This window comes from Saccostrea cucullata, unplaced genomic scaffold, assembly GCF_032062105.1.
Source record: "Saccostrea cucullata isolate Sc308-1 unplaced genomic scaffold, CSIRO_AGI_Scuc_v1 ctg1317, whole genome shotgun sequence".
NCBI lineage: Eukaryota > Metazoa > Mollusca > Bivalvia > Ostreida > Ostreidae > Saccostrea > Saccostrea cuccullata.
Window position 1 is genome coordinate 1 of NW_026919086.1, and position 65,359 is coordinate 65,359.

Here is a 65,359-nt window from a genome sequence, read left to right on the forward strand (position 1 = left end):
AACCACTATTGATATAATGATTTCAACAGTGCTCGTATTTCAATAGTGGTTACCAACTATGTTTGCTATTGAAATGCACTCTCAACCACTATTGAAATAATTATTTCAATAGTGGTCGTATTTCAATAGTGGTTACCAACTATGTTTGCTATTGAAATGCACTCTCAACCACTATTGATATAATTATTTCAATAGTTGTCGTATTTCAATAGTGGTTACTAACTACTAGTATGTTTGCTATTGAAATGCACTCTCAACCACTATTGATATAATTATTTCAATAGTGGTCGTTATTTCAATAGTGGTTGCAACACCGCTCTGTAAGCTAATTCCCCCTCATTCGTAATCCTCTAATATCTTTTACATTTATATCGGTGCAATAAATCAGTTAAAAGGTATGCGTCTCGGTAATTAGTCCTTGTCTTAGGGAACTGGAATCTAACTAATTCCTTCAATAATGTACAATAAGTGTATAATATCATATACGATAAAAAAAAAATATGGACACACGTACCGCCTTGTCGTTACCTAGTGCTAAAAGTAACGTTCAGTAACATAAGCCTCTACGATCTCGATCAGCTATTTCACAAACTGATACTGTGTATGTAAGCAAAGCCTTTCAAAATTACCTTCTCTGGTTTTTCCGACAAGATTGGACGGTTCAGGTATGACAACCTCATTTCCAACACTGAAATAATTATTGTAAGGAACCCTTTATCTTTGAAATCTGGAGCTTAATATAATTAAATGTTACACTACGGTATCACCAAAAATATATAACAGTAAAAAAAAACACTTTAATTTATTACTCAATGTTTTGCAATTTTTTGTAAACTTTCTCCACTTAGCTCTACTCAACGAAGATGGGGGAGATTGTATGATAACCTCATTGTCGATGTCTTTAAGGCAGATTTCTTTTCAGGTTATCGTTTACTCATCATTAATCAAAGATGCATGGAAAATGCTTCTGTTATGTTTCATGGTGGCAATCTAGATTTCAGATGTTGTAATTTCAGCAAAAGAGTAACCAGGTTACATGTAATGTATTGAAGCCCTGAAACCGGTTAATGTAGATCTAATTTCGACGTAACTTTAAACTCTGCATTGAACATATACTTTCATGAATGATTCAATTAAGTACACTTTCGACTTTTTTTTTTTTTTTTTTTTTGTTTGTTTTTTTTTTTTTGAATGCCGAACCTTACCTACGTATCAGTGATGAGGTTTATGGTTTTCGAGCAAGTTCATTATAAAGTAATTACAAAGTAATTATAAGTCTAATGTTGATTAAACTTGCAAGGATAATACATGTACATTTAAGGATGCACATTGATCTCACCATGATTTCATTAACACGAATACCTATTTCGACCTTTATTATCTATACTTCGGACCGGTCACGGTAGCTTAGTGGTAGAGCGTTCGCTTCGTGATCGGGAGGCCCGGGTTCGATTCTCGATCGCGGCGCCGCGTCATACCTAAAACTTAAACATAGGTAGTGACTGTTCCTTCGCCAAGCGCTCGGCACTAGAAGTGAAAGTCACGGGTCTTTCGGATATGACGTTAAAAACGTAGGTCCCGTGTCACGGTAGGCGTTGGCACGATAAAGAACCCTCACTGCTCAATGGCCCTGAGTGCCGAGTAAAGGTCAAATTTGAAGCCCTTCACCGGCATCGGTGACGTCTCCATATAAGTGAAAAATTCTCAAGAGGGACGTTAAACAATATACAGTCAATCAATCAATCTATACTTCGGCAAAACATCTTATTATTTACACTAAAAGACGCGTTTTTTGATATGACCTCAATCTTCGGATGTGTGGTTTAATTTTCGGATGATTGATCGTCTCCCGCGAGGCGCAGTGGTTAAAGTGTCTGCTCTAGAGTCGCGAAGTAAGGAGTTGATCCTTACGTCGCAGGTTCGAATTCCATTGTGGGATGTGAAAACCGGTCCATCTGATGAGACAGTATAAACCGAAAACCCGTATCGCAGTAGGTGCTCGGATGAAAAAGGACCCTCACTGCTCAATGATCCTGAGTACCGAGTACTGGACAAAATTTACAGCTCTCCACCGGCAAGTGGTGGCGTCTCCACATGAGTGAAGAATTCTCGGGAGAGAGACGTCAAAATATTCAATCAATCGGATGAATGACCAGATTAAAGTTTTGTTGAAATCTCCTTTCCAAGTAACTTTAAGTCGTACATGTACATTGACTTTATTTGCATGAGAGAATAATTTCAGAATGGCAATACTAAAGTTTCTTTCATATGCTTGATCTACCAAATGAGTTCCTAGAAGCAAGTTCATTCTTATTTAGCCATTAACCTTACCGGAACCAAACTTGTATGGAAGATATTTCGAAGTACGCACACTACTGTACTTTCTGTACAGTGATGCTAAATTTGACCAATCCTCTATTTTCAAGATGAGTACTTCGGTGAAAGTTGTTCAATCAGATCCTATACGCCCTTTCCTAAAAGATTTTCACTGTTAATACTTTAATTGATACACTCTACCAGGGTTTCCTAATAGCTTGATTATACCTATATTTTCAACAACAAAAAAACAGGTTAATGTTAAGCAGGTCCATTCCCAAGATGATATAAAGACCTACCTGGATCAATCTTTCATGCCTGATCCATCTTGGGATAAACACTTCCAGACTTGCTTTAGATCGTTGATCTGACCTACATTTTCCTAATAAAATATTCGAATAGGTTTTTAGAGCAGGTTCAATTCAAGTTACTTAAGTTTAAGACCTACCTAAAGTGGACAGATGGTGTATCTAAAGATGCACACAACTTGATAGCTTATATATTTTCATTATTTTTTTTTCTTTCTTTTGTTTTCTTTCTTTTTTTAGGTCACCTGAGTAAACTCAGGTGACCTATTGCTATCCGTTTTTGTCCGTCGTCGTTCGTCGTGCGACGTGCGTCGTTCGTCGTGCGTTAATATTTAAACATTTTCAGCTTCTTCTCTAAAACCACTGAACCAATTTCAACCAATTTTGGCATATAGCATCTGTGGGTAAAGGAGAACAAAAATTGTGAATTTCATTGTCCCTGCCCCCCTGGGGCCTAGGGGGTGGGGCCAAAACCACTAAAATTAGTGCAATCTTTAAAAATCTTCTTCTTTACTCCTGGACATCAAGCAGTCAAACTGTTGGTATGATTGTAATTAGCATTGAGTCCTCTACCAAAACTGTGAAATTCATGGCCCCAGGGTCAGGGGTTCTGGTGTTAGGGCGGGGCTCTATTGATTATGTAGTGAAAATGCATTATTTCTTTGAAAATCTTCTTCTCTGTTCCTAAGTATTAAATAAACTAATTAAGTACAATGTTATGATGAGCAAGAGTGCCTCTACCAAAATTGTGAATTTTATGGCCCCAGGGTCAGGGGTTCTGATGTTAGAGCGAGGCTCTGTTGATTATATAGTGAAAATGCATTTATTCTTTGAAAATCTTCTTCTCTGCTTCTTCTGTATTAAATAAACAAACTAAGTAAACAGTTATCATGAGCAAGAGAACCTCTTCCAAAATTTTTAATTTTATGGCCCCAGGGTCAGGGGTTAGGGTGGGGCTCTATTGATTATATAGTGAAAATACATTATTTCTTTGAAAATCTTATATGCTCTTACGTATTTAATAAATTAACTAAGTACATAGTTATGATGAGCAAGAATGCTTCTACCAAAATTGTGAATTTTATGGCCCAATGGTCAGGGGTACATGTGATGGTGTTACGGAGTGGCTCTATAATGATTATATAGTGAAAATACATTACGTATATACATTACGTATACTGAAAATGATTTGTTTGAAATCTGCTCCTTATATAAATCAAACATTATTGATAAGCAAGTGTGCCTTTTAAAAAAAATATGCAATGTGTATACCTAGGGCCAGGGGTTCATGTGTGGTAGGGGCACTTATGATTATTGCTGAATATTACTGATTAGTTGAAATGCATTGTTTGTTCCTCTACCCTTCCTATAGGTATTAAGTAAACAGACTAAACAATTGCTGAGTGTATAGTTATGATTAGCAATGGTGCCTCTTTTAGAATTGTGAATGCCATAGCATCTAGCTTGAAACATGAACCAAATTCAATCATTTGAAAGTTGTTGCATGACGCTCAGGTGACCTATAAGGCCCGTGGGCCTCTTGTGTTTGGATAACATCTTTTCTTGGTTTAAATGTTTAAAAAATGTAAGGAAATCCATCATTTATACTGTGAAGTTACTTATTTGCGTGGGTAACAGGTTTAATTTTTTTTTAACTTTTGATTTGAAGAAAACCCAGAAATCCTTTCCCTACAACACATGATGCAAATTCTTACCACTTTGCATTTCTTCAACATTGATAACAAATCTTTTAAACCAATATTGTGTCCCTCATATCAGAAAAATTGGCATCACGAAAGTATCTAAGTACTTGACATTCTAATTGATTTGTATTTTCAGTTTATTTTTGTTTCAAATTTATTGTAATTGATCATGTTTTAGATCATATCTGTTAATGAACGGAAATAAACCATTAATGATTTTTCTCTCTCAAAGACATTGTCTTTTTCATAATAATTATTAGATTACGCCGTGAGCAATTAAAAATAAAACATTTTCCACTCAAAGTTTAAGTCTTACGGAAGAGTTAATCAATTTATTCATGGAATTTGAATTGAATTTCAAATACTGGTAGAAAGATATTTTATCTAAGATTTTTTTGTTATTTCAAGCAAGTTTTAAAAATGATGGATTTTCTTTTCATCTCAAAATTATTGGTAATGTTTTGTTTAAAGAATGTGGTGGATGGATGTGGTGGGTAAGAATATATTTAGTTTTATTTGTAAGAAAGTAAAAAAAACAAACCAACTCCGCTTTGTTTAACAGTTAAAATTATATAATTTTGTAGACTGCAGCGGTGTTGTGCTGGTTTTCGTTGGAGTGAGAAAGAAATGCAATGCATCAGTAAGTACTTGGACTACTTTTAAGAAATTTTTATTTTTGCCAAGCTAATACACATGTAATTGTCTACAAAAGAAAGGTGCCCTTCGTGTAATTTCAGAACGTCCCTTAGGATACCAGGGGATAGACTGTTCTTCTTACTGTCGATATCCAAACTATGGAGATGGTTGTCAGCAATTATGCGTCTGTGATGAAATGTTTTGTAACGCAGAGACGGGTTGTAACTTTCCTACCTGTGAGTAGATTTCAGATAATGTTATGGGCTTTTTTGTTCTGGACGTACTACAAAACATAAAATTTTCTTTTATTTGCTTTACATTATTTGTTGAATGTAAATGTAGTATATTTCAGGGGGTGGGAGGGGGTCCTCTAACAATTTTGGCAATGTTTAACATGTGTTCAATGCTAAACTAAGAAGAAGCATTTCCAAGGCATCTCACCAGAAGGTGATTTCTCAGTTTAATAATAATTATAGCTACTGCTGTGGTGTAATATGAAGCATCTTCGCTAGCCAAGGGTTTCTGATACGCGATTCTCCTCATACGCTACTCTCCTCATAACCCTTGGCCTACGGTGTTCATAGAAATAGGGATTTTTTTCCAGAGTTCTGATTGGATTTCAGTACACCCAGGTAGACCAATCAGCAATTGTTTTTTGTAAATGACGATATTTGCGTTCGGGATACATCTTCACTCTTTAATCTCGGAAATGAAAAACGCAAGTAAACAACGATCTGTAAGATAAAATTCAATTCTATGAATAGCCATGGTGTCATCCAATATCTTCTAAATATGTGATTAAGAATCTATATTGAAGCTTCAGATTTGTTCTATAAATAATGAATAAACTTAACTCAATTATTGCTTCTTAATTATTCTTGAAAAAACTTTGAGTTTAATTTTTTTTTAACACGTGTCTTTATTTCTGGCGATGACGCAATCTGTGCGTACCTGATAGATTCGAGATCACGTGACGGAAAACAATCCCGTCTTTTGACTTCACTGTATGCCAAGGGTTTATGAGGAGAGGAGCGTATCAGAAAGCCTTGGCTAGCGAAGATGAATATGAAGATATAAACGTAATATTAACATGCACGGATGCCTTTTAAGAATATGATTTCTTTTGTGAAGCTCTTATATTTATTTATCACATGAATTGATTAATTCAAATAACATTGTAGCAAGACTCTTTATTAAATTTAATAAAATATAATTCGACAGTCACCTGATGCATGCATTAAATGTGAAGTGAATAGGGGTTATAAACCACATGGTTGCCACACACCTCAGGCTAGTTCAAATTTAATAATTAAGTATGTGATGAATTGTTTCCACAAATCGTGCAGTTTCGTACACGTGCTGCTAATTTCAATACAATTTCTTGAATGTGACAACGTTAAATCGGGTTACTTTTATTCTCTTTTTTACAGCCGATGTCTTCAACGGAACACAGAACAACCCAGGAAATGAAATGAAAAATGTTTTCTTTTCTGCTTGTCTTGCAGTTGCGTTATGTGCTCTCGTAATAGTTTTGCTACATGTTGGATTTAAGATTTCTAAAAGAGTAAAATTACGGGTTATTGAACGGGGGGCAACCAAAACTGAAAAAGAAACAGAAATTCATCACAATTTAGAAGAAGTAAATCAAATACATGTAGACTATCTATCATTGAGAGAATTGTCTGCTCGCATTGCTAATCACTCAATTGCAGACTCGTTCACAACTGATGGGTCGGATTTTAGCTACATTGATGTGAATAATAAAAAGGATAAAGTTTATCAGAATTATTTCTCTGGTTATCCATGTCAACGTGAAAACACAAATCACAACAGGAGCGTGTCAAGCAGGGGCGATGGTTTGCCCCTCTCTCCTGGGACCAGTTTGCAGAAGAGTAATTCACAGTTCTCAAAAACTGAAGCAAAAACTCTTAAGGTCCTATATGAAAACGAAATGGAGGATCCGTATTTTTTGCTTTTACCTTTAGATCGTTGATAATTGTATTAAATGTCATGTTTTCAATTTTGAATTTACCGGGTGGCAGTAAATACGAAATTTGCCACCCGGTAAATTCAAAATTTACAACATGGCTTAAAATTTGCTAAACATTTATGACATTTCTAAAATAAAAATATTGATAATAAATAACCAAGTATTATTTCTGTTAATTTTGGATAATGCTATTTTTGAGATCAAAATGAACTTTAATTATCAACAAAATATTCTTCAATTTTTAAAGAAACAATTTGAAAAAAAAGATTGTATGTTGCTGAAAAGGCAATAGGACCAGTTCCAATAACTTATTTTACATTATTAAGGAATATTAAACAAAAAAATAATTTAATCAGGAATTTAATTTTGGCCCCCTGAAACATACATTCATTTTTAATTCAGGAAATATTGCATTGTATTAAACAGGTTGATTATATAATTGAAACAGATATACTACAAACATGAAATGTTTATTTGTTAGAATATCACTTTTAAGTAGCACATGTCTTCTTCAATATAAAGGATGCAAAGTAAAAAAAAATGTGAATATACATGCATGTTACATGGGATATCTTTTAATTGTATATAAACATAACTTGTCTTATGTACTTCATTATTTTAAAAAATACTCTGCATGAACTGCTTCTTTTCAATTTTTTATATTGATTAATTACTTATATCGTTTCACTATATTTATTATGTATTTCAATGATTTCCACATAAGTCATTTTATATATTTAACATTTCATGCAGAAAATCAAATACATGTAGGAGACTTTTAAGTCCTCTACATATCTTTGACTCGTTTTTTGCTTTGATGGTCATTAATGAAACCTACCAAAATGAAGTATTTCTTTCCCTTGCATGAAAGAGGAACTTTCACTCGGTAGAATTTTCTTTTGTAAAAAAAAGAACGTATTTTTTTTTATACATTAAATGATGATCAAATGTAAGCAGTTATAATTTTTTTTATTTGAGATTTTTACATGCTTTATAAGAAAGAATTTAAAACAGTATTCTTTATAGATTGTGGGATTCAGTTGCATGAACACTAAATACTTATCATGCACAAATGTCAATATAATATGTTTCACTATGTCTAACAAGTTACAAGATACATGTAGTTTCAATATAGTTCATCTTTAGTAGAAAACATACATCAATTGAAAATCATTCTTTTTATGTAGATGCATGGAAATGTAGATAACAACATGTGTAATAAAGTAATAGTTGGTATACGTTCTGTTTTATTTTTTGACTTCTACAATATCACTTTGAAGAATATAGTTTTTGTAAATGTACTATTGTTTTTTTCGATCTTTGAAAAGACATGTTCTCAATTTTATCAAGGTACGAACTAGAAAGTTTTCTTGTTTAACAAAAAAAAATTATAAAGGAACATGAGAAAAGACAGTTGTCTGTGAAGGATATTACAAGTAACTCAAGGCCTGTTCATTGTTGACAATTCATCTACAGAAGGCAAAGGGTTTTCCGTATTTTCTGAAAAGATATAAAGAAATCTTCTGTCGTATTTAAAGTGTTTTAAACAAATTTACAATGAAACGCATTGAGGTGGTAAAATTTTCTGTTAAAATGGAACGTTTCGAGCTATCTTTTGACACGCCCGTTTCTTTAGAAAAGAAAAATCGGTTAAATGATTCAATTAAATACCTGTAGAACAGGTATTCCGTAAATATAATAACCAATGAAATTGACGGTCTACATAAACACCGAGTTAGCACGTGTTCGACCAATACATGTGTTATGCTTACTCGAATGAACATGATAAAATCATAATTATGTACAAAATTTTGCAATGCGTGTTTTACATAAGCGGGAACTCTCTATATAGCTCCTTCTTATTTAAAAATCTTCATTTCAGTGTAACTCATGCTTGTCTCGGAAAGAGGGGCGTCCTAAAACATTACATACGACGAATATTTCTTTCTCGTTTCTAAAGAAATGGGCATGTCGTTATGTTATAATTGACGTTCAAAACATGACTAAGAACGTTTCATCCAAATGGAAAATTTTACCACTTTAATGCGCTTCATTGTAGCTCACCTGCGAGAAGGAAAAGCTTTTTTCGATCGCTATGTGTCCGTCTATGTTTTTGCCGTCCATGATGTTTTATTATTTTATGATAAACCCTTTTTAAGGTCTTCCGTTTCCAACGGAAGACCTTCTACTGATTCTGTTGGTAAAGATTATTATTCTTTTTTTTTCTTCTACTTCCTAGACGCCAACTTTGAGGCCTCATATCTCACTCATTTCTCAACGGATTTCGCTCAAATTTTCAGAGGTTATAGACGTTTATAAACTCTATCTGAATAATGACTAAAATTTCGAAAAGTCCCTTCCGGTTTTGAGTTATTCCCCTTTAAACGAAAAATCATAGGCTTTCGTTTCGCAGAAATTTTACTTGTTTTAGATAGCAGAAGGATTGAAGTTGTGCACATCGGTTTTTGTTTTTCGATTTCTGCATTCAAAATGGCGCTTTATAGGGGTCAAAAATTAGAACGCATAAAAGAGCGAAAATTTACAGATATTTTCCTATTTATCTTGAAAACTAAAAATATTTTGTTAAGACATGTTGAATAAAAGTTGTGCATAATTACAAGCGCTTTCATTTGATATCATTAAAATGGGGCTGGCCCCTAAAATTAGGGATCTAGGGCCCTTGAAAGTTTTTGTTAATATCTCAAAAAGTATTGAGAATTAATAATACGTCAAATAAGCAAAGTTGTTCATTTATATTAACAATCGGTAAATTACAAACTTCTTCAAACTCTAGAAAAGTCACGTTTGTTCAACTGAAGGATCAGGGTATTTTTCCAGAAAACATTATTGAAAGATCGTGACAAGTTCTTTGGCTTTGGATTAAATATTTAATTTTTATGGATCACTTTGGGTATATGAATACAGTCTTATAAAATGTATTTATTCGAGTTTGTTCAAACTATGTTCCCTAAGGAATGACCGATTTGACGCTAATAATTGGATACTGAGGAATATGTAGGATTTATTCTTGAAAAACGAGGTCACCTTAATTCTAATGGGCATCCTCAAATATTGTAACCGCAAGTTTGTTTTATCATTGCCTCCAAGAAAAGTTGTAGCCTTAATTGGGTTCAATTTTATATAGGTAACAAGGGGGAAAACTTAAGAATATTTATCATAAGATCTAAGGGGTGTTAAGAAAGTTCGTTCCATGATGAACTACTTTCAAAAATTTCAAGGTAGTGCTTAAACAAAGAGATGAATTTTCAAGTCTGACAAAATCCGAAGAGTGTGCTTTAGATTTATAGCAATTCAATTCTCGCAGAAAATCATAGAATTCTTCTTCTAAATGAAAATATATATAACATCTTTAAAGCACCCTAATGATAAAAATGCTGGTCATTTTGAGTGAAAATAAAGGATAATTTACTTTTGTTTCTTCATAGCTTATCTTGCATCAGACAAGCTGATGAGCGTAGGTATAAGAACGATAGATCACTTTTTAAAAGAATAGGTTTGTCATTTTGAAATTTTTCACAGATTTGATAATTTTTGCATAGTGTTAGGAAAGAAGAAAAAGTATTCTGAAAGGATGTTTTGACCTGTGTGCATAATATATGTCACAAATATGCATCATCCCAATTTTTTCTGAAAAGTCATCATCTGTTTTAATACCTGCCCTCCCCTTATTAATTTAACAAAAGACATTCAAAACCTTATCAAGAAGCAAGAATGGACTATGTAAACATGAAATATCACAGATTGTAAATATCCTCTCCTTGCATTTCTTTTCGAAAATAAAAGAAAATTGTGGAACGAACTTTCTTAACACCCCCTAGAACAACGGGGCTACAAGTATGCCAAGAAGCATTCTAAGGAATAAGAACAATCCACTACCAGAGGAAGTGTAATCTTGTTCTTATTAAAATAGAAAATGCCAAAGATTATTGAGGCGAAACAAAATACAAATTTGATCATCAATATAAACGCATATACCGAAATTCAGCTCAATATCTGCAAGTATTTAACATAGAGGGGAAATAAAAGAGGCACAGAGTGACGGAGAGAGACAGACTGATGGGCAGACAGCTGGACAATCTGACAGGAGTGGAGAAAACATCTACTTCCCTAGATTCATTTTGTTTAGACTAAATTCCCCGAGGGTAAAAGTGGCCACAGTAGGGATAAACCCTTTTACACGTAGATTGGCATCTATTTGTTGGCATAGCTGGAAATAAGTAATTTAATCCTCAAATCGGCACAGCCAATAAAGTATTACTGTTTGCGGCTGAGTCTAAAGTTTTACGTTACGTCACGATCTAGTTGACAGCTGCGCTCAAGGTAAATTGTACACGCCTCCTAACCGCAAGCTTTAAGACTGGAATTTTCTTCTTATCCCTGATTGCTTGCTCGTGCCGGAGACTATTTCCGTGTCAATGTTGAAAATATAAGTCGACCAATCAAGGAGAATTGTTTACACTCGATGCACCTGACGGAAAGGATCGTGACGTAGCGCAAAACTTTACAATCAATTGCAAACAATAATATCTGGGGGGGGGGTTTTAAAAACGAGCAACCTCAGGTATGGTATATTGATGCCATTGTTTCCAGGTATAGATAAGAGTCTAAAGATAGAAGAATGGAAAACTTCTTCTATAATACTATTATATATGAGATCAATGATACAATTTTTCTTTAGCATAAAATGACCATACTAAATCATAATAAATTGTGACTATTTCCAATTTGAATGGATTTCTTTTTATTTCAAATTGATGACTTTGTAAAATCAGAATGGGCTAAAGTTAGAGTTCAATTTTTTATGAAATGAATGGGGAAAATTTTGAAGTTCAGCAATTTTATGTTTTCCATACAATTTTTTTTTAATATGAAGCATATAAATTTCAATGCGATTGGAATTCTTTTATGCCATGAGCCAGAACAGCTTGAAAAGCAATGAAGCTCCAATATGAGGATTAAAAATTCATGTATGTACGTGAATAAAGGGGAGAGGAAAATCTGAAATATAGCAATTCAGGGCTTACTCAGGCGAGCATTGAAGCAAACGGAATTCTTGTTTACTTCCGTTTTTTCTGAAGATTTATTTCAAACAAAAATTGTCATGTTAACAACAAATACAAAGTATATATTTTGGCAAATTGTTATTCGAATGCAGATAACGTTCTAGTATGTACCTTTTTTCCGAAATATCTTGAATGTATTTTTAAATCTCTCCCACACAATTGTTAAAATTATTCCAGAAATTAGGATTAAAGATGTTACCACTAACAGCCCGATTCTGAAAGTAGATATATGTATAAAATGAAGAGCATTGTCTCTCAATGATACAATTATGGGATTTTTAAGAAACAAGATATATAAAACGTCAATGTGTGTTACTATTATTTTAGAACTACCTGGTAAGACTTCCTTCCTCTGAAGAAAGCTCTGCTGAATTGGGATGAGACATGAAACATTGCTGATCTGTCAACCAAATACAATTCAGATAATTATTTCTTCTAAACATTAACGATGTAACATTTATTATTATCATATTTCTTTATTGCAAAGGAAAATGTGTGTCTGAAACACTTTTTTTTTTTAGCAAGAAAGAGTCATAATCCAGTTATCTTTATCCAAATAAATACAAATAATATGCCTACTTGTATATAATTCTATAATAGTTAATTTTGATTTTGCGGAAATTAAAGATGGATATCCCTGACTCGCCATTTAAAGAAATGATAACTATTACTACTTGTATTTATTTCCTGAACAAAAACTAAAAATTTATACAGAGATTCATAAAAACAAACTAATATTAACTCCAAAAAGATTTGTTTATATCAATACAGTGAATTTTTAGTTGACTTAATTTCGAATGATCTTCAGATACCTTTTTTTATATCTGACACTTCTTTAAGGATTATATCTTCACATAAATGTTTATATGAAACAAAATTGAATATCTTAAATTTCCTTAACGTTTACGCCATCATACTCTAACAAAAACACTACAGTAAATTCAGAATGGTTAATTATAGTTTTATATAGCGTGCTATAGTAAACAAAAATTGGCAAAATAATTACAGTCAGTATCAATGTAAACAGGAAAATGAAAGTACAAGTTGGCGTTAACACTCTTAGAAGTTTATATAGAACTATATACGAGTAGTAACTGTTGTAAATGTATTTAAATAGATTCTTCTTATTTTCCCCTACCGGTGAAACCGGAGGGGACTGAAGGTTTCCTCTGCGTCTGTCCGTCAGTCTGTTCGTTTGTTTGTCTGTCTCTCCCCGTCGTCTGTCTATCAGTCTATCCTATTTGGTTTTCCGCACTTTTTTAACGCTTGCAGATAATGAGCTGAATATGAGTGATCATGATTAGTTAATGATCAAGTTTGAATTTCGTTTGGCTTCACTGATTTTTAACAGAATTATGGCATTTTTTTTAATTTTTCATAATGGTTTAAGATCGGGTTCGTGCTTCGCCGAAGGTCAATATGGTAAATATAAACAGATGAATGTAGAAAAACACGTTGAAAAAATGAGCAAATCAAACATTAAATTGTACGTACATTTATATCCATCAGTAGAAATGTAACGAGATGGACAAGGTTCGACATACTCTGTACAGTCCTTGTTGTAATGATCTTGAATAACCTTACCCTCCGCATTGTATTCTGTGCAGTAGCCTTTAACACAAAAATATGAAAAATATGCATATTACAATCTTGTAAATATATTACTTTAATGATTATATCAATTGATAGGCCAGTGTATTAAGCTATTTTATAAGCAATAAATATGCATATTTTATTTGAAACTAATCTATAGATTGGCAAAACACCAGGATGATAAATGAATGTCAAACATACATGTACATCCTAGGATTAAAACCTTATAATACTAATTATAATAATAAGTAATACCTACGATTGTACTTAAAACCTAAGTAATACATTGAAAAACGTTAACCTGTTATGAATAACACTGGTGCACAAACTTCTAAAGAAGCGTTGCCATAGCTGTTGAGAACACAGTGGTAGTTAAATTGATCTGGTGAGGTGCAGTCTTGGCCTATATAATGGCAACCTTTAGCTTCTGACCTTTTCTTGTAGTCCTGAACAGTTGAAGGACATGACGTCACAAACTGCACTGTCGCAGACGAAACAGAGCACGAACGGGGGTTATCGGCGTCAACGACTACCTAGAATTAGTAGATCATTCTTCATATACACGTACCCATAGATGTTAAAGTATATGGTTTTTGTCGGTTTTACAACAAGAGTTGACGACTACGATCAGAATCTTTTATTGATTGTGAAATCTTGCGAAAATAACGATTCTGTTAAAAAAAGACTAGAATTTTTTTTTTTTTTAATTAATTAAAAAGGAATTAGAACTAAATCGTTTTAAAATAATTTGAAGTGCAAAATAAAACTTTTCGATCATCCACTACTCTTAATTATTTTACAATGATCCACTTGTAGCTGAATATTAAGTTAATAAGTTGATAATAGGCAAGAGCATATTCTACGTATGAACGATTTCCAAAATGACTTAAGCTAAATTGGGATCCATTTGGATCCCTATTTAGCTTGAGTCATTTTGGAAATACAATCCGGCGCGAGGGAATAAAATCAAAATTGACGTGATCGATACAATGGCCTTTAAGAAAGTACAATCTATGAGGGGTTTATTAAAGTTTGGAATTATGATATAGAATCAATATTTGTTGCTGTAGCTTATTAACATAACTTATTACATGTATTTTACACTACAGCATCATTGTTCTCTTCGAGCAATTAAAAAATGATGCACATGTATAGCCATTGACCTCCCTTAATGGCATAAAGGAATCTTAACGTACAGACATGTACGAGGGTTGATCCAAAAGTAATGTCACAACTTTGATAAAATTGCTATAAATCGACGTAAAGCAACAAAATTATACATGATGGAAGGTTTATTTATTTCAAATCAGACATAAAAAACTCAAAGTAATATTATGTTTGCTTTCCAAATATCGGATTTTAAACAATGTGCGTTTATGGTAGTCGCCGCACCTAATTATAACATCATACGACGGATACACATCATCATACTTTTAAGCATTTCCTCTTCGTTTCATTAAAAAATATTTGTGATTCGCAAACACTTTCACCAATTCCACTTTCTGTCAGAAATTTTGGTACCATTATACACTCACTCTTCTCATAATCAAGCCCCCTGTCAATTTTTTTACAGCAGCATAAGTCATGCAAACTTAACAATTCACATGTCACTCTATACATGTGTCTTTTTTAACAACGTCAGACACTATTGAACATTTCCGTTGTCAGATCTCCTAACCCTCGGTATTCTTGTCCTCTGCTGATCAATCAGTGACCAATCACCCGCCCAAAATTTCTGCACCATCTATTAAGATGCCTCTTATTTACAAATTTAATTTTCAAATACACATTAGAAAATAACGAGAAGTGTGTCTTTTTAAAAAATGGGAGGTTAGGTGCAATTGTAGAATCTTTTTAATGTGTTTGTTTATTTTCCAATCTAAGAAAAAAATACACTTTAAAACGCGACGTTCCGTTGTGACGCTGCGACACCCCCTATTCTCTATGTTTTAGATATCTATAAAATAAATCCTAATAAATATTGTTAAATTAAATTTTCAGTGTTAATTACATTTATATTTGTACATCTTTTGGTATATTGTATTTGATAATGTGACACCAAATGTAAAAGATATGGACACTGTGACATTACTTTTGGATCAACCCTCGTATATCTGAAATATTTGGTCAATTTTTATAATACCTCGTCAGCGACTGGTCTAAGGTGATTAAAACTAGGTTATGGTCCGAGACCTCAACGGGGCTTGGCTCCATTACCTTAAGGAGTGGAGCGCTACTCGTACGTTAACCCTTACGTAATATCTGTTCCTTCACCGCGTAGTGGACTTTTGCAAAGACACTGACTTTTACAGTTGACGGCTTACTTGAACATTTTAACCTGCGTTGTTACAACCACTATTGAAATAACGACCACTATTGAAATAATTATATCAATAGTGGTTAAGAGTGCATTTCAATAGCAAACATTGTTAGTAACCACTATTGAAATACGACCACTATTGAAATAATTATATCAATAGTGGTTGAGAGTGCATTTCAATAGCAAACATTGTTAGTAACCACTATTGAAATAATTATATCAATAGTGGTTGAGAGTGCATTTCAATAACAAACATAGTTAGTAACCACTATTGAAATACAACCACTATTGAAATAATTATATCAATAGTGTTAAGAAAGTATTTCAATAACAAACACAGTTGATAACCACTATTGAAATACGAGTACTTTTGATATAATTATTTCAATAGTGGATGAGATTCATTTCAAAAATTGACAATATTTCTTTTTTCATTTAACTTGCAAAATGCTCAAGTATTAAAAGTAAAGTTTCACCGCGTAATTTTTATTTTTTATCCAAAATTTCACAAAAATTGGGTTTGGGGTGATAAATATATATATATATATATATATATATATATATATATATATATATATATATATATATATATATATATATATATATATATATATATATATATATATATATATATATATAAAGAATGAGAGTGTGTGAATTAATAAGGATGGTTTTAGTGAGGCAAAATTTTGATCAACACAGAAGGTTTACAATTTCTTTACAATCTAGAAATTTATTATTTAAATCATTTTCAATAAAATCAGACCAAAAAATATATACGAATCCAGGCATCCATATTTTCTTTGTATCATCTTTCCTTAAATGAAGATTTTCATAGTTATTGAAATTATAATTTCAAAAATGATTTAACTAATTATTTTGATAGTTTCTGATAATACTTCATAAAGCCATAATTAAATCCACATTGAAATCTTTATTTCAAAAGTAAACATTTTTTTTCATAGTGGTTGCAACCTATGTTTGTTATTGAAATTAATCTCACCCACTCTTGAAATAAGTATTTCAATAGTGGTCGTATTTCAATAGAGGTTATTACCTATGTTTGTTATTGAAATACTTTCTTAACCACTATTGATATAATGATTTCAATAGTGGTTGTATTTCAATAGTGGTTACTGACAATGTTTGCTATTGAAATGCACTCTCAACCACTATTGATATAATTATTTCAATAGTGGTCGTATTTCAATAGTGGTTACTTACTATGTTTGTTATTGAAATGCACTCTCAACCACTATTGATATAATTATTTCAATAGTGGTCGTTATTTCAATAGTGGTTGCAACACTTCGTCATGTACGGAGGTACGGAATTGAAAATAAATAAGAAAACGTCCATTGAGGTGAAATTTATTTATTGGGGGCTTTGAAATAATTTATCAAACAAAAAAATATAATTGGTGGTAGAATAAAATTAATTTAAATACTTTATTCAGTAGAATTAATATATCCTTTAATTTTCAAAAACTTAAGCAATGAAATAAAGAAGAAGAAGACATATTTCGGTAGGAAAACTCGGCAGGAGTTGGTCAAGACTGGAATGGAGGGTATTAAGGATAGGAATGTTGCCGTTTCCTTCCTAGACAACGTAATATGATCTTTGAAATAGTCCGTTATTATCGTTTTGGTAAATGTTCAGATCAATATTTTTTCACAAATGAGCTACCATATATTTTCCTTGTGTAAACGTAAGCCGTCTACTGTAAAAGTCAGTATCTTCGCAAAAGTTCTGAAGGCACCTTGAAGTGAAAGTAGCAGAATAAAAACCTTGAAAAAAGGGGCCCCATAAGAGTTCATACTATATTTTTTTGATACTTAACATAAGGTATTAATAAATAAATGAATAATTACTTACCTTTTTTAAATATACAAAGAAAATCAGTGACATCACAAGATTCATTGCAATATCTTGTTATCTTTTAAATATACATTGTATAACAGGATATGCCGAGGCGAACAAAAGTCGAGTAACATTTCAAAAAGACCTTTAAATCATGAGTGATGGGTGTTTATTTATAGACTGTGTATTGGAATTTACCTTTTGCTATCTGCTATCTAAAATTAACTGTTTGGCATATAGACGAATTCCCCTTCTAACAAAAACATGGCATAAGAGTAGGTGTATAATTTTGATATCAGTAACATAATATACATTCTACAGGTATAATCTTCAAACGTACTTCGAACCTGTCCTTGGTCAACACATGTTCGGAATGTTTCCTTGGTAAGTGTGTGTGATATAAAAATCTTAGTGACAATTCTTTTTCATAATGGTCACAGACATGAATAAAATGAGGGATTCAATTTTAATTTCCATAATTCAAGCCCACTGGCGTTAAGTTAGAATGACTTAAGCGGGAAATTGGAAAGCATTTAACAATATACTAGGCGAAGGTTTAATTTATTTAGTTCTAAATATCGCGAAACAGCACATTTTTATGTATTTTTTAACGAAATATTTACATCTTATTGTACATTATAAAAAATGAAAGACATACTGAGGCATTAAAACAACACGAAATGTAATAAAAAATGCAAAATGTAATAAACTGGAATTATTATATTTTGCGTTACATGTATAACACTTTGCCTCGAGGAAAACTCTAAATGTAGTTACATGATTTTTGGACTGTTACATTTTGCGTCGAGATCAACGCAAAAAGAAAAAAAAACGTACATGTGCTGTTTCGTTGCTAAATTTTGCGTTGAAGATTACTCAAACTGTAATAAAACAATATATAATTCATTTTTGGACTGAGTTTACAATACACAAAACATCATAAAATTAATTTAAATATATAGCCATGGGAAAACCCATTTTACAAAATAGATAGAACTATTATGACAATGAGGCCAACGTTACGGCCTTTACGGACATGACTCATTTTAAATGTCTCCGAGTCAAGCACAATTTCCGATGACAAACATCAACAAACTGATGCAAATCCGTACGAAACCATTGAAAACGATGAGGAAGATTCATTGAATTCACAAGTAGACAGATATCTCCCACAGAATAGTCAGCCATCAACACTTCTCATGCCTAGATGTGAGCAGTCTAGTAGAGTAATCGATGGAACTATTGACTCTGATGGCTATCAGTGTCCTTGTCCTCCTGAAAGAGGGGTTGAAAGAAGATTACATGATGATAATAACGAATATTTAACTGTAGTGTAAATTATTTCTATGACAATATAATTACATGTACATACTCAACAAAAAAGAAACTCATATTCAGATTAAACAAGATTATCTAAGTTTTCAGTTAAAACTTTATTTTTTAATAGTAATTTTATGGTGTGTTGTGATAAAAAACAAAAATGTCCTACGTTCCAAATTGACAAGATAAGTTGATGTCTGACTCATTTACGTCGCATTCAAATTCTAGAGGCATACGTCTGAACCAATCCATATGTCTTTTGCGACGTCTCAGCGCAAGTGGGTTTCCATTGTACGGACGTTATGCACGAATACCAGCTCCTCTCGGTCTCTTGTGAACAACTGGTGCACTTTATGCTAATTTCAGAAGTTTGTACAGCAGTTCAGAGTCAATTGCGCGTGTGCTGAAGGAGGACCTGAGGGTCCTGTATGGGTGTGATAACCCACGGACGGCCAGTTTTGGACTGTCATCCGTGTTCCTAGATGATGGAGGCGTGCGTTTAACTGCTGCAAAGCCGATTGATGTACACCAAATGCAGTTACATGTACAACCTCCAGTTGCATAGTTCCGGTTAGTATCTTTGTTTGAGCCTTGCTGCGGTCGTCTTTGTTTGGGCGTGGCATGCATTGTAGTATCAACATTGCATTCAAAGCAAAAATATTGGTTTAATAGGAATGATTTTTTTTTCAAAATCCAAAATTTCATTTAAAACAGACCCCTAATTTACAAGAAATAATGCAAAACACCATTTTCATAAACAGGATTAATGAATTTAGAGAGAAAATTCAAAAATGGGGTTTAAAAACCCATGACGTACATTAAATAGGTCACAGGTATCGAATGATAAAAAAGATATTTGTTTCATATAATTTTACAAATTTTCTTTGATGAGTTAAACAATATGCATTTCTTATTTTGTTGAGTATACATCTATTGATTGACGTGTTTTATCTTTACAAAGGAAACAAACCTTCTATTCATTTGGATAAGTGTACGTGTATTTCCTCATTGTTTATTCCCTCTTCATTTCACATGAGTTCAGAAGAGGAAACGTCCATTTTCATCATTTTTAAAGAATATTTGAGCGAAAAAAAAACATGTACGCTCCATTTTTTATATATGGTATCAAATATAATTTATGATGTTTTTCATCCTTACCTATTAGCATTGGTAAAAAAGAATGTATACGTTTTATTGTTTTATAATTCCAATTTATTCCCTTTTTTAATGGGAAAACTACGATAATATTGAAAAAAATATTTTTAAAATAATAATGATAAATAAATAAAAATCATTCAATATTTATAAGGGATGGCAATCGATTGCAGAATTCATAATCGGTTAACCGAAAAAAGTTCCGACCGATTAACCGGTTAGTCGTATCAAGATATACATTTTGACATTTTCTTTTCATATACACAAGAAGGTTGAAAAAGACGTTAGAAGTTACATTCTGTTTATTATTTTGATCGGGGAATTTTATGTACAGTTGTACACAATAGTATATTTTTATTTTTATTTCAATAGACAAGAAAACTTAAGAAAACTATTAACTTGCTTCAGAAATCAGACAGGGATAATTTTTCAACGCAGATCTTAAAGAAGTTAATTATACATTGTTATCAAAACTATATCTGAACTCTCAATATACTGATATACAATTTACAACGTTCTTTCTAATAATATAATTTGATATATAACAGCAAAATATAAACACACCATAATTTAAAGTGCTTAAAGGTGATGTTTTTTATAGCATCAAAATATTACTGGACAATCTGGGTGACGAATTGATTTTTTAAAAACAGTAATGAACACTTTACGAACTGATCAATGATCCCTACAATATCAATCCAGAGAACTATTATTCCCTCCAAATATTCTTAATCGTACGATGTGTAAAAACACTAAATAAACATCTATGCAGTGGTTTTCTTTTTTTTTTTTTTTAAAAAGAAATTCCCATTTAATTTCATTCAATGGCATAGTAGGAATGATGGATAAGAAATGGGCACACTAAAGAGAAGCAGACGAACAAACAGAGAACGGACGTACAGACAGACGGACACCACGACCACTTTTCAAACGGGGATGCAAAAAATAAGTCTCCTTTCTCACGGTTAACAAAAAGTGTTCAGGAATATTAAGTCTTACGATTTATAATGTATTGGTTGAAAATAATTTTATCATATTTTTGGTTTTTTTTGTTGTTTTTTTTTTCCATTTTTTGCACTCTATTTACAGAAATGTGTATGTACGTGCGTTTTCTTATTTTATATAGAAAATGCAGAAAAATCTTTCGAAAGTGCATTCTCGCCCTTATCTGTTCCCAACCCATCTGAGGTAGCGGTGTCAAAGAGATCTAGAGAAAAGGAAGGAACGCCAAAATAATCACCCCCCCCCCCTCCACGTTATCTATAATCGAAGATTCGGGGTATTTCAAAGTTTTTACCCTGTCCTTCTGCTGTCTATTTATCTGTTTTTTTTTTCTGCCAAAAAAAAAATGACCTTGCCCATAATTTTGGAGTGTTGCTATGTTTTACATGTGTACTGCTTGTGACAAGATATTTCTTTGGGTATCAACAAATTTGACCTCTTGATCTTGACCTTGGAGTTTGATCTACTTTTACCAAAACATTATGATAATACTTTATCCTTTGTCATAACTTTTGAACAATTTGTGCTAGGACTTTCATATACTTCACATATGTATTTATTGTGACAAGTCCTTTCATGGGGTAATGATAATTATGCTTTTTGACTTTGACCTTAGAGTTTCACCCACTTAAAAAATTACTTTTATTTAGCCATAACAGTTAGAACTCTGGGTATCAAAATTTATATGTGTATTCTATGTTAAGGAACCATAAAAAAAGTATATCAAAGCCTTGATTAATTATTATTAGCTCTAAAGCATTTTAAGAATGTTTTTTACCGTTTTAGTATATATTTTTTCAAATAAGATGCTATTACTAGCAGGGGCGGCTTTACATGATACCCAGGGCCTTTGAGCAGTTCTTTTTTTTTTGTGCTAGCCTATTGTTAATCAAAACCTAATGGTTTATGTGGTTTTTTCTAAAGACTGGACTCCACATCCCACCAAAGAAAATTCAAATGTGACCAAGAATCACCTCCTCATCTCCAAGGGAAGGATTGTGCTATACCTGGGATTTAAAATGAAATATAATAAAAGGAAATGTGTGCTGAAGAAACTCAGGACTACAGTACATGTGGATGAGATGAGCATTGTTGGATTTGACTCTCATGTAATAAGCTTTAAGAAAAACAAAATTGTATAGTTGATGGATTGGTTGAATATTATTGTTTTACACCGAGTCACAATATTTTAGCCATATGATAAGGAAAACCGACTGCAGATAAACTTTATGTTTAGGACAAAAAAAGTTATGTTAATTTGTTGATATATATTTGAATTTTTTTTAGTAAACTTTATTATATTTATTTTTTCTAAATCCTTTTCGACTTCAATCCAAAAAATACTTTCAGTCAAGGGGAAAGTACATGTTTTTACTGATAAGAAAACATGTCAGATGCAAATATTTTCTACAAATTTATTAGCTGTAATTGCATTGACATCATTAACTTTTTAAAAAATATTTACAACAATAAATTCTTTATATATTATAAGCAGACACAATTATGTTGATACAATGAATAACAGAAAAAAATGTTAGTGGACTTTTTGTGATTTGCAACTGAGCGGGACATATTAATGATTCAGTTATTTATAGCAGTATTTTTGATTAAGGTAAAGTCCAGTATCATTTATACATCAAACAATCTTTCCTACGATCAAACGAGAAAACGAAATAAAAGTGCATATAAAATATAAAAGTATATAATATAAAAATACACACAGCGTATATTAACTAGGCAACCTTCTAATGATGATAGACTTAATGTTGAGAAGAGCATGAATATAAATATATCTTGTGAAAAGACTGTATGTTAAAGCTGATCTAGTAGTTGGACACTGGAGAAATTAATTCTCTTTCTAAAAGATCCATTCGTATTTTTTAAAATAGTTTTTGACAACAGTTTTTATTTCATAATAAAAATTTTAAGAACATTGTTTAAGCTTTAAGGCTGTTAAATTAAGTTTATGCTCTTTTGTCCTTGTTTAAATCAAGTTTTTTTTTTCGAGACTTTAGAACATTCAGTGTTAGGTTAATCAAAGCAAAGACATTTGTTTTTGTCATCAAACACTTGTGCATTCCGAATAACTAATTTCTTTTTTTTTAAAAATTATTATTTCAATTACGGAATATTTTGAAAATTATCAACTTGTACATTTAACGAGCCGCATGATGACGAGATGAATTGCATATAAATGATTTTAATGCTAAAATTCTAATGTCGCTTCTTCTTTCTTTTCTTTTTTCTCTTCCTCCCTTTAAAAATAAACAAAAGGCAGAAAAATAAAAATGTTTGAATGAAAAAATATGAAAGAACTAAACATTCTTCAATTCGTTTACAGTTTTATAGAAAATTAAAGAAATACTGTACCTTCAGTTGGGAGTCTGTCTGGCAAACTAAAAAAGAGAAAATTGTTCTTTGTCTATTTTTTTATCGTATTAGTTTAATCAGTTTAGTAAAATTCATGTAAACTCTGAACAGCATGTACATGTACTATAATTATGAAATATTGATCAGTTTTATATGGATTCATTAATCTAAATAAACAAGCTGTATTAACGACGTTCGATCCTGATATTTAAAGTCTTAAACTTTTTTTGCCAAGTATATTTTTAGTTTCTACATACATAGCTTAATAAAAATTCAAATTAAAAAAATGGGGGGTCAATACGCTTCTTTTGGCGCTACAATATATTTAATATGACCTTTTTGCACTGAAATTTGCGTCTTAATTAAAAATTTATTTTTTGACGTTTTCCCCGCAATATTTTTATCCAATTAAAGCATGAAACAAAATGAACTCTTAGTTTGTTTAAAAAAAGACACTTAAAAATTATGACTAAGAAAAAGTTTCAAATTGCTTCGCATAATCAATTATTTGACCTTTCTGCACTAATAAAAAGTGTTTTTTTCTGGCATTGACAATTTAATAAGCAAGAAATTTATTTCAAAGTCTTAAACTTTTTCTGATTTTAAGCAAATAGGTCAAATTTATCTTGAATATTTAGAAAAGAAAGTCAAAAGTGGGGATATATGATGTAAATTTTCAGATATTACTAAAATAGTGTCAATTTTACGTTAAAATTGGCTCAATTTTTTCCCAGATTTTCAGAATATATTTACTATATTTGTCACACTTTGTTGAAAGAATTCATAAGGAATAATCTAATAGATATTTCAGAACCAGCATAACACATTTCACTACAAAAATCAGCTTTGTGTGCAACCAGGATTGAAAAACAGGAATGAATAATTAACAGTACTGTTATAGTTCAAAATGGATAAACTGATCATTTTCGTCCAAAAAACCTTCCGCCGCAAAATATAGTCCCTAGCTTAATTCTACTTGAATGGAATTTAATCGCGCTTTTTTCATTGAATATAGTTAAATTTGCACTGTAGAATTCAGATTTATTGTTAGAACTTAAAAAGGATGCAGAATTTTATACTAGATAAAGGACCTGACCAAAATGCGCTCAAAATATCAGAATCTAACGTCCTTAAATATATTGTGTAGACAGTTTAGTTCTTCCTTGTAAAGCATTGTATATATTTTGCATTGAAACTCGTTTTTGAACGATGCGAACCTTTTTGTACATGGATCTACATTGTCTTCTTTACTTGCAGGTGTGCTTTCGTGTACAATATCTGTAAAGTATGATAAAACAACGATGTAGACAAATGTATTGTAGATCAAAAACAGATGCAAATCCCCCTTTTCCTGTAGAAATTATTTTTACCTGACTGTGCTGCTCGCGTACTCCCACTAAAATGGAAAGCAAAAATCTTTGATTTGGTACAGAAAACATAGAGTATTCAGGATAGGTTTGTAAAAGGTGAAAACAATACTGTGAAATTGTGAAATTTAATAACCTCGAATTGGCAAAGATACGCAAAAATATATATTTAGCTTATTTAGAAATGATATTATATTTCATGATTTAGAATTAATCAGAACTACACTTCATGTTCAGGATCAAAGGAACGCAACAATTGCAATTACCTGCCACATGGTTGTTCGGACCGTTTTGCTTTATATATTATTTCTAAAATGAAAAAAAAATGTCACATAACACACTTTATTACTGCAAAAACATTTAAATGTAAAGTTAATTCAAGTTTAAAAAGCCTGCATATTTATATTTAAGGCATGTTTTATTAAATCACTGAGAAATATCTGGAAAAATAGGTTAATTTTTTATCACAATAACCAGAATAGCCAAAAAGAAACTGAAATTAAAATCAACGCTAACAAAAATCCAAAAGGACATTATTTCTCGACAAGATTTGGAATTTTGAATGTTTATCGCGGAAAATTTAAAGTGGCAATATTACGCATCTCTTCAAAAACAGACTTGTTAGAATTTTCCTATAGGATTTGGAATTTTTTTCATACTCATAAATGTATACGAGGGCCGTTCAAAAATTACGCGGACTTGTTGCACAGAAAAAATATTTGACGACATAATCGGAAAAAATGTCTTACATAATATAAAAGAATCTTTACTTATATGGTCTTCAAAATTTCATATCAAAATGTTGTGAATTGGTATCAATTTTGACTGATTTTTCAGGACATATCATTAAATCACGGAGCAGCAAAATCTTCGACGTCAAAGGCATTATAAAAAAATATGTGATTGAGTTTTCATTTTCTCAACATTTTCCCAACAGTACCTGTACAGTTTGAGTTACCTTATCTACTCAACATCCAAACAACATTTCTTGTCAAGCTTAAAATCTATTTAACAAGTAAAGAATATTCTTTTTTTGTTTTAAAACCAAAAACTGCAGGTATTTATGAGATATAGTGTGATATTGTTGACTCTCAATCACGTTCTTTACAGTCCGGATAAATTTTTCGTCGATAATCTTCTTCCCATCCTCCCGTATAGCCTTTTTACAGAGGTCTAATGGTCTAAAATTTCAATTTGCTATTTGTTGACGAATGTCACGAATACCCTAATTTACTACATGTTTTATTATGCATATTTTGGATCTATGTTGGCGATATCTCATGCATTACACATAATTTAACAAAATGTGGTGCGCCGTCAATTCAGGAAACATCATTTTCACAGTCGTTTTCAAGGTAATCGCATCAGAGAAAAATCACTATATTTCTGTTAGTACTTCAAATATCACGCCAGAAATCTAAATACATAATAATAGAACAATTTAAAGATACATTTGAGAAAATTGTCGAAAAATATCGCGAATTATAGAAAATAGATGAGTTAAATTTTGGATTCCGCATGCTTTTGCTTCAAATTTTTTGTCGTGCTCCGTACCTCTCCATCAGCGATATCAACATACCGATAATTTTAGCAGAATTTTTTTAAAAATACAGATATTTGCCAAAAATTTATTGGAATCTTTAAGATACATATTTCTGTGAAATTTCATAACTATATGACGTCTATAAGAGTAAATAATAGCACAGTTCGCGTAATTTTTGAACGGCCCTCGTACACTTTCAGAAAATTACAAATTTTATAAGTAAATAATTCTGATTATTTCATTAAAATTAATCATTATTTATGGTACATAAATATATATACATCGCAACGTGTTCGAGGTTCCACATTCCATGCTATACACGCACATGACGCATGCGTACAGTTTTCATAAACAAAACAGCATGGTAAGAGAGGGAGCCCGGTAGGCCTGCTACATTGATTGATTGATTGATTGTATACTGTTTAACGTCCCTCTCAAAAATATTTCACTGATATGGAGACGTCACCATTGCCGGTGAAGAGCTACAAATTTAGGCCTATGCTCGGCACTTACGGCCTTTGAGCAGGAAGGGATCTTTATCGTGCCACACCTGCTGTGACACGGGGCCTCGGTTTATACGGTCTCATCCGAAGGACCGCCCCATTTAGTCTCCTTTTACGACAAGCAAGGGGGTACTGAGGACCTATTCTAACCCGGATCCCCACGGGGCTGCTACATTGACAAAGTCGACCAAAACGACAAAGTCGACCAAAACAAAAATCAAAACCAAAAATAGGGATTGAAATTAAAAAAAAAACTTTCCTGACAAAAATTTAGTTGGGAGATTAATATAATCATTGGATGAAGAAGAAACGGGACCTCTGCGACATTCACGTGGGGCTCGCGAAGGTTCTACCCTACAGGTTTGTTGATACATGCTATCATTTCTCGTATCTCCATAGCTTTCAAAGAAAAAAAAATCAGTGTAAACTCAACATAAATATGCACTTATGACATATAAAAATTATTGCCATTTGAAGTGCAAATTGTATTAGAACTGCAGAGAGATATTTTGTTTGACATTTTGCCGCTATGACGTATGATTTGGTGGGTTTTCCTTTCCTGCACCCCAATACACAATACGTCAACATTTGTACTTAATCATGTTAAATTCGTCTGAATGCAGACTGAAATGTTAATTTTTATTAATTTACCGGAGAGTTGAGATATTTTGATTCTGATAATTGCTTTTACATAATATTCCATTATAATTGTAAACCCTACATTGTATGCACGTGCCATTTAGAATTCACGTGGCACAAGTCAACAGAAGTAAGTTACGACCCTTGATTTTCCGGCAGATTCTAAGTATGTTAATTTTGTATGAGGGGAGAATATTTATTTTTCGCAAAATGCTTACTTCAACCTTTTACCTTATTTCTGAATGTTATATTGGGTAAATTTAAATGAAAAAACACACGATTTGCAGCCGTATTGCCGCTTTAAAACAATAATTGTCGAATTGTCGACATTTCACTTAAATTTGATTTTATTACACATTCGATATAATGCATTATAAACATGCGTATCTAGTGCCTACCAACAACAACAAACACAATTCCACAAAAAAATTACGGACCACTTCTGTAGTTAATTAAGTGTTTTGAGTAAGCTAACTTTGAAAATGTACATAAAACTATAACATGGCTTTAATTTTCAAATTTTCAGAAAAAGCAGCACTTAATTTCTTCACTTATATACATTAATATTTCATTTTCTTTACATGTGGAATTAGACAACAAGTATGTGTTTCTGTCTATGATATAGCAGAAACAAGTCAAGAGAGTAATTTTATAATTTTATTTATCATCTTACCACGAACTAGAAAAACTTCGTGCTCACTGTTGTTGCTTGATCTGTTAAAGAAATCATTTTCATTTTATCTATTTTTTATCTTTAAAATACAAGTTTCTCTCTACACATCTTATACTATTCAAAATAATATTTCCTTACAAAAGTATGATATTAACATCAATATACCCTAACATACTTTTGCGTTATAAAATTGCGTTCAAATATAAACAAACCAAACAGAAATCAACAAAATTGAACAAAAGAAAATATCATAGAGCAATAAAATTGTAAAATGGAAGTCAATTGACAAGGGACTTGAGCTCGATCAGTAATTCATCAACAGAAAGGCGCACACGTACATGTATATTGCTGAAGATAACGAACAGTTACAATTATATCGATCTCAAATCATCTTTAAACAATTAAAACTGTATGTGAAAAAGGCATAAACACGGACACCTGAGGATTTCCAGAGATGGAAGGAGTTCCCTAAGAGTAGTAAGCAACCTGCCGAGAGCCCTAATCTATCGATCAGGTACAATGAACAATAGTTTAAAATATATTTTATTCTGTGAATTGGATTGAATGAACAATTTAGTGTTAGTTAATGATACAATCAAACAAGCAAGTTACATTGCTTTTTGTTGTGCAACTCCAGGAAGCCAATTTTGAACAAATTTGACATTTTCCGAGAGTTTTTATAAGTTTACCTGAGTTTTCAATTCATGTGAGCTTTTCTGATCATCCGTCCGTCTGAAAACATTTTACATTACAACTTTTCACGAACCAATTTTAACTAAACTAAGCAGAACGTATTATCGGGTAAAGGGGATTTTGAATTGTTTGAATGAAGGATCAATCACCATTCAAATGGTAGATAATCAAAAAACAAAAATAGTGTCGGATTATTTAAAAATCTTCTCAAAAACAACTGGACAAGAAAAGCTAACATTTTTGTTAAAGCATCCTGGGGGAGTGTAGATTCAAGCAACAAAAGGGAATCCTAGTTTTACATTGAAATATATACTGTATATGTAGGAATAATTTATGGGAACAATTTAAGAATAATCACCCTCTCAAGAACCACTATGCCAAGCAAAATGAAAGCTTTGTTGAGGTATCCTGGATTAGAGTAAATTCTAAATTGTTCCAATCATGACGTATATGGGTAGGGTGGTGCCACAATAGGAAGTCACAGTTTTAAATCGAAATATATAAAACTACCTTTAAAAGTTTTCTTCTCAAGAATCAAATGACCATAAATGGTGAAATTTATGTGGAAGCATTCAATTCTGAGGTGGAGTTTTCTAGATTGTTCAAGCCATTACCCCTTGGATAGGGCGGGGCCACATGTGGTGTTACGAGTTTGGAAATCCGGTGAAGAACAGCATGGGCAAAGTGACTCAGGTGAGCGTTTTGGCCCATGTGCCTCACTTTTAATCAAAAAAATTAATTGTTTGCCACGCTAATATATGCAAGACGAAAACATCATCAAGAACGACATACTAAGGACAGAATTTGTTCAGTATAAGTCTTTATTTCAAATTTACCAATACAATTCAAAACATTGGTCATTGTCTCAAGCATTGGGGGAAAACGAAAATTGAAAATTATAAGATTTTAATCCAATAGAATTATTATTCTTTTTTTTAAATAAGTGAATCAAATTGACACACCAACAGCTCGGATTAGACCCACTGTCAAGATAGAGAACTCAAGTTTACTGTGAAATAGTACTTAATTTAGGCGTTACCTTGGCAATAATTCTTGTCCACTTTCTATTATTTCCATATCTGTCAACAAAAATATATTATGTTTCAAAATTTTACATAATTACTTCTTTATCCTATTGCACATTCATAAGCGTACTTTTTTTTTACATATGAATGAAAAAATACCTATATTTAAACAAATCGTTACCTGTAAAGGGTAGAGAGTCTTTCTTCTGCACTTCATCATGTTCATCTTTTCCTAGTACTTAAAATAATATGTTAATTTAAAGGAAGAAGAAGGATATGGAGATAACGAGCAGTATTCAATATCAAAGTCCATAAAACAATACAAAATAGGAGCAGAGCAAACACGGACCTCTGAAACATCAGAGGGGATCAGGTGCCATGGAGGAGTGAGCATCTCCTACTGACCGGTCACACCCGCTGTGTACTCCTTGTCATGATCGGGAACTAATTGAAAAATCCACCGCCAAATCAGTGTATAAATAATGGACTAACAAATGAACATGAATAAAACTGTTAACCAACAAGATTCTTGAGTTTTACTTTTGAAAGAGTATTTAAGCTTACAAGGATCCTTCATAAATATTACATGTAATTGTACGATGAAATTGAATGGTAATTTATTTCAATGAATGGTTATGACATGTTCAATTTATTAGTGTCAGTATTATATTTTTGGATCTGAAGATGCAAATGACGAGCCATTAGTTTCTATATCTAAATTTAAACCAACAAAATATATGCTGAAATATTTCCAACTCGAAGTTACACAATAAACAATCAATCTATCGTTAAAACGATAAGTATAATAAAAACAATAGAATATCTCGTGCTTAGTTTACCGCTAGAAATACCTATATTATTTTATTTTATGAAAAGAGATGCTTTTCATGCTGAGGGTGCTTTCAATGGCCAAAGTTAAAATTAAATCGAACGGGGTATATCAGTGGTCTTAATCAGTCGTGTGTTCTCAAAGATTTTCAATTCTTAATTATTTATTCAATTTTATTCACTTTAAAAAACTTTTGAAAAAATACAATCACTTATTTTTGCAAAATAAAAACAATATGTTTACTTTTGATAATTGCTTTTATGGTTGTTGAACAATTGATGTAGTGAATTCTAAAAGCAGCCTAAATTTTTCCGCATAATTCCTGTTTAATCCGATATGTGTGAGTGGATGTAAGGGTGTGTGTGAGGGGGGTTGGGGGGGTTGAATCCTTTATATACCAATTTGTAGAAATTCATATGAAATTTTTGTTTACATGCAATATATAATGTAAATAAAATTTAAAAAAAAACAGTAGCTTAAACACCCACAATTGATCTTCAATTAATGCAAAAATATTTCGTGATGAATTAAAAGCTAGGCTTTTTAAAAGAATATAAAACTAGAAAACTGACCAGTCAGCAAGGGCCCCGCTGAGGGGTAGAAATATAAGGGTGCAGCTCATTGAATGAGAGTTTTAATTGATTACATTTTTTTTTATACATGAAGATTATAAGTACAACTGTATCTTTAAAATTTCAAGATAAATCCTGAATGTCCAAAAACCTGTAAATAGTAACCTTGTATTAACATAAAACAGGGAAAACCTCCTGTCTTATTTTTAAAAAAACTAAATTTAATGTGTATTTAAAAAAGATTTAAGCAGGTGTTTTATAAAATGCAAGCCTTCAGTAAATGCAAATATCACCCAGAGTTAACCTCAACTTCAAAACAAACATCAGTTGCAGACAAAGGTGTTCGTTAATCTTCATGTGACAGATAAAGATAAGCCTCTAAATTTTCTTCAGCAAGCAAGATAATTAATCCCAGGGGATTAATTGTACTGCTCTCCCATCCTTTTCTTCTACATAAATTTACAATAAGAACTTTTTTCAGCACTGACAGAATGGGGTTATTATCTGATTACCTGTTAAAATTAACAGCATTAAGGCAGCAAAAAAAATTAAATTCAATAAATAATTAAAAAATAAAATAGTACTAATAAAAAAGGATATCTTAATATATATCTTGATTTTAGAATTCAATAAAATTATGTTAAATCATTGTGTGCAGTATTTTAACCAATATAAAGTATGAACATTATTTTAAATCCATATTTCAAAGAATGTACACATCATTCAAAATTGACCTTAACTTCAAAACAAAGTTCATTGCAGACAGAGGCTGGTACAGTAATTAATCTCAATGTGTCAGATAAAGATAATGCTTAGGATTTTCTTCATGTGGAAGGTTAATTAATCCCAAGGGACAAATTGCACACCCTTCCCAGTTTACAATGTTAACATTCTCAGCAGTTATCTCTCTTTGCCCATTCATTCTTATGCATAGTTGAGGAATCTACCCCACCACCCCAGCTCCAAACCAGAAGACATAGAGAACCAAACTTAGCATCAAAATATGTATTGCTGCCTACTGAACTACCATACCAAATTTGAACCTGATTGGGCAACCGTAAAAAAAGTTATTAGAAAAAAACAGAAAATTTGTGGACGGAAAAGTGACAGACGGACAGACAGACAGACAGACAGACGGACAGAGTGATTACTATAGGACACCCGCAAATCCTTGCGGGGCCCTAATTACCGAATAGCATTAAAGCTCAAAAATCGGTTCAAACAGTACAAATCAGTAGCAGAAGAAACACATATCTCTAAATCATCAGAGGTAGAATCGGTGCCATTGGTGAATTAGTATCCCCTTCCGACCGCACACACGTGTGTTATTTGTCGTGATCATAAAATAAAGGGGGAAATTGTTCGAAATTTTCGAAGCCAGGTGAATTTTATGAGGAAAAGCAAAATGACAAAAAAATCAGCAATATCACATAGGCTGATTTTTACCATATTGCTTTTCCTAATAAAATTATTCTTGCTATTCTTATATTTTTCTAAAGTTTAAATTACATTTTCAGCATCAAGGTAACATACTCTGAAATTTGATTTCATCTGTAAACCTTTACAAAGTGTGTTATGTTCATATTTGTAATTATATTGACATTATATTGAAATATTACTAATATTTTCCAAGTCTGTTTCATTTTTCAGTTCATAGGAGAAAAAATTCTAAGAATAATCCAATTTTCTAAACTTGTGACATGATACGAATTAATTAAGACTCCTCCAAAAAAATGTATGTATCACCTGTCCTTAAAAACAAGAGCTATTTACAACAAAATTCATAATTCACAAACCTTTTCGGACTGTTTTCATGCAAAAAGCATATACAATAAGAGCACTTATGGCAATTATAGCAACAAGAATGGCAACAATCATTCCTGCAATATAGCCGTCCATGGAACTGAAAGTAATAAATTCAAATCATGTTGTTCAGTGCACATATTTCGTTAGATATGTAAAATTATAAAAAAAAAAAAATAATAATAAATAAGAGGCCCATGGGCGACATCGCTCACCTGAGCACTAAGGGTAGGAAAAAGTAGAAAATGGCTTTTTATTGTAAAGTTTAAATCCAAAAGTAGTTCCATGACCAATCATGGATTTGCTATTTTTTAGAAAATGATTTTTAAAGAATTTTCCTATATATATCTTTAAAAACTTTGGTCAGCCATTTTGGCCCCACCCTACCCCTGGGGGTCATGATTTGAACAAATTTGAATCTACACTACTTGAGCATGCTTCCATAAAAATATGATGTATTATAGCTTTGTCATTCTTGAGAAGATGATGTTTAAAGAATTTTCCTATATATTTCTATGTAAAACTTTGGTCGGCCATTTTGGCCCCGCCCTACCCCAGGGGGTTGTGATTTGAAAATACTTGAAATTACACTACCTGAGCATGCTTCCATATAAATATGATGAATTATTGTTTTGTCATTCTTGAGGAGAAGATTTTAAAGAATTTTCCTATATATTTCTATGTAAAACTTTGGTCGGCCACTTTGCCCCCCCCCCCTTCCCCGGGGGTCATGATTTGAACAAACTTGAATCTACACTACCTGAGCATGCTTCCATATAAATATGAAGAATTATGGCTTTGTCATTCTTGAGAAGAAGATTTTTAAAGAATTTTCCTATATATTTCTATGTAAAACTTTGGTCGGTCATTTTGGCCCCGCCCTACCCCCGGGGGTCATGATTTGAATAAACTTGAATCTACACTACCTGAGCATGCTTCCAAATAAATATGAAGAATTATGGCTTTGTCATTCTTGAGAAGAAGATTTTTAAAGAATTTTCCTATATATTTCTATGTAAAACTTTGGTCGGTCATTTTGGCCCCGCCCTACCCCCGGGGGTCATGATTTGAACAAACCTGAATCTACACTACCTGAGGATGTTTCCCCATAAGTTTCATCTTTCCTGGCCCAGTGGTTCTTGAGAAGAAGATTTTTAAAATATGCCACAAAATTTTCATAAATTCCCAATTATCTCCCCTTGAATGAGGGCATGGCCCTTCATTTGAACAAACTTGAATCCTCTTCACCCAAGGATACTTTGTGGCAAGTTTGGTTGAAATTGGCCCAGCGGTTCTTGAGAAGAAGTCGAAAATGTGAAAAGTTTACAGACAGACGGACAGACAGACGGACGCCGGACAAAACGTGATCAGAAAAGCTCTCTTGAGCTTTCAGCTCAGGTGAGCTAAAAAATTCGAGGGAAGAAATTGTCTATTCTCTTTACTGACCACTCATAGCTGTTTTTTGATTTCTCTTCTTGACTTTTTTGAGTATTTTTTATTCTGTAGCACTCTTGATCTACAAAAGTATATTATATAAATTATTTTTAACAATAGTTACTTTATTCCTACTTTAATTTTACATACAAACATAACTCCTTCATATTTGTGCATTGTATGCTGACCAAACTTTTCCTTTAAAAAAATGTCAAAACTGTTATTTCTGAACTCCCAAATTAATTTTAATATGATTCCTAACTCTTTTTTTTAAAAAAAGGCCAACATTTTTTTGCAAATATTACTCTAGGGCTGAAAATTAATACTGGTACTTACATTTATATGATTCTGATGCCTTATACCTTGACGGGCAAGGATTTTTAAATTTTGTACAGTCTTCATTGACATTGTTGAAAATCCTATTGATGCTTGTATCATAATAACCACAATACCCTTGAAAAAAAAATTGGTGAATAAATCTTAAGTTTCATATTTTCAGCAAAATCTATTTGCATTTGGCAATTTAATTGAAAAAAAGGACAGTTGAAATATTTTTATTCCATTAAATACAATCTTCATAAATTTCTGCTACATGCAAAGACTTGATACATGTACTAGAATAAAAATCATTCATTTTGTTTTCAATCGTAAGCCCCATTATATGAAAGGGAAACTTTTTTTCATATCGCACAGCAAATGCTCTAGCTTTCATTTGTACCTAGTTGAACTTACTGCAAACTAATATTCTGGCAATTTATTGTCTAACTCTTTGTACTAAATGTATGCTAAATCAAGATGGATTTGAACAAATATTCATATATACCTGTTAGAATCCATCTTGGTGCACATACTTCTACTGTTTCATTACTCCAATGGTTCACCAAGCAGTGATATTCAAGCTCAGACGGGTTAACACACTTCTGGATGATGGCTATCGCGTCACATCTTTTTCTTTGAACGGCAACGTTCCATTCATCCTCAGTGGCTGGACAGTTCACAACTTCTCTCACAGTTGGGAGTGATTCAACACATTGTTTTGTTTCCAAACAAAACTAAAATGAACATAGTTAGGTTTTAAGATTTTTTTCATCGAAAAAACAATTTAATTGGATAGTTTCCTTATTTGTTTGAACATTTTCAAAAGATGTTTTTAAATTAACTATAATTATTATATTTTTCATTTTCTCCTGTTTTCTTTTGAATTTGTTTAAATCAAAATATATAATTTCAAAGCACGTATTCCAATCAACATATTTTTGTGACACGGTCACAATTCATTATCGACTAGAGGGCTGATCTATTGTACTTGTGCTATAAATTTGCACGTGGAGATTTTTCAAACAAAAACGTTATACAGAATGTAAATAAAGAATTAATTCGCTTATACATATATTGGAATAAATATTTGTTTTTAGGTTTCATTCTTTTGAAAATTCTTAAAAATGTAAATTAAAGAATACTTTTTGCGCTTAACGTGATCCTTTGCATAAATTTAGCTTGTAAAATACCTGTTGTGTAAATAATATTTTTGTAGAAAACACAAATTCAATATTAGTTGTCATTCACGGGTTTCCGTAATTGAATCTGCAAAAGAACGTAAAAGTAGGTCATCTGTATTTGACCACAAAACCAATCGTATAAATGTTTAATGGTACATTAATTAAATCTCATATTTATGTTATCAAAGGAGAAGGAATATAATAATTATATACTTTATAAAAATATTACTGCTTGTAATTTAAAATTATGATTTCAAATCATAAGAAGGAAGTAAATATTCATACATACGCTAAACGCTAAAAATACAAATATATGTGTTTATATCTTCCTCTCAGTCAAGGCTCCGAAACGTATGTACCGACAGTCCTCGATTTATGCATGCGTGTGTTTGTGAGTGAAACACTTTTTTCAAGTTTGTGCTTGTGGAGTGCACTTAATATTATTAATATTTATGACAAAAACAAGAGAAAGGTAAACCTGGATTTTTTAAGATAAGCAATTTTTTTCCGGAAAGTCGTCAATTCTTCAACATGCTGCAACTAGTGCAAGTTGAAGAAACAGTAAATACGCTTCATGCATCGCAATTGAGGTTTCTGATCTTGGTATGGATGTAAAGGGGACTGACTCCGATTTCTATTGCGCAATATTTCGCATATTATATAGTAAAATGAAGCGTATTTACTGTTTTAAAAAATTCAAAAACCTACGAGTAATTAATAAAGATTAATAAATTATGAGATAACAAGTTAATTAAACAAAACAAGTTAACAAAAATTTCATTACAATTTCATATAACTGATTCTTAAATATTTATTCAACTGTACGATATATTTCTCTCCAAAATTGACACGTGCACTAAGGTCAATGTAAGGTAATTTATAGCGACGCAAGCTCTAAAGACAACGCCTAGATATAAGACTTAGATTTTTTCCCGCAGTAATTTGGACCCACAATGCATCGCTTAGTACACAGCTAAAGCAACGTTCTCGCGAGATTAACAACAAAAGTTAAACGAAAAATAAACTTGCGTTGATTTAATGAATTTGATTTGAACATATTTTATTATGCAAAGACATAAATAGATTGGGCAGCGGGCATAGCCTATATAAGCCCTCTCCAGCTGCAGGTTTATATATGACCAATAAGTTATATATATATATATATATATATTTACATCCACTGAATATTTTCTCCTTTATTTCTTAAGAAAACCCATTGCTTTAATCACTGCATGAACTACATTAGGCATGTCGCCTGTACAGATTTCTTGATCAGTGGCTGTTCCATCAATGAAACGTATAAAGACGTTCGCATCATTAATATAATAATTAATCTTTTTAATCCTACTTTAAATGATCATTTAAACAGATATAAATATAAACAATATAATGTCTTTCTTTGTTTGTTATCACTGGAATTAACGGTCGCAGCTATTGCAGAAAAAATTAACATAACCCTCTTACGCGGGTTTTTTTTTTTTTTTTCTGCAACAGCTGCTTCCGTTAATTCCAGTAATAACAAACAAAGAAAGCATTTTATTGTTAAATAGCTAACATAAATTTGAATGGATTATAGGGAAAAGAAAAATACATGAGTGAAGAGTGAAAAAGAAAGGGAAAAAACAACAACAAATGAATACCGGTTTATAAATGTGGAAGTGATTTAATGAATTTATTAGCCCCTTCACGGTAACTGCGGTACTACCCTTTTGCAGTTCAAAATAATAACGTTTGGCGAAGTTTTTGTTGAGAGATAATCAAATTACGTATATTTAACAATTACATTTACGTCATATTTCACCAACCTATATCATTCTGCCCTGCAAAAGAGCAGTACTGCAGTTACCGTGAAACGGTCTATTGCAGAGAAATAGACAATAAAACGGTTGTTACAACGTACTTTGAAAAATTACGCTCTTTGAAAAAATTTTTCAAAGTGCGTTAAAATTTGAGACCAAGCTAACGCACTTTGAAAAAAATAATTTTTTTTCAAAGTGCGTTAATATCGACCATATTAACGCACTTTGAAAAAAAATGGAAAGATTGATCAATATTTCTTCAAAAAATCGGTATGATAAAAAACAGATTCTGGTTTGATAATTTTTTCATGATAAAGTCACAGTAGGACCTGAGATATTGACGTTTTAAATATTTAAGGTTTTGATTAAATAAAAGGGAAAATTAAAGGGTCTTGAAAAAAAGAGTGACGATTGATTAAGTTCATTAATTCGTTTCTTCTTTTTTTAAATTCTAGTCTTTGATAAGTAGATGTAAAGGTGTAAAGGGGGCACTAACAGAGGACAGCTTCAAGCAACTTAGCATTTATCATAATAAAAAGGGGTCAATTTGATTGTTCAAAACTATGAAAATTCTTTCTCTCTCATACGATTTACTGTACTTAAAAATTTCTTGTCTTCATCTGTTTTAATTAACTCGATAATTTATTATTGAAAGTTTTCAACGTCATACCAGTTAGGTAAATACATAATTATATGAATGCTATGGGTATAGCATAGACACCGAGACTGGGCGAAGGGCCAGTTGAAGGGATGGGGGGGCTAAGCCCCCCACTTATTTTGGAAAGATATATGCATCGTATAAGCATTGAAAATGCAGCGTACCCTTTTTAGGTTTATTGCACCCCTTCCCCGTTTGTTACCGACACCTATGTATTGGAAAGATAAAGATTTGGACTGAGGGATCTTATACCCGTCTTCTTCTCCTCTTTTCGACAGGAGTAAATCAATTCATTTTTGAGGTTAGGGTTAGGCTTACTTTTTTGAAAGATAAATAAGTAAAATAACAAATAAAATCTTTCCATGACTAAAATATGGGGGTTTTTTTTCAAAGTGCGTTAAGTGTCTCCATGGTAAAATATATTGATGTAGAATCTTAACGCACTTTGAAAATTTTTTTCAAAGTGCGTTGAGTTGGTCCCAAATTTAACGCACTCTGAAAAAATTTTTCAAAGTGCGTTGATATTGTCCCAATTTTAACGCACTTTGAAAAATTTTTTCAAAGTGCGTAATTTTTTCAAAGTGCGTTGCCATAAACGGTTCTTCTGTTCAGGCTTCGGTTTGGTAAGGCAACAGGTATACGACGTCATGTGATGTCAGAGTCCTAGACGCACCATATGTCACGTGCGGTTTGATGAGCCCGATCTAAATGAAAACAGAATGAGTGTCTGCGCTTGCACTAACGGTTGCACCGTCAATATATTATATGGTATAAAAATAAAAGGTTTCTCTATATAATTGTAGTTTTCACTGCAGTCTTCTCACTTAAAGCGGCATTGTGACGCACAAAGGGGAAAGTTGACAAATGTAGGATTTTTGCATGACCTTTGTAAAGTCTTTTGTTCAATTCCTAAAAGTATTAGGTTACAGAAAATTACAGAAATCAGAACCTAAAAATTCTATTTTTAAGGAGAAAAATAAAAGTAAAAATAATTTTTGTATGCCCCAGACCGAAAATATTGCTCAATACTTCTTCCATCCCATCGTACGCGTGCGCAGAAAAGTTGAATAAGTTTCCATAGTTACCATGGTCTCGAGTACCCAGGAATGAATGTAAGTGGACCAAAAATTTAGAAGCATTTCTTAAAAAACGTTGTTAGAACATATTTCTCACCTTTGGGTATTCCAGTTAAATGTTGTTTACAAGTTTGATCAAAAACTAGAGGTACGGTGAGCAGTGAGCTCACTTAATAATACCCTCCGCCTCCCATAATGTCCATGTGTTGCTATATATTGTTTTACGGTAATGTGTAAAGAGGAATAACTCGTCCCATCAAATGTTATCTAAAAGCTTCTATTTGTAAATTCATAGGTAAACATATAATGGCAATGTCCATGTTTTGCTATGGAAAACCTAAAATACGTGTCGAAAAAAAATGTAAAATAGGAGGTGCACAATGGCAATATGTAATAAAGATTCTGTGAAAGTTTCATTAAATTTCACCCAGTAGTATAAGAGGAGTTGCGGATAAGAGAAAAAGCGTAACAGACGGACGGACGGACGGATGGACGGACGGAATTAACGATTACTATATACCCTCCCGCTTTTCAAGCGGGGGGTATAATAAAATTGGCGTGACCTTGACAAACACGAAAACAACGAAACGGTACATACAACCTTTGTTTTTCCGGCACTTATATCGTGAATTTTTTTTCTTGCAGTTCAATTGTAATATCTTAGCTATATACTCATAATTTTCATATGTCTTTCTCTGTATGCTACAGGTATCTTAAAAGAAAGACATGATTTTGACTCATTGTGTCCTTTTAATTACATGTAAGTGCTGCACTGGATCTTAATATTAATTTCAATATTACAAAAGCATGGTTTGCCTGGCTGATCGTGGTGTAGGTTTCCTTGTCGCAGTCGCCCGTTGTGGTGACTTTTATGCTTAGGTATATGGTATCTACTAAGCATCCTCTAGTGGCTCGCTGTTCATCATTATTTGCATGATTACTATTGCCTTTTTACTGTAAGGGACCTTCAATCTGATTCTGTTAGGTGTTGGGCTTAGGATATAGGGATGGCGTAATCGGTTAATCGATTACTCGGTCAGAATAATGACAGTTGGTTAGAGAATCTTTAATCGGTTAATCGGTCAAAATGAAATATCATACATGAATTTGAACAAACCTAATTTTCTTAAAATTTATTTTTGAGAAGGGATTCTTTTGCACAAACGTTTTCAGATATCTAAGCTGACTTGGATGTACATGCTTGTCACGCATTCTCAATTTATAGTCTCAATTCGCTTTAAATAATGTACCGCGTTTTAAGTAATATAATATTTCAAATAAATTTTATTTTCTGCCACTCATATGAACCATTGTTGGTTGTTGATTGAAATGCAACAATTGTTTGTTGTCTTAGGAGAAAATCACATTTTATAGCAGAAATCGATATTTACGTTACTGTCGCCGATCATCGTGTAGTTTTTATTTTAAACCAAAAAGAAGTTTTAAATGATTTACATATCTTTTTCCTAGTAAGATTGTCCTACATTTGAGTTATATTTTCTGAATATCACACCCATCACACATATGCGTGTCACAATTTTTAAAAAGTTTTAATATATTTATCAAATTTTGATGTCACCGCAGAATTATTACTTTTCTATTTGGAAATTCAAAAGGACTGGAAGGATTGATAAACTAACTCAATAGGACTAAGTTGTAACTTTTTAACATCATGAACACCTCTTCTATTGCATGGAATGGTAAAAAGGACACTCTTTATCTGTATTTATGAACAATAGCCCCCCTTTTCTTATTGTCCCCCGCTTTCGCGAAAGCGAGGGGACATTAAATCTCATTCGTCTGTCTGTCTGTCCGTCAGTCTGTCCGTCAGTCTGTCCGTCACAAAAACTTTAACCTTGCCCATAACTTTTGATTAAGTGGAGCTATGACTTTCATGTTTTACATGTGTATTCCTTGTGACAAGACCTTTCTTTGGGTATCACCAAATTTGACCTTTTGACCTTGACCTTGGAGTTTGACCCACTTTTACACAAAAATTCCAAACTTTTACTTTGGCCATAACTTTTGAATAGTAGGTACTAGGACTTTCATGTTTCACATATGTATTGTTTGTGGCAAAACCTTTCATTGGATAACAACAACCTTGACCTTTTGACCTTAATTTTGGAGATTTACGTACTTATGAAAAAACTTTAACCTTGACCATAACTTTTGAACGGTGAGGACGAAGGCTTTCGTCCTTCACATATATAATCCTTGTGAAAAGACCTTTCATTGGATACCAATAACTTTTGCCCTTTGACCTTGACCTTGGAGTTTTAATTACATTTTAAAAACTTTAACCTTGGTTACAACTTTTAAACAGTAGATACCAGGACTTTTATATTTCACATATGTATTCCTTGTGGCAAGACATTTCATTGGATACCAACAACCTTGACCTTTCGACCTTGATTTTGGAGATTTATGTACTTATGAAAAAACTTTAACCTTGACCATAACTTTTGAACGGTGAGGACTAGGGCTTTTGTACTTCACACATGTGATCCTTTTGAGAAGACCTTTCATAGGGTACCAATAACTTTTACCCTTTGACCTTGACCTTGGAGTTTTAACTACTTTTTAAAAATTTTAACCTTGGTCACAACTTTTGAACAGTAGATACTAGGACTTTAATATTTTACATATGTATTCTTTGTGGCAAGTCCTTTCATTGGATATCAACAACTTTGATCTTTTGACCTTGACCTTAAAGATTTATGTACTTATGAAAAAACTTAAACCTTGACCATAAATTTTGAACAGTAAGGGCTAGGGCTTTCATACTTCACATATGTAATCCTTGTGAGAAAACTTTTCATTGGATATCAACAACTTTGACCCTTTGATCTTGACCTTGGAGTTGACCTACTTTTAAAAAACTTTTTACTTTGGCCATAACTTTTTAATGGTCAGGATTAGGGTTTTCATCCTTCAAAAAAATCAACTTCAGTGTTACTTTCTAAATAAATGACATATGATAGGATGTTCGTATTACACACAATATGTCATAAAAATAACATCTCACCCACAAAGACACCGAAAGCGGGGGACCACAATTCTTTGAATTTGCTTGTAAGTCCAATGGTTAAAAAATTCAACGATATTTACGTTTTAGTATTAATTCACAAATTAAGTAAGAGAACTACACTGTTCCCTATGGGTCAAATTGCCTTACACTCAAGCACTACAATATGCCTTTAATTAACAGTGGAATAATTGAACAATGGCATTAAAAGTTACGATAAATCTCAGAAAGATATTTACGTCACCGATATTTACGTTACCCATATTTACGTTACCATGTTTTAAAGTAAATAAGTATTAATTTCCAAAGCTGTTTGAACAGATTTGCGAGTGAATCATACTAAGAACATGAAGAAATATGCACTGTTTCTTAAAATGTCATTTTTTTCTGTAACAAGAGTGCAGAAATGCAAATTGAAGTGCATATGCAAAGGTGAACATTTTTCACTCAATATCTTGTGCATCCGTGTGATTTGAAAATTGAACCGACATAATATTATTCACAAGTAGAATTGTGGTTTAATGATTGAATCTTTCCATTTTGAGCAATTGGTTAATATTGCATATATATAGTTTCAAGTGTAATGCACGTTATCATTCGGAACGTAAATCTGAAACAAAACTTTCTTCAAGTCTGTATTTTGCTGTTTGTTTGAAACGATAGTGTATCGTCAACTTAAAAAAATGGTTATATACACCTGAATTGTATACCAAGCTTAACATTTTGAAGGGAAAAAAAATCATTTTTGTAGGAAATATAATTCCAGAAAATAGACTCTGCGTTGCATGCAAGGGGGGGGGGGGTGTTCTACATCGGGTAAAAAAAGAGGGTGGTGGGTGTAAAGAAACTGGTTGAAATTGAATCCATTTCCATTTTTGTTGCTTTGCAAGAAATACAAATATTAACATGTATAAAATTGTGCACCTAATTTTCCCATTGGAATTGCTTAGACATATAACGTATGCATCTATGCTTTAATGGTACTGAAAATTCAGTTTACGTTATATGAACATAGAATGTATATTGCTCTATAGAGCACATGTGATATGCAACTTAATTATTGACAAACCTTTTAAGGGTGGTGGGCGATCTTTGTTTAATTTGTGAGCTTTGACGATAAAGTTTTCACAAACAATTAAACATTTCAGACACGTAGCAACAGAGGGGGGAGGGGGGGGGGGAGGCAGCCCCCCCCCCCCCCCTTTTTTCTCCAACCTTACTTCAACTATAGTAAATGTTCAGTGAAAGGCTTATTGCCCCCCCCCCCCACCACCACTTATAGTGATGTACGGAAAATGTAGTGTAATAATTGGTACTGAAAGTAGTTGGCATTGAAAAAAGTTCGCCTCCCCTCCCCCTCTAGGATTTTCGACTTTGTGCAAGTTTTCTCACCCCCCTTTTTTTTTGCCTTGTCAACTTTTCAGGTAAGTAAAAAAATTCTCTGGCTGCCCCCCCCCCCCACTTTAAAAAACGATGCTACGTGGCTGCCTTTGAAATAATCAACAGATTAAATGGTGGAAGGGGGGGGGGTATGAATTACATGAGTCCTCTATAGATAAATCATAACTTGAATTTTCAATTCAACCCTTTGTAAAGAGCGTATATATAGGTAAGAAAATTCATAAAATTCAATAATTTGAAATAATATAATCATTTTTTACCCGAATATACTTTTATTTTTGTATGATATCTATGTGCGATATTTACGTGATATTTAACAAACACTTCGTAATCAGGTAATGGCGAAATATTTAACCTTTTTATATTCTAAATAATGTGCGTTTCTCTGAGCAGATTAATAAAGAATCAATTAATGTAGCATTTTAGGGAATATTGTCATTATTAAGCTTATCATCGGATGTGATAAAACTTGCTAAAAGAAAAAGAAAATAATTTCATTTAAATGAAAATTACATCCGTTTTCTTTTTACTAATAATTGAATCAAAGATTCTACACCCCTTTTACAAATGTGCTTAAACGGTTTCATAAATGTTTATAGTTAACAAAATTTGATGTGTATTATATTGATTTTGTATTTTAAAAAAAAAATTCTTTCGTTTCCAAATATGGCTTTTCAACATCACGTAAATATCTTGGTTAAAAATTTGCCCTCCAACCGCTTTTATTTCGAAGGAGGCCAACAAAACAAAGCATGAAGTATGTAAATCAAATTGCGATTTTTAATAACTAGATACACTTTCATGTTTCAAATGACGTATAAAAGTGTTAATTTCAGTTCACTAAATTTTCTTTTCCCAAGATCGAATTGGTACTATAAATTGAGAATGCGTGTTGTACATTATTTATTGGTCTCCAGATTGAAACCGTGGAAGTATTCCGAAGTAATTGGTCATTTCGAAGTGTTAATTCTTTGTATCTGTAAATACATTGATTCGGAATTACAAATCCGACAAACATAATTGTTTCGACTAAAAATGAAAACATTAAATGTATGTATTACAGTAGTAGTATCTTTATTGGCGTATACATTGCATATATTGCCACATATAACATGTATAACATTACTTTATATATATACATTGGTAAACAGGTGTTACACAGGTGCTATTACAAATATGTAGAAAACAAAGAAAAAATGAGTATCAATGCAGGTGTCCTTTGTATTATTAATGCTGCTGAATGGTAGCGTTTTCCCTTTTTTTTAAACATTCAAACAATTACAATATCTTTACATATTTCGGAATTTAACATATAAAAAGGAAGGAGACAAACAGTGTTATAAATGTGTATGGATTCTAATCACATTTCTTAATTATGTGATTAGAAATTAAACATATCTAGATTTAACAGATTAAAACAAGTGTATACCTGCAGAAAAAAACTATAAACACTTGTAAATTTTGGCACAAAGAGCATTCTGGATACACATAATATTATTGTTACAGTGTAAAATTTAAAATTATTTATTATATGGCCTCTGAATGTTTGGATATATAGATACTTTACAATTGTGTGATGTTCTTAATTTACACAAATTTAATTTGATCTCTATAACTTCAATCAGAATCAGCATGCCATATTTCATATTTATAACGCAGAGATGGTCAACAAAAAACTATATGTATCTTCAAAATTATATACAATATTTTAATTTTTTTAATGAACAATCTGGCAATTTTATTTATAAAACTCCCTGAAACTTTTTTTATATACTTTATTTAAGATATTTAAATCAAAATTATATGTTTTATAAAATTATGTTTATTTTTATATAAAATATAAGGATTAATAAATTATTACAGTTTCAATCGGTTGCAGAGTTTTCCATATGTCAGTCACCAAACTTGATTAACTTTCAGCATTTAGTCTTAAAGCACTGCATAGCATCACGTGATATGGTATCCCATCAGTACCTGCCGAAAAGTGATCCATTTCAAATGCACAAGGATAATTTAAGGTAATCGTGTATAAAACTGTCGAACATTGTCGAATTAAGGGTAACCCAATACACTTCATAAGAATACGTTTCTTAGTGCATGGTGTTGATCATGGAACAACAATTTGCACTTGAAGATGGTCAACGCCAGGTACTTGATACATGTTTTCCGTTCGATCTGGTCTGCGCATAACCTGTAGGAAAGAAGGTCAGATTCCATTGAAAGTACCGTACGCTGTCCACTGAAGTTGACATCAATTTTTCAAGGTGTATTGAAACTATAATGATATTAAAATAGTTATTTTTAATGAAATTCAATATAAACGCCTCTCCCCAAGTCTACGAACGACCCCCAAGCCACTGCATGTTTACATAGTTTATCATGGTTTATATGCCTTTAATATATTGCAGTAAAAAGATGACTTTCAAATGATTATCAATTTAATATTTCTTCTCATGGTTATCCGTTGTGTTGTCAGTAACTTTCCTTGATACGTAACATAAGCTTTTTGTGATTTGCTTTGTTTCGATAGCCGCTAAAATTAACGCTCCAATATACGAGTATTTGTGTCATTTCCTGGAAGATAACTCTGCACTTGACAGCAGAACGTGTTTAATTTCTAAACACGTTTAGATATAAAACATGTTTTAGACATAAGTATTTAGTTGTTAAACATATTTCTATACATGTTTAGATCTTAACACGTCATGGGTGTATCCTAAACACATTTTTACAGTTAATTCTAGCTTAACTACAAACTATCACAATTTTACCATTGTTCTGATTTTTACATCCAATAAGGGGCCGGATTTGGCCGTTACCCTATCTTGTCCATTCCTTGCGTGTAATACTTTAATTCCCCCGCTTTAGGAATGGTAACCGATTAATAGAAAATATCAAATACTAAAATCCATATCATACACGTCATATATATTTACATGTATATCAACCCCAGTGGCCCCATATCAGCCTGTTCACATAAAGTCAAGGAAGGAAGTTTCTAGCATGTTTACGACTTTTTTATATGCCTGAAAAGTATACTGTAAGACAGTATCTCTATAATTGAATTAGTGCACTTATATTTCTCCATACATTTTACGATAGTTTATTGACCTACATACCGACCCAGCTGGTCGATTTCTGAAAAGTGAAACGAGGGAGTAATGTGATGCTTAACTTGTGTCTTAACGTGTAAGTATTTGAAATTTGCAGATATTTAATTAATTGTATCGTAATTCAATATTTATGAAGTTGATTACACAATGTACATGCTAAAATTTACCCTAAATTACATATTTAATAGAGTCCTGAAGTGTTTGTAAAGTTCTGTTACTCGCCATGTTTGATTGTTGTAAAGATCTCTAAAACGAAACAAGAACATATACCTCATGTATCTCATACATGCTCATCGGGGTATCGTGTAAATCTGGAATAGAGAAATACATTACTGTACACGACAAAATAACTCAGATTTATGACTAATTGCTAGTGGTAAATGAGCCTATTATTTAAGAAAAATTTCCCTTTTTAACTTTTTAATCAAGGACACTCTCTGCATTAGAGGGAAAGGTTTATTTGAATATTGATAAAATTATAGTGTGAAAAGGTGTCAAATGAATATTGAACTTTATCCTTCACATTTTAAAGATAGGGCACCTTGTATTTAACCCCAGGTAAAATATTCAACCACAATGAAGTGCTGGTGAACAAAAACATCACTATTGTTTACTAAACTAGGCTAAATCATAGTGACCTTGAAAATGTTTTCATTCTATTCGTAATGGTCTATTAAAATGTTGTGAGTGCCTGCTTTGATTACAATTTAAGTAAGAAAAAACAATTTATCTTATTTTTGATCAAACGGCAGATTTCTCTATTTGCATAAACATAATAAAATACCAAAATCAGACCTTTTTAGGGGGCTCTTAACTTCCGGATAAAAACATGATTGTGGCGTAAATCTTTTGTTTGTGTTGTCCATTTTGTAGCTTAGTGTTTAGCTATTAACATTTTTAATATTGCGAGCCTTCACGAGCTTATTCATAATTATAAGCCTATATGAGCTTTATATTCATTGTTCACACCAATCGAGTTGCGGTCCTACTGAACAGAGAACCCTAGAGAACTATATTAAAGAAAGCCTAACTTAGATAAGTCTATTTACATGTATATTTGGTTAATTCAAGTAAATATTCTACATAATATAGATTACATTCACCTTAGTATGAATAAAATTAATAATTTTTTTTTATCTTAGGAATGTTTTCCCACTAAAAAAGATTAAAAAGTCCTGAAAAAGGACAACAAAACTAGACGGTTAAATATTTTCATATATATCCATCCCCATTGAATTATCTTAACATCGTTATCAGAATCAATATTTTCTCACATTAATTATTTCATAGATTTTTTTTTTTCATTTTATGTTAAAAATTATTTAGAATTCATAATTATTCACTTGATCTTACCCATTTTTAGCATTTTGAAAACAAAAAGTATTATAATTATCCTGAAGACATTTTAAGTATTTTGTCAATTAAATGATTGCAAATTATATTTGTAAAATATAATTTTGTGTTAGTTTGATATATTCATTAAACAAAAATAAACCCATGAAAAAAAAAAAATAAATAATGAAAAACATAAGGGTTTTCTAAGATTCTCTAGAGTTCTCTGGGGTTCTGTACCTTTCATGAGGGCCTTTATATATATTATGCATTACACATGTCACAGTTGAAAATCTTCTTCAGCACCGAATGTACCAGTTGGGTCAGATTTCATATTAATCAGTCTAATAAAAGGGAAATTTTCATCATGTTTATGTTATGTTTACACTATTGAAATTTTAAATTGCAGAAACAAACTGTTTTCTCTCTATAACAATGGGTTTGGTGTATTAAATGATGGGGGGAAGTGAAGGAAAACCTGTACAGTCAGAGGAAAGTGAGACTCAGAAACAGGATGACAGCTCAGGGTAAGTTACTGACGAAGTTATAGTTGTGGAACATTACATGTAATAATTTGCATTGTGACCTGGTAATTTTAATGGTATTATCTATTTGAAAATATCAAAATTTTACAAAAACTAGTGAATATTATTTTGGCAATTTCCTTCTAAAATCCTTGCATAAAAAAGATGATACTTGGGTGAATTTCAAAGTCTTCAGAAACAGTATTGCCATGATAACTGAATTCAAGTTTATTCATATCACAGCTCCATGAAAGGGTGGGTCAACTATAGGGAATCAAAGCGTAAAATATGGGAAATTCATACAAAGGAGAGAACAGCAGGTCATAGCAAGTGATGTATTAATAACCATTCATCGTGGAGTAGATGCTAAATCTTCTCAAGACTGAAAGGCCCATGATAAATAGATATCAGCATGTGATATAAATCCCCAAGTGCAGACTCAATTTTGCTGAAAAATATCTTCAAGGGAAGTCGGGACCCCCGTAGAATATCAAAGGGTAATACGGGGTTAATATATAAAACAGTGAAAAACTTTATTCCAAAATCTTCATTTGAAAAAAAAAACCAGGGCCATGATAGGTGATATAGCATGTAAGATGCAAGAATATTAGACACTTCAATATTTAAGTTTGTTCAAATCACAGTTCCAAAAAAAGAATAGTGCCTTATAAGAGGATTAATTTTTTTCATGTGAATATATAGGAGAAATTGTTTTAGATATGCTGTCTCACTGTTTGATTTTTGACTGCAGAGAGATGGTCTGCACACCACCAACGTCTGAAAGAGGAACTGTGTATCACCGTGAGGAAGGTACAGAAGAAGTTATCCAGAACCAGCCATCCCTATCACTTTCTGTCCAGTTTACCAGCACACAGATCTCCACCACTCAGTATGTACATGCGTACTAAATTTCAGATCTAAATCAGCAGCTAGGGTTATTTTACCTCTGTATATACAAGTATTGTTTAATCAGTATATTCTGTAGTGTATTATAATCCTGTGAATTTGCCTTTTTGCAACATTGTACCATGTATTTCTGGTCTGTGTTTTAATAAATAAGCTAATATATGTTCATTCATATTTGATTTTGTCATTTGAATAATATGATTACTATGTTAAGAGGGTAAATTAAGAATACCATTTTGAAGCAATTGGGCAAAAACTCCTAAGAGATGAGTTGCCAGGGACTTTGAAGCGGACTGCTTTCAAACAGTTTTAATGGCATTTTTAGAATCAAAAATGTAAATTAATTAAACCAGTGAAATAAATATTAAGGATATCCGATCATCAGCCAGGAAGGATAACTCCAAAAATTAATATTTAATTTGAAAAGCATCAAAATGAAGCTTGAAAATGAAATTTTTTCATGCAAAATTTTCATTTTATTCATCTTTATAAGATTCAAGGTTTTCGGAAGTCTTAGAAAAGGTGTTATAAAAGTTGATATTTGTACCCTATAAAAGGAAAAAAATTTAATACAGTTTTAGAAAAATAAGATTTTCTTGATTCCAGCCTTAGATACCAATGCATATTAGCATGATATGAATTAAGATGTGATTTGTGGTGTCTTGCAATGATAGCAAAAACCCTTTATGTTATGTATTATAGTATACATGACGGAAATAGAGAACAAAAAATACCACATAAGTATACAAATCATGACAATTTCTCTGAATTCCTGGATACCTATCATTTTTAACCTAAAATATATTTGTTGATCAATTTGCAATTAGAAAATGCATTCCTGATATTCCAATTCGCTTTTTTTGCAAAAATATTGGAGATTTGACAATTTTCCCTATATAATATGGTTAACTTTAATCTTCAACTTTAAAGAAATACTGTGGATAAATTTACATAATTTTGTGGATTCAGAGATACTTTTATGAGTATTTTTTATTGCTTAACTGCTGATTTTATAAACCTGAGGATCGGGCTACCTTAAGAATTTGAAAGAACAAAAAAATTAAATAAATAAAAAATAAATTTTGTTATGGACAGGTAATTGTTTCATATGATGCAATATGCAGTCTTGAAATTGATTATTTCAAATGAGCAACTGAAACTTTTCTTTACAGGCTACTTACACGTCAACAATCAGTAAATGCACAAGCAGCTGTAGGTTGCAGTTTAAAGGATGTGCGTTATGAACCGACCACGGAAACCATAAACTTTTACTTGCTAGCACGTCTTCTGCTGGATGTTTGCAGTGATGCTATGAGGGACCTGCTGCGATGTAAGATTAGTGGAGGTGAAGGGATGCTTACCAAAGAAATTTACCAAAACAGAGACAAATTGAATCATCTTAGCATCAGCCAGAAAAATATAATCATGCCTCCAAACAACCAGCTTGTGCAATATGATTCTCTTGACTTCACTTTATTGTACACAATTTTTCGGAATGTGTGTCCTAAGAAGATAGAGGCTGATGTAAAAAAACAGAAAAAGTGGGGTAAACCTCCAGAAGATGGTGATATGAGCCTTATCACTGCACTTGAAAGAATCCGGGTGTGTAGAAATAGTTGTTTTGCACATGCTACTTCTGCAACGGTAGAGGATACAGAATTTAAGAAGATATGGAACCAAGTTGAAAAATCACTGCAGAGAATAGAAGAAAATTTAGATCCAGCAGTTGCCTCTATATGCTATTTAGACCAAATGAAGAAACTAGAAGAAAATCCTATTTTAGATCCCAAGACTAAACCCCTTTTGCAGCAGTTGGCTGAAAAAGAGAAACAGTTGATGGAAAGTCATAAAATGTCAGGTTCGCTCTTTGCTTATCTTATTCTTCAACATTCACAAAGAACCATATACATGTAAATTGTGTTATGCATGTTTATTTATTTTGATAGAAATATAGATTAATCCAGTAGTTAACTTGTGGAATGACTACTCAAATAAGCTATATTAATGGTTATAATAAAATTATTTTCTGTTATTTTCCATTTTTTGCAGCAGAGACTGATCGCCTTCTTGGAGAATTAATTGGCATTAGAGAGAAGTACAAGAAGAATATTCCTGGTAAACCACATTAAATAAATTTATAATATCTCATCAGTTTAAGTACATTTATCAAACTTAAAATTGCGCATGGGAAAACTTACTGATCTGCAGTAGATGAAAAAAACTTTTGCCTATACTATGAACCAAATGTTCTGCAACCTACTTTTGATTTAATCATGAGGATTTCAATGAAATGTTAAACTTTGTTTAAGGACATCTTTTAAATTTTTTTTTTAGATTTCAAATCACAGCTGTCAGTACATTCCTACAGAATTAAGGATGCAAATATTGGTAAGGCTGTAACTTTGATTCCTTTCATTATAACTTTGTGTATATTTTTCACTCTTGATTTCAAGAAAGTACCCATATATCCGGGGGTTTATTTTGCCTGTTGGAAATTTTGTGGAAAAAGGGTAAATTAGTACAGTTTATTTTTTGCGTAAGTTATTTTTTACGATTGGAAATTTTTTTTTTTTAAAATGGTAATGTTTTTATGTCACATTAAAGCTGACATAATTTCTGCGTGTTTTATATTTTGCAAATTAAAAATGATTGCAAAAAATGCTAAAAATAGATCATTGTGATAAAAACCGGATATATACCGGTGTTGTAGAGTAGGATTTTCCCCGGAAATCGTAATCTAGAGTAGGATTTCCCCCCGAGGAAGTGCGCAGAGACATGATATAAAAAAAGTTATTTGCAAAATAGTTTAGCTAAGTAGCTAATCCTTGTTTTACCTCTATTATCTATCTTTTGTTTCGATTTACTTCTAAAGCATTTTAGTAATTTCCACTTCACTATTAATTTCAATTCATTTGGGCTTTAAGTTTAATATTAACTAATATTGCCTTATGTGTTTATTGCGTGTCTGTGTGACGGTAATTTTTTTTAGAAACATCTTGTTATCACATTTTGTTTAATTTCAGTTGAGTTTACATTGGAATACATATTTTTGTTAATATATGTTTTTGATATCCCCAAACAACCCTGTCATGTTTTTGTAATAGATTTTTTTCTAAATGCTGTGCCTACTACAGTTTTGTCTAAATTCAAGATTTTTTTCCACAATGGCACTCCTACAGTTTTGGTCTGATTTCTATGTATAGATGTAGACAATATTTGCTGAATCAATTTGAAATTACCAATAAGTCTCTGTAAAATTCTTTCAAAGGTCTAAATTTCCAACAGTTTTAGTTTTATTTTACTAGGACTTGATCAGGGAACATGAATTTTAAAACTGTAATTTCATAATTTCAAGCCCAAGTGCTACGTTTTATACTAACTTTGTTTTGAAGAACAAATCAGTTGAGCTAGTCTCATCAAAGACCTTTGCTTTAGATTTTAGCGAATTTACTAAGCTGTGTTTATATCTTGTGGGTTTTTTTATGTTGCAGGTCAGACAGAACATTATTTGAGAGAATGTAAGATGGAAAACAAATTTTATGTGAAAACAAATGTATTCTATGAGACGGAAAAGTTTCTGAAAAAATATAACTGTGTCATAATTGTTGGAAAGCCAGGATCAGGGAAAACAGGGATTGCAAAGCAATTAATGTTCAAGTATTCCGATGAATTTGTTGTTCGCATATTAGACAGTCCTTCCGAGTTTCAGTTAATCGACCCTACAATGAAATCTTTAATTTTCATTGATAACATATTTGATTGCACTGATGACACTTTGAAAGCTTGGTGGAAAAGGTTTGATAAAATAGAAGATTTTGTGTGTTCGAAGTGTGTTAACCAAAATGTTTTTAAGAATGATAATGCCGTGGAGGAAACTGAAGGAGAGGTTCCAGAATTCATTACATACGTAGTTATCACCACTAGACCACATTTGCTTGAGGCAGCCAAAGAGAGGATGGATAAAACTCACTCTTTATTGGAAAAATATGCTTTAGATATTGATTCAGAAAATTTTAGCTTGAGTGCAAGGGAAAAGCGAGATATATTGGAAGCTAAACTCAGGTATGCAAGCCAAGAACAAAATATAAAAGAAGAAAATTTCTCAAAGGAAGATTGGACAAGTATTTTTCAATCCTGTCCTCCGTTTGGGTTTCCATTATGTGCCCATTTATTTGCATGCGACGAAAGATACAGGAAAGATGGAACAAAGTTTTTCTCCAATCCTCATCAGTATATGCTTGATGGACTGAAGGAAATGCTTAAAATGCAGTATTCAAGACGCAAAGAGGCACTTTTTATTCTTATGCTGGTTTGTGATATAAAGGATAGAAGTCTGGAATATGACAACGAGGGTGAATGCTGGAAAGTACTTACCGATTTGGGGCTTACAGATTTGAAAGAATTATCTTTAGAAAAGAACAAAGACGTTAAAGATCTGCCACAAGCTGCAACAGAACTTGAAGAGAAATATTTGAGAAAATGCAGTAAACAAGGATATAAATTTATTCACCCAAGTGTTCGAGAAGCTGTAGAAACGTACTTTATTGAAAAATACACACAAAAGGCTATCGAAATACTCCCTATGCGTGTTCTGTCTAGTAAGATGTTTTCAGAATGTTCCTCTGATGAATATGCGCCTTTGATGAACCTACATTCCACAAAAGAAAGATTAGCTAAACGACTAATACTAGAAATTAATGAGGGGAATATTTGTGAAGTTTGCAAATTCCCTGGAATAAAAAACAAGAACTTTTCAGGTGTATTTCTGAGTGAAATTACCCGGAATGCAGAAACTGTAAAAAATGTTATGAGCATTAAAGATAATTGTGGATTTCCTTTCATGTATTGGTTCACTTTATGTGCACATCTTGACACAGTTCTTCGGCTTTTGAGAAATGAAACAGTCGAGAAAGTATTAACCGAATCAGAACTTTTAATGCAGTATGGATACTCTCTAATTGCCTCTTGTATCTCAGAAGAAAAGATTGAAATTACTGATTTCATTTTAGAGAAGTATTCAGGCAAGGATATCCAAAATTTCTATGGAGATGAGAACCGCTCATCAGGAGTACAGTTTAACCAGAGTTACGTATATCCTCTTTCAGAAGCGCTAAGGACAAGAAATGAAAAAGCTATACAGCTTTTGTTGAAGAAAAAAGCGTGTTTTCCATCCTCAACATGGAAAGGATGGCCTTTTCTACATGCATGTTACAATGAACCAACAATTTGTTGCTCAGAATTCCTTGAGGCTGTTCTTTCTTTTGACAGAAACGAAAGTGTATTTGAAAGTAATGAAGAAAAAGATGTCTTGAAGTATGATCAAATTAGAGCAACAGAGGAGACATTTCTCGAAAGTATAGTGTCAAAAATTGAGAAGTCCATACGCCTGAATAAGGAATCTTGCAAGATGATTTTATTTTATTTAATTCAAATTTCTAATTTGGAAATATCAGATGGTATTATACATGCTTTTTGTTCAATACCTGAAATCAAACAACGCTCTGAGGTGGAACGAATAAATCCACTAAACTTTGTTGATGACAATGGAAATTCCATTCTTCATCTTCTTTTGAATTACCAAAGGAATCAACCAACTATGGGGGCGAACTATGACGATATTGCCCAACCTGAGGATGATATAGTAGAAGGAGATAAAGATGAAAATCTACCCATGCTTCCAGAGGAAGTAACTGATGATTATCAACTTGATATTGTCTTTGCGAGAATGGAAGAGAAAAGCGTTCATTTACGGACAATACGGAGATTTTACAAAAAAGGTGCAGATCTTAATATGAAAAATAAGATGGGAGAGACACCACTGATGATTGAAATTAGCAAATTTTGTCCATCAATAGATGTTGTTAAAAGCTTATTACATTATCAAGCAAATCCTAACGTTCAGGATAATTGTGGAAGATCCTGTTTACACAAGCTTCTTCTCCAAAATTATAAGAAAAATATACCAATAGAGAAATTTCTAGCTCTTTTAATAAAATCAGGGGCAGACCTTAACATGGTTGACAAATTTGGCAATAGTCCTATTTTGACAGAGTTGAAAAGACAGAGACCAAGGAGTGGTATTTTGAATCAGCTAATAGATGCACAAATAGACATGAGAATAGCAGACAGTAATGGAAAAACGGCACTTAGTGTTGCATTAGCAGCCTCCTACGAGACTGACATAATGAAGAAAGAAATAGTTAAAATCCTTTTAAAATCGAAATCTGTGGACGCTCTTTCCCGTGATAAAACTGGGATTTCTGCTTTTAGATTTGCTTTGGGGAACCCGAATATCGAAGAAGATATTTTAATACAGATTGCTCTCCACGACTCTTGTCGTTTTCCTCTCCATGAATGCATAAAAGAAAATGTCGAGGAAACCATTAAAATTCAAGGCATAACACACCTGCTTTCGACTGGTAATGATAAGCTGCAAATTTCTGCAAAAGATCCGGAGGATCAGACCCTTTTGATTACTGCTGCTCAGGCTTGTCCACATATGCACAGACTTCTTGAATTTTTGTTGTCGAAGGATGTACCTATAAATGCAAAAGACTCTTCTGGGAAAAGTGCTTTGTTTTACATGATGGAATCTGATGTTGAATTTAGTGCACGTGAGACTTCATTCAACTTGCTTTTGGCAAAAAGGCCTTCAGTTAATGATGAAATAGGAAACATTGAATCACATTCACCATTATTGAAAGCAATGCAGTCTATGGTATGTAGATCATTTCTGTTTGACCCACTGGAATTTCCATCGGAAGCAGTGGCAAACAAAGTTGCAATAGCGGAGTCTCCAAAGAAGCATATATCAAGAATAGGTCTTTTTCCTGATAGAATGTCGGATCTGAAAATTGAAATTGTCCAGAAAATGCTAGATATTTGTACTGCTGACCTTAACTTCTCAGTGGATGAAAAGGAACGTACATATCTTCATTACTGTGCGAGCTCTCGTTTAGCAGATAAACAAACACTTGCAATCTGCAAACGCCTTGTTGAACTTGGTGTTGATGTTGATCAAAAAGATAAAGATGGACTCACCTGCATCGATATGGCATTTAAATTCTATGAAAAGAAATTTGACACTCTTGTTTTCTTAATTGAGAAAAGTACAAATGTACAGGGTTTGGACATCGATAAATTATTGGAATATTTGGCAGATAACACTGATTTGTATGAGAAATTGGTTCAGTATCTGACAGAGAGCATGTTTGAATTAAATAAGCCAAAACGAAACTTGTTTCATTATTTGGCTTTAATTGGTTATTATGCCAAAGACCAAGCAAAAGCGGAGCGCGAAGCCGTGTTTGATAAACTTCAAAAATACTTTCCAGCACATGAGAAGAATGAAGACGGTCATATCCCGTTGCATACTGCAATTGAAAGTAATACAAGTGTGTCCTGTATTCGAAGCTTTGTGCGGATAAGTACATCGTATCTTGACGAGCGGGACCTTGAGGGAAACACAGCTTTACATTTGGTATTGAAGTCGAACAGAGAGGATGTTGACGTACTTACAATAGTGAAAAAGATGCTTAAGTTTAAAGTTGATATCAATGCTCAAAACGACTTGGGTAGAACACCTCTAATGATAGCTGTAAGATGCGAGAAGGATAGGACAAATACAATAAAAGAACTTCTCAATCACAAAGAACGACTAAATTTGCTTTTGCTTGATCGCACAAGATTTTCAGTTCTTCACCATTGCATTGACACATCAAAGGATGATTTCACAGCCCATTGTATTCTGTCTATTTTTCTAGACTCAGGTCTGTCTCTTCCAATAAAAGCAAAAACAATCAAAGGATATACCGCCCTCAATTATGCCGCAAAATATGCCCGTTTCAGTCGCATATTGTGTATAATAAAGATGCTTCAGACCAAAGGTTGCACGATTGAAACTGTTGATGAAAAAGGACAATCACCACTTTATAATTCAGCGATTAATCTCAAAGGAGTTAATCCTTTAATTGTTTTGGAAAGATTACTGCGTGCATATATATTTTTGATTCATGGTGATTCGGATATGGAGACAAACAACGGAGACAAAGTATCTTCTGTTTGTGAAAAGTTCGAATACGGTTCTCTTAAAGAACTGATAGACATTGAGGACATCGATGGCATAGATTCAGATGCAGCATATGATATTATAAAACGAGTCTGGATTACTGTTTCAAGTGGACATTTTCCCAGGAACCACTATGAACATATTTTTGGATTCAAGGATGAAAAAATTAAGTCATTAATTTTGGATTCGCTGCCTTTTTTGTCTCATCGTAGGTTAGACAATTTAAAAAATGAGGAACCTTTGGTGGATGATACCTGTCTCTCAAGTGTACCGGACCTTGAACGTGACCCAGTATCAGCAATGATGGAGTGACTTACTCAGTACATGTATATGTTAAAGACTTGCTGATCCAGAGAACATTATGTGCAATATATAAGTCAAGCAATAGAATGTAAAACAACATCGACATTGAATTCATAAAATAGTATGTTTGTATGTACATTTATTTTACACTTGTTCTATTGAAAGTTTGTTTATATGTACATTCGTTTTATACTTGTTTTGAAGCTTTACTGAAAGGCAGCCAATTGTAGATTCCTCCAAGAAAGTTGATCCCACCTCTTTAATTTCCAGGGGTCCATGTTTTATGACGCATGATTTATATTATATTTTTTTTCTCATGTTTGTAGGTTTTTGTTTAAATCGATCACCATTTGTTATCTTCATCTTTTTACATTTATGAAATCATTACATTTTGAGACAATCTTTATGTTCATTGTGGGATGTTAGAATTTTATCGTTCATGTTATTTTAAGGGTACCTGTCAAGCACTGCCAACCAAGAAAGAGAAATGCAGTTTATAAAATACCCATGAGTTGCAAATATATAATTTATTTAAAGATATTCCGACGTAAATGTTTGATTAAGCTGTCTGAGGAAAATTGACATCCTTATACAATTGTACAAAAGTTATAATAGTTTATTATATATATATATATTAAATATATTTTTTGAAAATTTTTCTAATGTTGAAGTATTGTTTTTATTTATAACGCTATAATGAACTTAAAGGTAAATAATTGAAAAAAGTTGCAGCAAGGAAAACTTACTTTGCTATGAAATGAACCTACCAATGTTTTGACCACTGAATTTATGAAAATACATATTTTCTAAAAGTTTTAAATAACAATCCTATTACACGTTTTAATTATCCTTCTTTTTTAATATAAGAGGTCCATTTGTTAAGAAGGATGCTACCAAAAGAGACACAAGCTACAGTATGACAATGTTTGCGATATAATTTTTGCCCGTAATAATAAAAACCAAAAAATTATACTGTTATTTGATATTTTTAAATTTATCTTGGTAAATAGGCCAACCTTTAATTCTTTCCTTTATTGAGGATAATATTGTCTGAGAAAACAAATTTCCATATCAATTTTTACCTTCACTTTTCACTCGCAAATGATTTATAACTTATACATAAAACTATGTTCTTTCAAATTGTTAACTTGTAAGTAAACATTTGAAAAATGACATATAAAATAATGGAACTTTTTAACTCGTTGTTTCTTTTTGATTAAGATAAGTTTGTCAGGAATATATACCAAGAGAAAAACATAATAATAATTTCATACAGGAAGATATGGTCATAATGCACATGCATGCACGTGCATGCGCGTGCAATGCATAAATTACAAATGTATTTGATTTAGCGTATTTTTAATACTTTTTGATTACATGCCTGGATATTTAGTACATAAATAATATATGAATAGTGTCGATAAAATGATGTGGTCATTACGCATATGCATGCAGGTACTCGTGCGTGCAATGCTAAAATGACAATTATGCTTTACTTGCTCGTAATTTTTCTACTTTTTTGCAAGAATATTGAGATGCATTAATGATATGATCTTTCTGCACATGCATTCAGGTGATTGCACATGCAATGCTTAAATTTGGAATATACTCGGTATAATTAAAGAAAAAGTTTGTTAAAGTCTAAAATGCATAGAATTTGCCTCATTTACATTGTAATGAAGCTAACAGTGAATAAGGCAACAAAATTGAATTTGGGATCGTTTAGGGAACATCTGTAACGGTGCCCGTTACAATTAGGCCTAGTTTTATTTTCCTTCTAAAGCGGAACCTTATTAAAATTGCCGGATTACACGTAACTTACTTTTAATGTGTTTATTTTTACAAATACTAGTAGTAATTGTGAAAATAGTGATAGTAAAACCATCCGGCGTTGAAATTTCCCAATTATAATAAACATGACGCCTACATGTTTTGACAGAATATCGAATAACTCGTTGATTACATAGACAAGTAATAAAAGCATGTACTTTAATTCTTTTTCAAGTTCATTTGCAAAATGTTCTTGAGCTACCTCTTAGATATATTACATGACCTGTACTTTACTTGAAAAGTATATTCACAAAAAAACGTATATCATTGCTTATGTATGGTACACTGATATTGATGATCCCTGCTCAATTTCCCTTTCCCTTCCCTTTTTACGTTGCTCTTATTCGTCAATCATGTTAACGGAGTAAATACAGTACAAATTAAGATATATTCAAAGAAGCATATTTAGGGACGCATTTAAAAAAAAAACAAAATTAAATTATCATAAAAATCATTTCATCCAAAGTAAATTGTTCAAAATAAATTTCGTTTATATTTCAAATCATTTATAAAAAAGATACATAATACATATCCACGTAATGCATACCTTTGTTAGTGCTTTTATTTTGACTTTTTTTCGCAAAATAATTTACCATTCAGTATTTAGAATCAAATCGTCATATAAATACTACATTGCGGGCAATATAATACGATATGAACATCTCTTTAGGAAGGTAAAATGACGTATGATAAACCTGATTAAAATTATCAGAAAATAAGGGATGTTTATTATATTAGGAAAAAATGACAAGCATGTTTCCTCATCCCATGATCAAAATTTTTTCCCACGATCCACGTATTGCAATAACAATTATCTAGAGACATGAATTCACTAGGTTTTAAGCTCACCTGAGCCGAAGGCTCAAGTGAGCTTTTCTGATCACATTTTGTCCGTCGTCCGTCCGTCCGTCCGTCCGTCTGTCTGTCCGTCTGTAAACTTTTCAAAATTTCGACTTCTTCTCAAGAACCACTGGGCCAGTTTTGACCAAACTTGGTACAAAGCATCCTTGGGTGAAGGGAAATTTAAATTGTTAAAATGAAGGGACAAATCCCCTCGCAAGGGGAGATAATCAAGAAAAGACAAAAATAGGGTTGGGTCATTATAAAATCTTCTTCTCAAGAACCACTGGGCCAGTAAAGCTGAAACTTATGTGGAAACATTCTGGAGTAGTGTAGATTTTAAATTGTTCAAATCATGACGCCCAGGGGAAGGGCGGGGCCACAATGGGGAATCAAAGTTTTATATAGAAATATATAGGAAAAATCTTTGAAAATCTTCACAAGAACCACTGGGCCAGAAAAGCTGAAACTTATGTGGAAGCATCCTGGTATAGTGTAGATTCTAAATTGTTCAAATCATGATCCCCCGGGGAAGGGCGGGGCCAAAATGGGGAATCAAAGTTTTACATAGAAATATATAGGAAAAATCTTTGAAAATCTTCTTCTCAAGAACCACTGGGCCAGTAAAGCTGAAACTTATGTGGAAGCATCCTTGTATAATGTAGATTCTAAATTGTTCAAAAAATGACCCCCGGGGGAAGGGCGGGGCCACAATGGGGAATCAAAGTTTTATATAGAAATATATAGGAAAAATATTTGAAAATCTTCTTCACAAGAACCACTGGGCCAGAAAAGCTGAAACTTATGTGGAAGCATCCTGGTATAGTGTAGATTCTAAATTGTTCAAATCATGACCCCCGGGGGAAGGACGGGGCCACAATAGGGTATCAATTTTTTACATACAAATATATAGGAAAAATCTTTGAAAATCTTCTTCTCAAGAACCACTGGGCCAGAAAAGCTGAAACTTATGTGGAAACATCCTGGTTTAATGTAGATTCTAAATTGTTCAAATAATGACCCCCGGGGGAAGGGCGGGGCCACAATGGAGAATCAAAGTTTTATATAGAGATATTGGAAAAATCTTTGAAAATCTTCTTCTCAAGAACCACTGGACCAGAAAGAGTGATGCTTATATGGAAACATTCTGGGGTAGTGTAAATTCTAAATTGTAGGAATCATGACCCCCGGGGGAAGGGCGGGGCCACAATGGGGAATCAAAATTTTACATAAAAATATATAGGAAAAATCTTTGAAAATCTTCTTCTCAAGAACCACTGGGCCAGAAAAGCTGAAACTTATGTGGAAGCATCCTGGTATAATGTAGATTCTAAATCGTTCAAATAATGACCCCCGGGGGAAGGGCGGGGCCACAATGGGGGCCAAAAAAGCTTAAACATATGTGCCCATTGAAGGATCATGGGGTAGTTTAGATTTCAAAATGTCTAAATTATGATCAGTGGGGTAGGGTGGGGATGCATTATGTATAACAAGGGGGAAATCTGGTAAAGAACAGAATGGTCAAAGCTTCTCAGGTGAGCGATGTGGCCCATGGGCCTCTTGATTTATTTGCCGTTGTTTTATTTTGTTTTCGGAATTTTTTTTTTGTTTGTTTTAGAGGGATTTTGGTGGGTGGGTTAGAGGTTTTTTTTCTTTTTGTATACGCAAATGAAATGGTGGGGGTGTATGAAATGGATCTCTATACAAATATATCATCCACGGTGCTTGAAATAGCTTCTATACTATTAAAAAATTCTAAATTCATTCGTACTTGTTTCAACTAGTAATGAAGAAGTGTTCTTTGTGTATCTTAAAACGAGCATTGGTGTTAAATTTAGAACTTAAACAAATCTTGATACTTATCTTTTAAAGAAGTGTCTTTCTGTCAATACACCAAAAATAATATGTTTCTTTGTCTTTTTAATTTTATTTACGAAAACAACATAGGGCAAACTTCAACAAAGTACATGTATGAATTGAACCTGATGCTTTAAAAATAAATCTGCATTTTTTTTATACCCCCCGCAAACGAAGTTTAGGGGGGTATATTGGAATCACCATGTCCGTCTGTCCGTCTGTCCGTCTGTCTGTCTGTCTGTCTGTCTGTACACGAGATTTTGTCCGGACCATTACTCGGAAACTATTGGAAGGATTTGTCTGAAAATTTGTACACATATTATTCACCATATGAAGTTGTGCACCTGATATTTTCATCTTGATTCGATTATTATTTTGAATTTTACAGGTGTTTTTTCATTTTTATTTTGTGGTTTTGTCCGGACCGTTTCTCAGAAACTATTATAAGGATTAATCTGAAAATTTGTACACTTATTATTCACCATATGAAGGTGTGCACCTGGAATTTTCAACTCTTTTTGTTAATTTTTTTGCATTTTACAGGTTTTATTTTTTATTTTAATTGACTTGTTCATTTTGGCCTCATGTATAAGGTTTGAGATATAGAATCTAGAATATCTGTTCAAAAATACTACAGCTTAAAACTACTCATAAAAACTTTAAAAAAAAGAAACATCATCAAGTGTTAAAAACTGTTTTTACATTGCACAGAAGAAAATGTAATTTCATTTGTCTCTTGGGAATAATGACTGGACATGCATCCAGTTAAAGATAAATTAATGAGTTTGGTGTTGGAAGTTGTTAAGGCATATCTCTTATCAAGCGTGTGTGTGTTATCTAATCTCCAGGGAATAAGGCACAAGAATTAAAGATCTCTCTTCTCTTATTCTCTTAATTGTAATTTATTGTCTGTCAAAGCACTTCATTACTGGATGACCAGCTCTTTATTTTCAAAATGCATTTCAAATTGATATATCAAGATTAATTTGATTTTGTATAATGGTTTTTTTTACAACATTCAGTTTGCAGAGTGACATAACACATAATTGCAATATATTTTTTTAATGCAGAAATAAAAAAAAAATAAAATGAAAAAGTAAAAAAAATGTTACAATGGATTTACAATGTATTATATGTAGTATTGATGTTTCATTTGGTTGCACCTTTGTTTCATTCATTAAGAAACATGATGAGCAATTATATTTCACTGCAAATTTTTGTAAGTATATAAATTGTGAACACCTCTAGATCCATAAAGTATTTTTGAATTTGCACCTTCTCTGAAAAACCCAGCGGGGGGCATTTGTCCCTATTGGACAGTTCTAGTTAAATTCTGAAATATCGAAAGAAAACTTAGTTTATTAATATATATGAATGAATGCATAAATAATGACCTATTCTATGAAGATACAGATATAATCTTTATGATTTTTAACAGTCATTTATACTGCGGTAAGATAGGAATTATTTTCGTCGATTTGGTGACACATTTCAATATCAGCTGTGTCACTTTTTCGATCTTCTCTGATATCCTTTGCATCCGCACACTTTTCTAGATATTCCTTCATTTTATGAGCGGAGTTGCAACCCTCGGAGTTAACCGCTTCTAAATACGATGCATCCTCTCTCGTTGAAAGTTTACCAACACTTCTGTTCGAGGATGTCCGACTGAGTTTCAATTTATAAGTCTCCCCTCCCATATCTGGATGTTCTGTGTCAATTTCTTCATAAATTGAAGGTACTTTTGCAATTCCTTGACTTCTATTAGGATCTACATTCCTTTCATGGAAATAACCCTGCCCTTCTAAAGCAATATATGAAGCTGCCGATGATTGCCTCACTTCTTGTCCTTTGGATTGTGTACTTCCTCTTTTCTGGCAAAATTTTCTTTTTAATTTCTTTCCACAGCAGAGAAAACTTAAAATAATTACAATGATAGTACATAATAAACTGAAGACTGCAATTAACCATTCTTTGTTCAATCCAAACAGAAGTAAGTTTGATTCAATTTCTGTTTCCGGTGTCATTTTATAAGTTTCTGATACATCTGTTTTGCTTTTCGAGCTTTCAACTATTGTAGCTAAAAAAAATAAAAATGATGTAAATTATTTCTTTAAGTTTTATCTTCCTATCATAATATCATTCAATTATTCAATTGATTATATTAAATTCTGCTGAAAATTATTCAGAACATATACAAGATATTATTTTATTTCATAAATGAATTCTCAAAGTAGTTTAAACAAATTTTATTCGATATTTTGATGTTCGTTACAATGAATCTAATTCAATTCAAAACAAAATAAAAATCAAATGTTTCAACAGATAAAAAATTTAAACAAAAAATAAAATTTGTTATACTGAGAAAAATATCGTTTTAATAAATT

The 65,359-nt window shown here is 32.3% G+C and overlaps 4 protein-coding genes across 6 annotated transcripts; 2 read left to right on the forward strand and 2 right to left on the reverse strand.

Moving 5' to 3' along the window:
- Window positions 1–4,911: 4,911 nt before the first annotated feature.
- Window positions 4,912–6,956, forward strand: LOC134279068 (uncharacterized; the record flags this gene model as incomplete). The annotated part of the gene is made up of 3 exons (XM_062761412.1): window positions 4,912–4,967; window positions 5,065–5,199; window positions 6,394–6,956. Coding segments are annotated over 3 exons (754 nt in total), but the record flags the coding sequence as incomplete, so codon positions are not given.
- An 897-nt stretch (window positions 6,957–7,853) lies between these two features.
- Window positions 7,854–17,978, reverse strand: LOC134279076 (uncharacterized). Of its 2 annotated transcripts, XM_062761420.1 has the most exons (6): window positions 17,826–17,978; window positions 13,932–14,163; window positions 13,532–13,648; window positions 12,371–12,437; window positions 12,149–12,252; window positions 7,857–8,453 (listed from the first exon to the last, which is right to left on the reverse strand). In XM_062761420.1, the coding sequence occupies exons 1-6, from the start codon at window positions 17,868–17,870 to the stop codon at window positions 8,395–8,397; spliced, it is 624 nt and encodes a 207-aa protein (XP_062617404.1). In that variant the 5' UTR covers window positions 17,871–17,978; the 3' UTR covers window positions 7,857–8,394. The 2 variants fall into 2 exon arrangements, with proteins under 2 accessions (XP_062617411.1, XP_062617404.1); XM_062761427.1 differs by lacking the exon at window positions 12,149–12,252 and having other exon boundaries at window positions 7,854–8,453.
- Window positions 17,979–22,688: 4,710 nt separating this feature from the next.
- Window positions 22,689–36,660, reverse strand: LOC134279086 (uncharacterized). Its single transcript, XM_062761441.1, has 14 exons — window positions 36,527–36,660; window positions 36,247–36,322; window positions 35,562–35,790; window positions 35,075–35,191; window positions 34,751–34,820; window positions 33,298–33,404; window positions 30,282–30,338; window positions 30,115–30,154; window positions 28,383–28,423; window positions 25,291–25,333; window positions 25,028–25,053; window positions 24,875–24,935; window positions 23,658–23,683; window positions 22,689–23,542 (listed from the first exon to the last, which is right to left on the reverse strand). The coding sequence occupies exons 2-14, from the start codon at window positions 36,298–36,300 to the stop codon at window positions 23,502–23,504; spliced, it is 912 nt and encodes a 303-aa protein (XP_062617425.1). The 5' UTR covers window positions 36,301–36,322; window positions 36,527–36,660; the 3' UTR covers window positions 22,689–23,501.
- A 10,661-nt stretch (window positions 36,661–47,321) lies between these two features.
- LOC134279109 (uncharacterized) lies at window positions 47,322–58,691 on the forward strand. 2 transcript variants are annotated; one of them, XM_062761464.1, is made up of 7 exons: window positions 47,322–47,388; window positions 49,054–49,171; window positions 49,920–50,057; window positions 51,247–51,932; window positions 52,124–52,189; window positions 52,409–52,462; window positions 53,566–58,691. In XM_062761464.1, the coding sequence occupies exons 2-7, from the start codon at window positions 49,098–49,100 to the stop codon at window positions 58,452–58,454; spliced, it is 5,907 nt and encodes a 1,968-aa protein (XP_062617448.1). In that variant the 5' UTR covers window positions 47,322–47,388; window positions 49,054–49,097; the 3' UTR covers window positions 58,455–58,691. The 2 variants fall into 2 exon arrangements, with proteins under 2 accessions (XP_062617448.1, XP_062617455.1); XM_062761471.1 differs by lacking the exon at window positions 49,920–50,057.
- Window positions 58,692–65,359: the final 6,668 nt, after the last annotated feature.

What these genes read in the sequence shown, in the direction of transcription:
- LOC134279109 (XM_062761464.1), top strand. Translation starts at nt 49,098, where the DNA reads ATGATGGGGGGAAGTGAAGGAAAACCTGTACAGTCAGAGGAAAGTGAG. An exon ending in ACACAGATCTCCACCACTCA is followed by an intron (nt 50,058 to 51,246) that starts GTATGTACATGC and finishes TTTTCTTTACAG; the next exon opens with GCTACTTACACGTCAACAAT. An exon ending in AATTAAGGATGCAAATATTG is followed by an intron (nt 52,463 to 53,565) that starts GTAAGGCTGTAA and finishes TTTATGTTGCAG; the next exon opens with GTCAGACAGAACATTATTTG.
- LOC134279076 (XM_062761420.1), bottom strand. Translation starts at nt 17,870, where the DNA reads ATGAATCTTGTGATGTCACTGATTTTCTTTGTATATTTAAAAAAG. An exon ending in ACCAGTGTTATTCATAACAG is followed by an intron (nt 13,649 to 13,931) that starts GTTAACGTTTTT and finishes TTTGTGTTAAAG; the next exon opens with GCTACTGCACAGAATACAAT. An exon ending in TTCTACTGATGGATATAAAT is followed by an intron (nt 12,438 to 13,531) that starts GTACGTACAATT and finishes TTTGGTTGACAG; the next exon opens with ATCAGCAATGTTTCATGTCT.
- LOC134279086 (XM_062761441.1), bottom strand. Translation starts at nt 36,300, where the DNA reads ATGACAACTAATATTGAATTTGTGTTTTCTACAAAAATATTATTTACA. An exon ending in CGAAGTTTTTCTAGTTCGTG is followed by an intron (nt 25,334 to 28,382) that starts GTAAGATGATAA and finishes TTTTCATTTTAG; the next exon opens with AAATAATATATAAAGCAAAA. An exon ending in TCCGAACAACCATGTGGCAG is followed by an intron (nt 25,054 to 25,290) that starts GTAATTGCAATT and finishes TTTCCATTTTAG; the next exon opens with TGGGAGTACGCGAGCAGCAC.